The sequence below is a fragment of the Eubalaena glacialis genome, chromosome 3 (assembly GCF_028564815.1).
Source record: "Eubalaena glacialis isolate mEubGla1 chromosome 3, mEubGla1.1.hap2.+ XY, whole genome shotgun sequence".
In the NCBI taxonomy this organism is placed as follows: domain Eukaryota; kingdom Metazoa; phylum Chordata; class Mammalia; order Artiodactyla; family Balaenidae; genus Eubalaena; species Eubalaena glacialis.
The window spans coordinates 78,459,828-78,531,627 of NC_083718.1; the positions used below are offsets into that span (position 1 = coordinate 78,459,828).

The 71,800-nt window shown below is 37.3% G+C and overlaps 2 protein-coding genes and 3 pseudogenes across 2 annotated transcripts; 4 read left to right on the forward strand and 1 right to left on the reverse strand.

Moving 5' to 3' along the window:
* Positions 1 to 9,757: 9,757 nt before the first annotated feature.
* LOC133088078 (olfactory receptor 6N2-like) lies at positions 9,758 to 10,697 on the forward strand (annotated as a pseudogene).
* Positions 10,698 to 24,287: 13,590 nt separating this feature from the next.
* On the forward strand, positions 24,288 to 25,240 carry LOC133088079 (olfactory receptor 6N2-like; annotated as a pseudogene).
* A 12,024-nt stretch (positions 25,241 to 37,264) lies between these two features.
* LOC133088080 (olfactory receptor 6N1) lies at positions 37,265 to 38,192 on the forward strand. Its single transcript, XM_061185862.1, is given in 3 exon segments — positions 37,265 to 37,601; positions 37,604 to 38,122; positions 38,125 to 38,192. Coding segments are annotated over 3 exon segments (924 nt in total).
* A 5,851-nt stretch (positions 38,193 to 44,043) lies between these two features.
* LOC133087039 (olfactory receptor 6K6) lies at positions 44,044 to 45,021 on the reverse strand. The gene is given in 3 exon segments (XM_061183807.1): positions 44,044 to 44,552; positions 44,555 to 44,846; positions 44,848 to 45,021. Coding segments are annotated over 3 exon segments (972 nt in total). The 5' UTR covers positions 45,019 to 45,021.
* A 10,976-nt stretch (positions 45,022 to 55,997) lies between these two features.
* On the forward strand, positions 55,998 to 56,945 carry LOC133087040 (olfactory receptor 6K3-like; annotated as a pseudogene).
* The last annotated feature ends 14,855 nt before the right edge of the window (positions 56,946 to 71,800 follow it).

Genomic DNA, 71,800 nt, shown 5'->3' on the forward strand with positions numbered 1-71,800 from the left:
TTTAATCCTTACAGAGATAGATGGCAAGTGCCAATGGCAAGTGCCAATTTGTAGTTGACAATTCCAACATAAATTATCTTAATTCTCCAACAACCTAAAAGATAGGTGTTATTAACAATTTCAGTTTTGCAAATGAGGCAAAAAGGGCTTATCTAAACTGCACTACATTTTACAACCGCTGATTTGTGATTGTGATTTTACAACTGCTGATTCAAACCCAGGGATTTCTTACTGCATGTTCTTTATATTATTACCAACACTGAAAATTGCACTTGTGGTTCTGATTTTTTGGTACTGTCTGAGAGTCATAGTGCCATATATGTGTCTATAGGTATGTAGACAAGCAGAGAAGTGCAGACAGGAAGATGGTTAGAACTGCTTTATTTTTTTCTAAAAGAAAATGATAGGATTTTCTTTTTTTTCCCAAAAAGGAAATGAGAGTTTAAAAAATGTTCTGAAAGTGCAAGGAAGTGTGGTAACACCTTCCTTCGTTTGAACCTAGACGGTATACACCCCTCTTTTGTTGGGGTGGGGTGTCTCTTGGGGCATATATTTATCTTACTCTCATATTCCTTACTTCTCCCTTTACCTCCTTTACACTCAATAAACGTTTTTTTTTTTTTTTTAGCAGAAGTGAGGCTACTACACTCTTGTTTCTTTTTTTTTTTAAACTTTTGGGTTTATTTATTTATTTATTTATGGCTGTGTTGGGTCTTCGTTTCTGTGCGAGGGCTTTCTCTAGTTGCAGCAAGCGGGGGCCACTCTTCATTGCGGTGCACGGGCCTCTCACTATCGTGGCTTCTCTTGTTGCAGAGCACAGGCTCCAGACGTGCAGGCTCAGTAGTTGTGGCTCACGGGCCTAGTTGCTCCGTGGCATGTGGGATCTTCCCAGACCAGGGCTCGAACCCGTGTCCCCTGCATTGGCAGGCAGATTCTCAACCACTGCGTCACCAGGGAAGCCCTACACTCTTGTTTCTTAATGCTGTTACCGGGGATCTCAGAACGAAACCCACATCACAGCTCAAAGAAACCATGTAATTCATGAAGTCCCATCTCCATATTTTCTACATTAAAAGTAGTACAGGTCCAAAAAAAAAAGTATATAGGTCAGGGAAGGTGTGTGACCCACTTTGAGTCAGAAGTAGTTTGTGGCAGAGCCTTGGTTAAAACTCAGGCCTCCTGACTTCCACTCTACCTCCACAGTGCCTCCTATGAATGTAGGGAACAGATGCCCTTATGCATGGTTCAGGCAAAGCTGGGAGGCTGGTGTCTCCCACAGGCCTGGAGAAAGGGCTCCTAGGAGGACCATATCTTAGACCTGCTTTTTTTGACATCCTGCTCTGCATTCTCACGTTCCCAATTAGTAGTCATTGAGGGAGGCAAGAGGAGACAACTGAGGCCTCCCCAAAGCTCCCTGCTCCTCAACTCAGGCAGGGAGAGGCCTCTGCAGAGAAACTGCTGATTATCACTAAAGTTGAGGCTCTGCTTCATTAAGCAGGTGCATCCCCTCCTGGGAATAGTTCCCTGGCCTCACCCTCTGGCTTTCCCAGCTCCACTAAACAGCTTGTTTGCCTTCTCATTAGCAAACTTGTTAGCACGTGCTCTGTTCCCGAGTTGCTCAGAAGAAAAGTTTTGTGGGAAGATTTCCTTAGCTGGATAGCCTGCCTCTCATGTTTCCCTATGGGATACCTCCGTAACCAGGTCCTTCAAACAAGCTGTGTGTGGCAGTGATAATTCAGCGGTGGCCCCAAGGCTCCTCTGCTTGACCAAAGGGAAGTAGAAGGAAAAGCCTAGGCTGGCTAAGGGTATGGAAGTTCACTACAACCGACTGAGATCTAACTGAGAAGGAAGGGAATAGCTGACTTGTATTGGACACACTGCTCAAAGATTTCCAGGCTCATCTTGTGCTGTTGGTCCTCTGAGCAGAGGTGCCCGTGATGTCTGGACGCCTCCCCACATACAGAATTCCTACAGACCCCACACATTCGTACAGCTCTTTCATATTCACCAAGCACTCTCACACTGCAGCAGCGCCTCCCCACTGAGGCAAGGAAGGACAGGATAAATGTTATTATTCTCTGTTTTTTAAATAGGGGCCTGAGACCTACCTTGTACAGAGACTGACTTCACTGTTTTGGTGGATTTCTAGCCCTTATTAGTTAAGATCAGGTGAAATGACATTCAAAATTGCTTAACATTTCAGCCCATTTAGACCAACCATCAGTAATTTAATTTGATACCTATATATTTACCACGAACAAATTAGTAGTAATAGCAGTAATACTATCTATTGAGTGTCCACAATAATAGCTATATAAACTTATACTACATGAGGAAACTGAGGCTCAGAAAGGCTATGTGACTAGTTTAGGATCATAGCAAAAATGATGCATCTAGTGATAATGCCTAGGTGAGGGGAGGGGGAGGAGAAAATTTTATATAAACACTAATATAGGACAGGTAGGGAGATGGGTTCAATAATTAGTAACAGATGGAAAGGAAGGCATACAAGGGGAATAAATTGGAGGTGCAATTAGAGATAGTAGATTCAGAAAATGTTACAGATCACCATTACCCTGATTTTACCTTCCCTGACCTGTGGCATCTGGATCTACCAAAAAACTTGTCCTTAGTCTCTTAAAGTACACTACCCAGTTTCTGTCTGCAACAGCAGAAAGAGAAGATTCATTAGTATGTCAGGGATCTCAGATCCTCTTCCAATTTCCCCATTTGCTCTGCCCCTCACCATTGGTAGGAGTTTTTAGTTAAGTTATGCCATCATCCAGCCCTGGGTTCCTGGACCTTAATCTGTATGCTGAGGCGCTAGTCTTGTTGACTCTTTTGTTGAGTGCACAGATTTATACTACCTGTTCAGAATGTACCCTTGTCTATGTCTGCCACAGGTAGGCAGGTGTCCTGGAATGAGGAATACTCTTTCCTTCTTTACGTTAGTTCAGCAATTGCTGTGTAACCCTAGCACGAAGCAGATGCAGCATTCTTGAAATATCAAAGAAGACACCAGGAAATCATCTGATCTCACATTTTCAAACAAACATACAGCCTTAGAACCATAATACATAAAATAGATGAGTACAAAGAAGAAAACAGACTGAAATAGAAAGAAGAAATGGGGACCACTGGCCCTGGCCACTCCCTGTGCCCTCTTTTCTACCCTGGCTCCTCAACCAGTTCCTCTGCTGAGATGATTCAGTTTCGCCTTCTCACTTTTTCAGATGAGAGAACTGAGGGCCAAGGAGGTGACATGAACTACCAAAGATGCACAGCTTATTAGGGACTAAGACAAGACCAGAGTTTGGCAGAGACAGGTCACTGTATGGGTCATGAATATTCTTTATGAAAATGTTTTTAATTGTTCTTATGCAAAAATGAAATTAGAAATGCTCCTGGACATGGATTCAACCCCAGATCCACTCCAGTGGGCTGGGTGACCTTGGCAAGGCTTCCTCAGCCTCATTCTCTCTCTTTGCCAAATGAGAGTAAGAAGTGGGTGACTGAGCACATTCCTTTCTGCTTAGGGAGTTTTAATTCCACAATTGCAACACTTGTAAAGAAAGCAAGATCCAAACTCCACCTGGAGGAGTAAGATATGAATAAACAGAATATAGAGGAAATAGTGTTGGTCCAAATCCCAGTTTCGTTGCTGTTTGGCTATATGATTCCAAATAAAAAAAACTTAACCTCTGTCTGAGCAACCTCATATTTAAAAGTTTCCTCATATTTAAAAGAAAACTATTTATAATGATCTCTACCACACAGTCCTATAAAGATTAAAGGAAACAAAACATGTAAAGTGATCAGAACTTAAATGTTCCTGAAGCTTGAGGTACTCCATAAATAATAAAATCTTTATTATTCTAGAGGCAGGGCTGTGTGTTGGTCAGAGAAGGGATTTTGAAGACTGGTACCTAGATTCAATCAACATCTCTACCACTTTCTTTCTGCACAACCTTGAACAATTCACTTAATCTTCCTGTTTTCCATCTGTAAGATGTTCCTTCATCTGTAAAATGGGGACAACAGTAGAACCTCATTCAAAGAATTCTTTTGAGGATTAAATTATTTTATACACAGAAAACATATAGAATAATTAACACTACATATGAGATAGTCATTATTACTTCAAATTTGTCACATAAATTTTTTCAAGGAGAATTTCTTCCCTTAGGCATGCCTGATTTTACACATATCTCACACTTTTGTCACATCTGTGGGTCAGTAGAATTGATACTACTCCAAACTGAACATCTTCCTTGGGCCTAGGTGTCCAAAATCACCCTAGACATCCTGTGTGTTTCTCCTTGCCCTTGTGAAATTTATATTATCCCTTAATGCATGGCTTTGGGGCCCTTATTCTCTTCTTACTCTTTCTGTTCTCCTACACTGTGGTTATCTCAACTTGTCTTTATTGGGGTGGTCATGGGGGTAGCAAAATACTATTCAGTCAGCACATTCCCAGGTGGCAGTCCAAAAGAATCACTGACAATTTCTTGGGTCACATTAATCAATACTGCGTAGTGAGCTTGAGGACTTACAATCCTATTGTGGATTCATCTTACAACTCAAGGTAGCATATATTTCACCGGTGATTTCTGGTATGGAGCCTGGTGTAGTCTTTCATTTATGAATAAGTGAACAAAATAATGAATGAAAGAATGGACTTCTAAGGATCAAATGAGATGACAGAGATTGTGTCCTTTCTATAACCCCACCAGGAGTCATTACTCTTTTTTAGATCAACTCAGTGCTTCAAACTCATCTTACTCTTTACTTCACAATCTTTTATTCTCTAAACCTTCTGAGGTCCTTCCCTTCAGACCTTCCTTAGAGCAGAGCTTCCCAACAAACACAGGTATTAGGTGAGCTGAGTTGCCCATCTCCCTCTACCTTACCCTTTGAGTCATAAGATAGAGCCTGAGGAAATTACAGCCTCTGGACAGTTTGCACTTAAGCAGACTTTATTAACACTTTTTAAAATTTGCTAAGATGTGAAAAGAAGTGGGAAGCAATGTATGAATGTGACACGTTGGGGTGGATCCCTCAGGATCACCTCTTCCTTTTTCCATGTTGACAGCAGTTTATCACTCTAGAAGAAGTAATATATATAATATCAACTCTGATGGAAAATTCTGCCATAGTATCAAAGTTAACATTCTACCACATAGGATGTATATTCAGTTTATCATCGAAGTAAAGCCCAAATGTTTTTAAGAATAAAACAGGGCACTATTAATAATTATCCTGGGACAACAGACATTAACCAGAACTCACTTGAGCAAACCAGGACGTATGATTGCACTATGCCACTGTATTGACATATATTTTAAGAATAAACACATTGGTTTCAATAGATAATATACCTACATTATTAAAAAATCAAAATAATTCATAAAAAGGTATATGTAAAAGACTATTTCTCCAATCCAGGTCCACTGGTCCCGTGCCAGCCCTACTCCCCACAATAGGAAACAACTTTCATCAGTGTTTCCTGCAACAGTGCGGTGTTTCTTTATGTAAAAACAAGTAAATATGAGTATTCTGATAAGCCCCATGGAGACCATTTCCTATCACTGTAGAAAGTGCTTTCTCATTTTGATAAACAGTTCCATGGTGTTCCATTGTGTGTTTAATTTAACCAGTCCCCTACTGAAAGGCTCATGGGTTGTTCCAGTCTCACTATTACAAACAGAACTATAATGAATAACCCTGTGTATACATCATTTCATATACATATCTTCAAGATGAATTCCTAGAAGTAGGATTGCTGGGCACAAGTGAATGTGTAGTTTGCATAAAGATTGCTCAACTTTCCTCCAAATTTATTTTGCTATTTTGTACTCCTATGAGCAATGTATGAAAATGTCTGTTTCCCTGCAGTTTTCCCAATAAAGCGTGTTTTTAAACTTCTGGATCTCTGTAAGTCTGAAGGCAATAAAAGTATTTCAATGCAGTTTAAAGTTGCATGTATCATTATTAGTTAAGATGAATATCTTTTCATGTATTTAAGTGGCCTTATTGTTTTATAAATGCCTATTTGGGGATTGATCACCCACACTCCAAATTAAGTATCTTGAGGAAAGGGATTATGTTTTATGCATCTTATACTTTGCTCAGTAAGAGGTGTGTGAAATAGGAAACATTTAATAAATATGTTTCATGAATGAGTAACAGAATCACTGGTTTCCCCTCTCCACACACTATTAAAGCTGCCTTTGGTAACACCTTTTCTAACCTTTGGATCATCACATTTTTTCTCTTGGAAAACAATATTCCATATAAATATATGCATAATATAGAATATATAGATAAATAAAAATTCTAAATCACTTATAAAATTATTTTAAAACAATTATTCATCTATTCCTTTCTAATAATTTCCTGTAATATAGGCTTTTTTTCAAATGTTAATAATCATTGTACAATGTTGACACTTGAGACAATGTTTTCTTCTCTTAACACTCTAATAGGCATTCTTTGTTGCCTCTTTTGCTAAATCATGAATTTCTTAATGGAAGCATCAGACCTTGTTCTTTTCTTTTGCTCCATTTCTAATACAGAATAAGTGTTAATTGAACATGTTTTACTGGTGGGGGATGACATGAGAGGAAAATAAACAATTTGCTTAGCTAAGCAAGACCTAAACTTGAAATGCTTCAACTTTTATTTTCCCTCTTCATGCTACTTTTAGGTCAAACACCTCATTCCTTATTCATTTACAATGCTAAATATTTTGAATATATATTTTGCACTGATTTTGGTTTGTGTTTGAGCTTCTTATAAACACATATTTGTATTACACTGATTGCTTTCTGAAGGCAAATGCACAGCCATTATATACTCTTTTGGTGCAAGCCAGGATTATATACAATTGAACACTGCAAAGCATGGGTGAAGTCTGTCCCAGAATCTGCCTTATAGATCCATAAACAAGGTTACAAATTGGGGTGTTTTGGTATTCGGGAATGTGAGGGATGCAGCAATTTCATCAAATGGTAGTTGCAACTATTTATCCTGGAGAACTGTCAGGTATTTCACTTGAAGTGGAATCTATGTGCTTTCAAAGGCTAGAAAAGACTGAACAAGAACCTCTAAATGCCCAAGCATCTGAAAAAAATTTTACTCAAGGACAGATTCTTCCAATCTTGAGGTTACATTATTTTCTAAAGCAAAACTCTCAAAAACAAATATCACACTTTTCTGTTGTTAAAACAACTCCAGCTCTCACAGGAAGATTTTCCTGGCTGATTTGAGGAGATTTAATGGTTTCTCTTAGGTTTATGTGCTCTATCTGCAAATATTCCATGATTAATGTTCTGATAGCCAATTTAATTTTGTTATTATCTTGTCCTCTGCCTCTGATTCCTAAATGTGAAACCACATTTGCATTGGCCAATGGTGCAAATCTACTATTCTCCAGTGGATTAACTCTTTCAATCTGTTACTTATATGACCATTATATCCATGCAGTCCATGCTTATGTATAATGCCCAGTCAAGGTCAGAATTTGTATGCTGACTGCAAGACTTTTATCAAAATGATGCTGATGGTAATAAAAATGACAACGATGATGGAAAACTGAATAAGCATTATGTAGACGTTCCATATAATTATAATGGCGGTGGTGGTATAAATGATGATAGCGACTAGCAATACTGGTGGTTGTGTTGGTTTAGAATAGTATTTGGCACACGGTAAATATTCAATAATGATTGAATCAATGAATAAATGATAGTGGACATGGAGAGGGTAGTGGTGGTGATGATTGTCACGGGGATGAAGAGAGTCAAAGCAGAAGTGATGGTCCGCTGATCTTGTTTATACTGTAGTAGGTTAGTAGTGGACAAATTGATGATTTACTCTTCCTAGGTCACCTAGCTCTTATTATTGGAGTTGAGTGGAAATGAAACTGAGAAGTCTCCACGCAACACAACTTTCAAGAAGATGAAACTCACTTCTGGGGCATTCAATGTGTTATTCTATTTGTGTACATAAGATTATGCAAGATGGGTTGTCTCTTTCCATAGAAAGCTATATGGAATTTTCACAAAGTTCTAGTGGCCTAGAAAGACAATGTCCCTGAGACTTGATCCCAGAGCTCAACAATCAGGGTTGCAGGGTTGAGAAAAGTCATTTAAGAAATAGAGCTACTCTGCTTCACTTTCCTGTGCCCAATATCCTGCCCCAGAGGAACCCCTACTGAGAGCTAGTTACACGCAGCAATACATTGAATGCATGGCAAGCATCCCCTGGGAGGCCAGCACCTCCAGGAACATGAGATATAAGTAGAGAAGTGTTTTGGGGTGAAAGGATGCTGAGGAAGATACAACAAGTACTAATTTCATCCAAACAGGTAATGGTTTTGGATGGTGCATCAGAGATAAGAGATGCTGAAGAAGAGGAGTAGGGGAGCACTTTGACATTTCCTAGGTGAGGTCTGTTAGGCTATGAGAGGAAAATGCTAGGAACCATGGTGTTAATGTCCCCCACAGCCCAGAAACCTTTTCAGTGATTTTAGGGAACTATAAATTATCTGTGTTGTAAGAGTTTTAGAAAACATCTATTCAAACATTTTCGTGTTAGAGAAAAAGAAGTTGAGGTTATGCAAGAAGTTGCTTAGCTGACAGTGCACTGCCAGTTAGTGACAGAGCAAGTTCTCAAAGCCAAATCCCTGACTTAAAGGAAGACTTTTTCTTTTTTAAATACTATAGAACTTCTTGCTTGGGTGTTCTGACTTCATGGTTTTCCTCCTTGAGAATTACCAGTTCATTTCTCCTTTGGAGATCATCTTTCAAAGGAATGAAACTCTTAAGTGAGTTATCATCAGGCACCATGGACGTGAGACTTCAGGGACTGTTCTCAGAAATTCTGTGTTTCTTTTATTTCCCTTCTATTTTTTTTTTTTTCCTACTCCTTAGAAAACTAGTCTATAAACTCTAGAGGGGATTCCTGAAAGAGGCCTCAGCAGTCAGTTTTAGGGGATAATTTTTCTCTCTTCTCCAAAGCCCTATATTGCTGTTTTTTAATCATTAAAAACTATAAAGATAGAGGTAAGGATTTTCTTATCTCTTCAGTTTCCTTTATATATATGTACACAAAAAATTGAAGTATAGTTGATTTATGATATTGTGTTAGTTTCAGCACACAAAGTGTGCACTGTACATCAAAGTGATTCAGTTATAGATACATATATATATTCAGTTTTAGATTTAAATATACCTTACATAAAGGTATATTTCTTAAAGTTTGTAATCTTAAGGTACTAAGAGAATTGACCCTCAGCTTTATGCATGCTTCTCTATACCTTCCTGTCTGCAGAGCTTAATAAATGACAGTTTTGCTTTAAGTTTGGAAACTGTTGTCTATTTCCTCTACTCTCTCCACCATCCCTTGTTATAGCTATTTTCAACCAGTAGTTAGGTCTCTCTTGTTTCCTGATGGTGGAGTAGGGAAGAAAGTCAGTTTCTGGAGTCACTAGAGCACAATATTATAGCATAGAAAAGGACTGAACTGGCCTCAGGAGCCTTGGTTTCTAGTTCCAACACTGTCAACAACCGTTCCAACCATGTGTACCTTCAGGACTGCAATTCCTCTATTGCAAAGTGAGGAGCATTGCTTAAATAATATTAAGTTCCTTTCAGGTGCTCACATTCGGTGTTCTTGACCCTAGGAAATTTTTCTGTATAGAGGAAAAATCCTGATGTTGTTAATCTTCTGTCTTTACCCCTTGCTCCTAGGAATCATGGATCATGTCAATCACACATGGACCCAGAATTTTCTCCTTGTTGCTTTCACTACCACTGGAACCCTGTGACCTCTTGCTTTCTTGGGGACACTGTGCATCTATCTCCTCACCCTGGCAGAGAATTTGTTCATCATTGTCCTGATTCAGACAGATTCTGGATTGTCCACATGTCCCACGTAGTTCTTCATCAGTGTCCGCTTCTTCTTGGAACTCTGGTATGTCAGCACCACAGTTCCCATGCTGCTGCATACCTTGCTCCATGGGCATTCACCCATCTCATCAACTGTGTGCTTTGTCCAGCTATAGGTCTTCCATTCCTTGGGCATGACTGAGTGCTAACTGTTGGGTGTCATGGCGCTGGACCGCTACCTTGCCATCTGTGGCCCACTCCACTAACATGCACTCATGAGCAGACAGGTACAGTTATGGCTAGCAGGGCCCACTTGGGTGGCTGGCTTCTCAGCTGCACTTGTGCCAGCCAGCCTCACAGCCACTCTGTCCTTCTGTTTAAAAGAGTTGGCTCATAACTTTTGTGACTTGGCACCACTAATGAAGTTGGCATGTGTGGACACAAGCTGGCATGTTAAAGTCCACATTGCAGTGATTGGCATTATCAATGCATGCAATCTTGTGCTCATTTTAGGACTGTATCCTTAGAGCTGTGCTGAAGCTGCCTTCAGCTGCCAGCCATGCCAAGGCCTTTTCCACCTGTTCCTCCCGTATAACTGTAGTAGCGCTATTCTTTGGCTCTGCCTTCATTGTCTATGTAGGGCCACCTGAGAGTCACCCTGAAGGCACTGACAAGCTTATTGCCTTGGTGTACACTTTTCTTACTCCTTTTCTCAACCTCATTATTTATACTCTCAGCAACAAGGAAGTGAGGGAGGCTGTCAGGAGTGTCACCCAAAGGATTAGGGCTATGTTGAAGAGACTCTGAGGATCAATCCATAGGCCATTCATTTGGTAAGGGTAGGCTTTAGTTGCTTAGTCAATCAACTAATCAAATAATTTGTTAAATATAGTGCATATACCAATTTAAATGGATTGAGGTCTTAGATAGGGACAAATTGGGAAATTTGTAGAGGGTGGAGAAATATGGCCTCTGAACCCATACTTGTCTAATATGGGTGAAAGATCACATAGCTTAAAACATAATCAAATAATAATGATGCAAGTGCAAATACCAAGGTAGACTTAGAACTTAGAGAGAGACACAACTGTGTTTAAAAGAATTTGGAAAAAACTGACTGTGAGACTTTGCTTGAGATAGAATTCCTGGAGAAGCATTGAGAAAGTAGTAAAGGAGCTAAGTAGAAGGAAAAGTAAAAGAACTTCTTGGGTAAATGTTTAGATGTTGATTGGTGAGCCATGGGAAGAGGGTTCATAAGAGCGTGGAGTTCAGTGTTTCTGGATGAAGCCACCATAAAAGAATGTTTAAAGCTGGATCTCAAAATTAACTTTCTAACTGTGAAGATCAGGGGGTTAGAAATGAGGGTCCTGGGTGTGCTGATGGTTAAATGTGAGTTATAGAAATATATTCTGCTCTTTGAATTTGAAATCATCAGTTAGTCAACAAGGCAACATTATTGATAGGGTTCCTTGAGTGCAAAACTAGGTCTGGGAACCAAGAAGAGATATAAAAAGCAGGCACAATTTGTTTTCAAAGAGCTTATAGTTTTGTTGTGAAGAGTCAATTGCCTTCTCTCTCTCTCAAACACAACACACACACACACACACACACACACACACACACACACATTCTCTATACCCCAGCAGCAACATATTGATAAATATCAAGAGATAGATTTTTGTATTTTAATTTCTGTATACCTGTGATGGTAGAGGTCATGGAAAGTGGAGGGAAGGAGTGCACGGATTGGCAGAAAGGGAATGAGGAAAACAAAAGTTTCATAGAAGTTTATTCTGACATTTTCCTCAAGTCTCAGATTTTGGGATCCTAAAACCCTAGGAACTCGGTTGGTACTTTTCTGAAAGTTCTCTTCAAATAAGACATGAAACTGTAGTATCCCCCTTGGAGATTCTTTGTATCAGGATAACATCGTCACAAGTATACTGAAAATACAAAAGGAAAACTCATTTTAAAAATAAGTCTCCTGGGCAGCATTTTTTGAAATGATTGAGTAAATGAGTTTAGGATTTCCTGAACTAATGATGTTGAAATACTTTATTTCTATTGCAAGGATAACTTGGTGTTTATTTTAATTTATATTACTGGGAGAAAATGTGTGTGGAGTGACATACAAACTATTCTTCCCATAGAATAACTCTCCTTCTTCTAGAGAACATGACTACCATGAGATTTAACTAGGATTTCTCTGGTGAGCCTTTCTGCTCTAGGCTTCTTGCCATCTCTCCTTTCCAAAAGGAGGAGTGGGTTCTCTGCTTTCCAGAACCATGCTTTTACCATGCTCTTACCATTTATACTTGAATATTTTGTGTCCATTTTCTCATTAGATCTCCAATAGCAGGTAAATGGATGAATGTCTTTCCAAATTCAGTTAGTAGGTAAAGAGTCTGAACTCAATTCAAAAAGTTTAACTTTACTGAGCAAGAAGAAAGAACAGCATTTTAAAAAACAGAGGGTCTGATTCTGCTGGCTGAGTCTTCACCCTCCCTACCATTCCTGTCAACTATGGATTTTTCAGTCTGTATGAACCCAGGAATCAGGTCACAGATGACTTTTTTACTGAAATGTAGGTTAGCTAGAGAAAATCCTTTCAAATATGATTTATACGAGCCTGCATAGTCAGTATTAGAAAGGTATTTTTCCCTACAGTCATAGAGTTCTAAAAATAAGAAATTATAGGTAATTTCTTTAGTTCTTTGACTCAGTGAACAAATCATTAAACCTTTTTGAGCTTTCCCCAAACACAAGGTGATTTGAAGTAAGTTCAAGTCTGAGAGCCATTGATCTAATCCGGTGAAATTGGAAGAGGAACTGGGCAGGTGTAGTCCAGCCCTTTTCTCTGTTCCTATTCTTGGGAACCAGCCTGCCTAGTTTGTGTGTTATGCTCTCTGCCATGGAGTGGAAGGAACTTGTCCCCATGGAGGAGCGCTGTGGCTTTCAGTGCTTCTTGGTAATCAGGTGCGGGAACCATAAGGAAAGTTAACACACCCACTATCATAGTAAGATGTTTGAAAATCCTCTCCTGAGTAAATATATACTAGGCAGATATATATTCCATTGAAGGAACATAGAATACAGATTGACTTTAAGCTCATGTCGAATTAAACAAATGTTAAACTATAATATAAGGCTCACTGAAAATTTGTACCCTGGTGACCCTAGTTAATGATACTGTATTGTGTGCTTGAAATTTGCTAAGAGGGCAGGGTAGATCTTAAGAATTCTTATAACAAAAAGAGAAAGAAAGGAAGGAAGGGAGGGAGGAAAGAAAAAAAGAAAGAAAGGGAGAAAAATCATACTGTGGGTGGTAATCGATATTTTAATTAGCTTGATTGTGATCATTTCACAACGTATACCTATACTGAAACATCAAGTTGTATGCCTTAAAAATATACAATTTCTATTTGTCCATTATATGTCAATAAAACTAAAAAATAAATTAAAAGTCTCAACACAGTTAAGAGAATTAATACTATGTAGACTAGTTTCTAAACTGTAGACTAGTTTCATGATATAATTAAATTAGTAAATATTCTTATGTTTGACATTAAAAAAACACTTCTAAACAACTTATGAATCTAAGAAGAAATTATAAGGGAAAGTAGAAAACATTTAGCCCTGAACAATAATAAAAATTATAATTTCAAAACTGATGGGATAAAGCTAAACTGTTTCTTAGAGAGAAATTCATAGCCTTAAATGTTTACATTATAAAAGAAAAAATGCGCAAAATTGATTAGTCAAGCAAGCATCCAAATTAGGCACTTAGAAAAATAATATTAGGGAGAAAAAACAAAGAAAGTAGAAAAAATATAAATATGGGAGCAGAAATTAATATAATAAAAATAAATATATAACAAAGAGGATATATAAATCAAAAAGTTGGTTCTAGAAAAAAAAAATTAAACCCCTGACAAGACTAACAAAGAATAAAAGGGAGGAGTAAAAATAGGAAATAATAAGAATAAAAAATTGATATAACTACAGGTTTAAACTACAAAGTTTAAAGTGATAAGATGATAGTATTAACAATATATGTTAAGTAATTAAAAATTTAATTAGCTAGATTCATTTTCAGAAAATTGAAAATTACCAATATCAACTTCAGAAGCAGTAGAAAATCTCAGTAATATTGAATTAGAAGTTAAAAATATTACTAGAAAAAAATCATTGGGCCCAGATGGCTTAACAAGAGAGTTCTACCAAATATTGAAGGAAAAGGTAATTCCTATTTTTATAGAACTCATTAAGAGAACAAATATACTGGAAGTACAATTCAGCAAAGCATTTTATGAAGCTTGCTGGTTGCTGGTTCCAAAATAAATAAAACCAGTGTATGAAGAAAAGAATCACAGGCCGGTCTTGCTCATTAACATCAATGCAAAATTCTCCCTCCAAATAATCCTAAACCAAATTCAATGATCTATATTAAGTGATGATAACTGAATTTGGTTTATCTCAGAAATGCAAGATTTACTTAACATTTGAAAAGTGAATAATATGATTTATAATATTAACAGATTAAAAAAGAAAAACCATGATGAATATCTCTTGATTCAAGAATAAAAAAACATTCAATAATAATTCATAATTAAAAAGTAAGAAACAATAATAAAATTACAAATGAAAAAAGACTTCCTTATCCTGATAAAGGGCACTTTCTAAAATCATACAGCGTAACTAATAGTGATGTGTGAAAAGCATTTCTTTTAAGATCAAGAACAAAATGAGATTAATGGATAATACAACTTCTAGTCAACATTTTATAGGATGTCCTGGCTATTGAAGCAAATAAGCAAAAAGAGTAAAGAAATTAAAAGTATAAATACTGGATAAAACTTTAATTATTTTTAGATGGTATTTATATTGAAGCATAGATAACCATGGATAAATTATTAGCATCAATATGGTTGACCAGCTTGCTAGATACTACTCAATGAAAAAAAAACAAAAACAGCTGTATTATTGTATAACAGCAACAATCATAAAATACAATGAAAGAGACAATTTATAATATATATATAGTACTTAAAAGATATTCAAACTCAGCCATAAAAAGGAAAGAAATTTGGTCATTTGTAGAGACTTGGACGGATCTAGAGACTGTCATACAGAGTGAAGTGAGTCAGAAAGAGAAAAATAAATATCTTATATTAACGCATATATGTGGAACCTAGAAAAATGGTATAGATGAACCGGTTTGCAGGGCAGTAATTGAGACACAGATGTAGAGAACAAACGTATGGACACCAAGGGGGGAAAGCTGCGGAGGGTGGGGGTGGTGGTGTGATGAATTGGGAGATTGGGATTGACATGTATACACTGATGTGTATAAAATTGATGACTAATAAGATCTTGCTGTATACAAACAAAAAAAGATATTGAAAACTTTTTTGAAAACTCATAAATTTGTATTTAAAGTCATTATATAGCTCTTTTATATGTGATGATACAGAACACATTCATGGATGGGACATCAATATTAGAAAAATATTTCTTCTCCCTAAATTGGCCTATTAATAAAACAAAATCTCATATGAAATTCCAAAAGTGGTGTGCATGGAATTTGACAATTTTTCCCAAGGTCAAGAATAGTCATGACATTCAAGAAGAAGAAAGAGAATAGAAAAGGTGGCACATTAGCGTGATGGGGGTTTCCACCAGGCATCAAGTGAGTCAGATTTACAAGATAATTTAGTTATACTCAGTGGCCTATGAAGGTGACAGTATTAGAAGAAATTATAATTTAAGCTTTGATTTATATGGTAAAGAATTCTTTTGAATGTGATGCTTTTCTCTAATGTTTCTTTTAGAAACAGAACTAAAATGGGCCATGTCAGAATGTATATTCCATATGAGAGCTGAAAAATATTCAGAGATTGGAATCCTGAACAGTAGGTTATAGGGTGCCTGTCACAAGTTTATAGAAAGTTCCACATAATGCTCAGTTTAAAACTTGCCAAAAGAATTAAATTTTTTAGATTCCTACAAACTCAAACAGAAGGGTGGAAGTTAATGTGATTATTGCTTTAGAAATTAAAAGCTGTTCTGAATATTTATAATCTTTCTTCTTGAAAAAACAAAGGTTAAACTCTTTTTGTGTGGGGGGAAATCAGATACATCTGAAAGGACTAACTACAAAAATGAGTTATGACCATTCTTAATCTTTCATATTGGACATGCTTTATGACATCCTAAGATCTACCAAATAATATTTTATAACTCATGAAAAAAATGAAAGCTTAAGTTTTATGTGCATAATAAAAATTAATAGCAATACAGTCCTGTTTCTTTCCCTGAATTTGTAAAAGCAAAACAGATGTGGTCTGTGCTTATGGTAGACTTCTAAGCAGAGTCAACATTAATCTTATTGAAGAACTTTTTCAATTTGATTAGTATGCACAATTGTCTAGTTTTGGGGGGCTTATATAACTGTATTCTTATGCTTCTCCTATTAACAATAATCAAGAGATTTAGAAAAGTGTTTCTAAACAAACTTTGAGGTCCAAGTAATGGCTTTAGAGTTTCCTTTCAATTATAGTTTATTTCCTTCTTATAGTTTATTTCTTTCCTTTCCTCCTTATAGTTTATTTCCTTCTGACTCACTTGATGCCTGGTGGAAACCCTCATCATCTTAATATGCCAGTTTTTCCTTCCTCTAAAGGGGGCTTAGATGACATTTCACTGTGATCACTGCTCCTACCAGGGTTTGCTGGTATTATCTCTGCCATCTATAAGTTATTTAAAGGGCACTGCCTTCCAGTTCTGAGAGACAGGGCGTGGCTCTCTAAAATTCTACATTTGTTAGTTGCATAGAAGCCTAAATAAGAAAAACTCGTAGAAGAATATCTGTTTGCTCTACATTCACTTAAGACATTTTTGCAGAATGATTACTTTCTGAGTAGGGAAAGATATCTTTTCAGGGATCATGACAAATGGAAGCAGTCTGAAAACACTAGAGTCAGAGAAAAGTCATTCAACATAGTGTGTATGTTTGTGTGTGTGTGTGTGCACACGCACACATATAAAAGGTTCCCAAGCTACAGCCCTGGATCCAACTATGGCCCATGGACCAAATCAGGTACATAGCCTGTTTTTGGAAACAGACTTTGCTGGAACACAGCCACATACATTTATATTCATATTGTCTATGGCTACTTTTGTGCTGCAGCCACAGAATTGAGTAGTTATGACAGAGACATAGGGCCTGAAAAGTGTAAAATATTTTCTATCTGGCTCTAATAAAGTTTGCCCACCACTTCCCTACAGTATTTACATGTTATCCTATAATGTATAGACTGGTAAGCATTAAGTTGATTAAATTATAATCTTAGGACAAATTATATTCTCAAGACAAACTAATAAGTGGTCACTTACCATTTTCATGTTGGTTTTTAATTAGGCATCTCCCCACTGATGATTCTGATTCTGAGACAGTGTCCTTTGATGTTTTACACAATGCTTTTCTTAGCTCTACTCAATTATTACCAGGGCTTCTTACCTTCTATTTCCTTTTGCCTACAGGATCCCAATCCTATGAACATGCCCTGGATATACCTGGGGAGAAAAGGAAAATTGTGGGTTGGATGAGAGTATTGTTAGGACAGCTTATAGGTAGAAAAATAACTTTTGGGCTCCCCTGGTGGCGCAGTGGTTGAGAATCTGCCTGCCAATGCAGGGGACACGGGTTCGAGCCCTGGTCTGGGAGGATCCCACATGCCGTGGAGCGGCTGGGCCCGTGAGCCACAATTGCTGAGCCTGCGCGTCTGGAGCCTGTGCTCCGCAACGGGAGAGGCTGCGGTGGTGGGAGGCCCGCGCACCGCGATGAAGAGTGGCCTCCGCTTGCCGCAGCTAGAGAGGGCCCTCGTGCAGAAACAAAGACCCAGCACAGCCATGAATGAATGAATGAATGAATGAATGAATGAATGAATGAATGAATGAATGAATGAATGAATGAATGAATGAATAAATAAATAAATAAATAAATAAATCTTTTCCTAAAGAATGTTTATTTCAAAATGACTTTCAAAAAAAGGATCTAGGGGTCTGTCACAGTGGTCTCTACTCAATCAGCAGTGAAACTAATAACCTGGAGGAGAACCTAAATAGTATACCTGTGAAATCTGTGGATAAAGTTGGGAGGAATACACAAAAGGGCAGAGGGCAGAATCAGAATCTAAAAACATCAGAAAAAATAGATTGAATCTCACAAGATGCACTCTAATGGAGGTAAGAAAAAGTCTTGTGCTTGGGTTTCAAAACAAAAAAAGCAAGTTCAATAACCATAATAAAACCCTCCAGACAAGCATAGGCAGGAAAAAAAAAATATTTATATCCATTTGAAAACCTGTACTGAATGTCTTCTCTACTATAGGCATTGTATCAGGCAATAAAAGTATAGCGTGAACAGGAGTTCCCTGGTGACCTAGTGGTTAGGATTCCGGGCTTTCACTACCCTGGCTTGTGTTCAATCCCTGGTCAGGAAGCTGAGATCCCACAAGCTGTGTGGTGTGGCCAATAAATAAATAAATAAATAGCGTTGAATGGACACACATGGAACAAACACAATCTCTGCCTTCATGAAGCTTACGTTCAGTTTGTAAATAGAGGATAAGTTATTAGAAATGGGAGGAATTCAGAAATACGCAGTTCTCTGGAATCATGTAATAGGAGAATCTGGTCTATCCTGGTTGTAAATGTTGTGTATATTTATATGTGTGTGTGTGTGTGTGTGTGTGTGGTTATCAGAAAAGCCTTTTCTTAATTAATTCTTTCAACAAATAATTCTTGAATATCTACTTTGTGCAAGGAAAAATACCAGGCACTGAATGATGGTATTAAACACACTTGGTCTCTGTCTTCACTGACTTTATCATATATTGATGAAAAGAGAGAAATAAACATATGAATAAGTAATTAAAATTTGTGCTGTGAAAGGAATGGCCAGGATGCAATAAACAGAAAAAATACTGGAAGACAGGGTATTTATATAGTGTGGTCAGGTCAGACCTCTTTGAATAAGAGATGTTAAAGTGGAGACCATAAGAATGAGGAGGCATTACCTTGGTGAAAGGGGTCCAAGGTAGAGGGATACAGTAACAGGATTTTTTTTTCTGGGACTGTCTCAAGCAGAGGGAAGTGTGATTTAAAAACGTAATAGATTTAACTGATTTCTATTTTTGTATGAAATCTTCGTAGCCTTGTTGCTCTTTTCAGGGAGCGAGACCATGACAAACCAAAGCCAATCTAAGAAGGAGTGACCAGTATGTTGAGGAACTTTAACATACATGTAGATCAGCTGAAGTCTCTTCAGCTGCAAGAAAAGATAATCAAGGCAGGACATAAAAGCTGTGTTCTAGTATTTGTGGAACTTAGTGATATGTTGGATCCAGAAGATCGCCTCAGGACCAACGCATGGAAGTGACAAGGAGATGGATTTCCATTCATGAAAACCAAATTTTAAACAATCCAGAGTTGTACTTATTTTGGTTATTTTGTAATATAGTGAACTCCTTAATAGGGAAATTAAAAATTAATGTTGGAAACACTAAAAGGGAAATGATGTAATGGTTGGGAGGGAAAGAAAAATGTTATGGGTTGTCTAGTCTGTACTAGACTTTGTAGTTTGCCCTTTATGTATTTTATCTGAGAAAGAGAAAGACAGTCAAATCTAGCCCATGGTGTTCTCACAGAAAACCAACATCAGACAAGGTCACTGTCTGACCATGATGAAGAGGTGGGGAAAAAAGAAGACAGCTTGATAATCATGTATAAGCACATACAAAAACAAGATCACCATACAAATCAGGAAAAAAAAATTCCCTTTCTTAGCTAATATGAGTGACTGCTGCTTCTTTATCAATTGCAAGTTTAGTCTACCTTCTGAATAAAATTCATTAAGACACCCAATCATAGAATTATCTCTAGTAACTGACAGGATCCAATCCAGACCAATTCCTGCTTCCTTGGACCTTCCCCTAAATCACCTAACACGAGCCCACATCCTATAATAATTCTTTTCTAATGACCCCTTACTGAAATGCTCCATGGTCCACATGATGTGTGATCTCCCTCACTGCAATAAACCCAATTTTGTTAAACTCTAGGTGTGTTCCTGTTCTTCGCCTGGAGGCATTGTCATGTCTCTGATTCTCAAAGCAACCCAAATATGCCATCTTTAAGGGTGAAGAAAATAAGGCTGTGAGATATTACGTAACAAATGTCTGCCCAGAGTTACCTGGAGGAATTTAATGAACAAACATCTACTCTACACCTACTAAGTGAAACAGGAATGTGTGTAGACACATTTTAGAACTAATACAGTTATTTTTTGTATTTATTTTCACATAACCCCCACAACACACATTTATACATAAGACTATATAGATTCAAAGAGATAAATGACTGCCTAAGGGCACATAGGTAATGAGCGGTGGTCAGGGGTACAGGTCTTGAGATGGGCACCATTTGTGGCTATGTGCCCTTGGTTATGTTCTTTCAACCGCTGTCAACAATTCTGAAGGCAGCGGAGCTTAGAAGTGATGAGCACAGGTTCTGGGGTCAGAGTTCATAATCCTGACAAGGGTACTTACTAGCTGTGTGACCCTGGACATATTTTTAAACTCTCTGTGCCTCAGTCTCCTCAAACGTAAAATGGGAATAAGAATTGTACCAACCTCATAGAGTAATTATGAGGATCATATCAGTTAATACATGCAGTGTGCTTAGAACGATATGTTACCTAGCAAAGGATCAGTAAATGGTTATTTTATGAGTGCCGGATTGAAATTAAGGTTTCTGAGGCTCTAAAACCCTTTTTTCTTTTTTTTTTTTCAGAACAAACAGCTCCTATCAGAGGGGCTTCTCAAAGGAAGAACAATTTGGGCTGGATCAGGGACATGATCAGGAAAAGTCATTGTTTGAAAAGATGAGGGAATATACAAAGTCTCTTTGGACTTGTGAGGTGAGACAGGGAACTGTGAGTGAATGTGTTTATGGAAAGAGTTGTAGGAGGGTTGGGGGTCATTTCTGCAGAGCCCAAGAGTCTGTGTTGAGAAGTCACTGGACATGGGGAGAGGGGGAGTATTGAAAAAGGGGAGATAAGATAGCAAGCATTTGAGGAAAGGCTTCTCTGAGCCCACCTGGTGGAAAACAGACATGGCCTCTCTCCACGTGCCCTCCCAGGAGCCTCGCCTGAGCCTGATTCTCATCTACCTCTGGGGCTGGAGGTCTCTCCCTTGCCTGTGCCCCTCGTGGCCTGAGACAGTCAGGGTTAGCTCTGGGTACTCTGCCCCATGGGCATAGAACTTGCTGAAGAAGAGGAAAGGTTCCTGGATATAGTCTCCATCTCCCACATGTATCTGAGCAAAGCAAGACAAAGGCAGATACTGAATGAAGTTCAGTGGCTGGTAGGTGATCTGGGGATCTGAAAGGTGGGACCTATAATAAAGTATTTGAAAACATAATATTTTGAAGTTAGAGAGTTGGGTTAGTGGAATGATGACTTAAATAACTGGGACTTGGCATGTCCAATTCTGAGAATCAGAGAGTATCAGATTTAGAAGAAATTTTAAAGGTTATCTTGTCTACTGTCCTCCTGTTTGATACTTAATTTACACTGTACAACCAAGAGATTGGCTAATGGCTACTTTGAGAGACAGGAAGTTTCCCTATGTACTGCCAAGGACTGGTTATATCCGGCATGGATTGCAGAGAGTAGAGGTTTCTTAGAGTATCATTCATGATATAGGAACTGTACTAAGAAGGTCTAATGAGATATTATATCATCTCAGGAGTAGCTGTATTTGAAAAGGTTTCACCTAGAGAGGGCTGTACACAGGCTCTCTAACTGTGGGGTGGAGGAGGGGGTTAAGGACACTTGGTGATTTAACAGTGTAAGATCTAGAGGTCTTCAAAATGCTCCTGAAATTATTCCATGTTTGTAAGAATTTACTCAACCTACACATACAGTTAGCTTCAAAAAAGCTAATTTGTAGAAAGATAAAACATCATTAATAAACTTACTATACCCAAAAGATGATCAAAATATTTCTTGGATTTAATTTTTCTGGGTAGGTGAGAGTAATGATGACTTTTTCAACAGGATTAGGGGAAGGGAGGCAAGACAAAATTTGAGATGCTAAGTTTAGATGTATTAAGCCTGAGATGCCTAGAGGACAAGAAGGATGTGTTCAGATGTAATTGAAAAACATAAATTTAGTCTACAAAAATTTAAGTATATTCAAGAAACATTGAGTTCACAATTCTATGCTCATTTTTCTAGGCATTGGTGGGGGATATACAAGAATTAATAATGTACTACATGTACTCTCAAAGATCTTACCAATTTATGGGGAATACAGACTCATTATAGAGGTAATATTGTTACAATATGTTAAGTGGACACTGTAAACAATATGAGGACATAGAAGAAGGAATAAGTAACATTTTCTGGGGGATTCAGGAGAGGCTTCACTAAAGAGCTAACATTTGACCTCATTTTGAAGGATGAGAAGCAGTTACCAGATGGAGAAAAGAGGATGAGAGGTAAACTAGAAGCAAATGGTTAGGAGGAGCAAAGGTGCCAGATTGTGATCAAGCAAAGATTTCTGTTTTGGCGTATTTGTCCCCTGTAATTAGAGAGGTAAATATACAGTTCCTTTAGCATAGAAGAGATTCAAGTAGAATGCCTTAAACACTAATTGCTTTGAATTAGTTTAGCATTTAAAAATATCAAGTCCAGAAGTTAATTTCCACTGCAGGACACTTGGGTTTGAGAGCAATGTTTTGATTTAGGTACCTGGTATGAGTTGAAGGGAAAGTATTGGGGGGTGTCTACTAACTTTTAAACAATTGTTAAATTAATTAGTTTGATTAAACAATTAGTTTGCATTGAATACCTTTAATGTGTTAAGACAAATGTTAGGATTACCAAAAGAAGCAAGAGACTGCAGTTTGTCAGTTTGGTGGCTAGAATTTAGACAGCCCTCACCAAATGCAGTGTGATCTACGCAGGATATGGTGTGACTGACATTGGTTACCATTTTTATGCATTTAAAATCACATTGTTTGTGTTCTTTTAGTTGTGATGGTTTCTTTTCCTTTTTCTTTCTTTTCTTTTTGCACCTGCTTCACTCTGTGCTTGAGAACAGTTAGAATGTCTAATACTTTTTCCTATGAAATATCACCAAGCCAGCTATGTATTTCTCACCTATAGTTGTTTTTCTGAAAATGCAGGATTTATGCTAATTGCCACTTTATTGTGTTCATTTTTCAGTCTGCATTCTCTCACCCGATGTGTTAACACCCTACTCATCTTTCCATCAGCAATAACCACAAGGCAAATTCACACCTTCATCTCTGAGCTTGAGGTTAGAATAGTTAAATATCAGTGAAGCTTTAAAAATCTACATATGATTACATCATTCACCTACCTAACGTTCTTTAGTGGCTCCCCCCACCTTTTGGGGTAAGGTCCCAAATCATTGGGTGAGCTTTCCCAGTTGCCTTACCATAAGGGGAGCATACATTTCCTTAACTAAGGCTGCTTCCCGCTCAGTGCCTGCACATGTGCTTTTTGTCTAAAATGGTTCTTTTCCCCTTTCATGTAACTCTTACTCTTACTGAAAATTCTGCTCAAAACCTTCCTCCTCTGAGGAGCCTTTCTCAGTCATCCTCGTCTGAGAAATGGGCCCCTCCATTAGCACTCTGTAGTGCTCTGTACTTCACAGGCTATATCAAGATGACTGCTTTGTCGGCTTCCCCAGGGGGGTGCAAGTGTCTGGTCGCAGAGATTATACCTTGTTTAATTCTGTACTCCTTATGCCTGAGACATGTGTATCCAATAAGGTTTAGAGAGGTGAACTGAACAATTAGAAAAGCCTTGCCACTGCATTAATCTCATGGACAAAATTCATCCTTTGAGACCTGACTGAAGGAAAAACTATGACCTGGGGAGGGGGAATAGAATGCTAGGGGAAGGTCACATAGTATAGAGGTAAATACCATGGAGTTAGCGTGCATAAAGTCAACTTCTGTTTCTGTGACCTGGTATCAATATGAAACCTCACTATTCTCTCTATTCCTAAATTTTATCATCTGCAAAATAAGTATAACAATGGTACTTATCTCATTGGATGTGTGAAAATTAAGTAAATATTGAATGCAAAACACTTGTAAAATGCTCGATGCACAGTGAGTGCTAATAAGAGTTAGCGATTACTATTTTTAGGGTAGTATAAATAGTAGTAGCTGTGGTAGTAGTAATTAAATTTCTCCTTTAAATAAAAAAAGCAAAACAGTAAAGAGAAAGTTCTGAGTTGGATTTTGCAGTCACCTCAGTCTAGCTTTTTCTCCTTTCCTTCCCCACCTCAGCCTCCCATGGAGCCACACAACCATTCAAGCCTGGCTGAACTTGTGCTCCTTGGTTTCCCCAAAGTGACACATGTCAGGGGCTGGCTTTTTGTCCTGCTGCTTTGGCATACCTGTTCACTATCAGTGGCAACATGGCCATCTTTTTAGTCATACGATTGGATGCAGGCCTACACACACACCTATGTACCAATTTGTCAGTGTTCTCTCCTTCTTGGAGCTATGGTATACAGCCACCACCATCCCCAAGATGCTAGCTAATCTTCTCAGTGATAAGAAGACCATTTCTTTTTCAGGATACCTCCTTCAGACTTACTTCTTCCACTCCCTAGGGGCCTCTGAATGCTACCTTCTTACAGCAGTGGCCTATGACTGATCCCTGGCCATCTGCCGGCCCCTCCACTATCCTGCAATTATGACCCCCACGCTCTGTGCCAAGATGTCTGCTGGTTGCTGGATTTGTGGCTTTCTGTGTCCCAATTCTGAAGTCATCCTGGTCTCCCAGTTCCATTTCTGTGGCTACAGTGAAGTCCAACACTTCTTCTGTGACTTTCCACCTCTTCTGAGCCTGGCCTGTGAGGACACATCCAATAATGTCCTGGTGGATTTGCCATCAATGCCTTCATCATCCTCATCACTTTCCTCTTTATTATGGTGTCTTATGGAAGAATCATTGGGGTTATATTGAAGATAAAAACAACAGCAGGAAGAAAGAAGTCTTTTTCTACATGTGCCTCACATCTTATTGTGGTCCTCATATTCTTTGGGATCATCATCTTCATGTATATGCGACTAAAGAAGAGCTAGTCACTGACCCTTGATTGGACACTTGCTGTAGTCTACTCTGTACTAACATCACTGGTCAACCCAATTATCTACAGTCTTCGTAACAAGGGACTCATTAAGGCCATTAGAGAACCATCTTCTGGAAGGGAGAGATAGCTAGTCCCACCCACCATTGACTTTCGACCAAGGTCCTTCCTCCATTTCACTGTTGATATCATAAAAGTTCTATGTACCTTTGTCCTGACCTTGAATAATCTTCTCATCATCACACATGCAATGAATCCCATCTCCTCTTACCTTCTCAAAGGCTTTATTTCTTTATGTTTTCTTCTATTTCCTACATCTTTATGCATTTATTTTTTTACTTGAACAGTGCATTCTGAATTTAAGAATACTTTAGTATCTCCATTCTTAAAATTAAGCATACACATTTCCTTGGTCACACATTTCCAGCTAGCTAGCAGTCTATTTCTCTGTTCTCTTTTCCAGTCAAACTTCAACATGATTAATGGCACAGTCTATCTCTTGTTCTTCACTTCCTATTCAGTTTTCAACCCATTTCAATCTGGCTTTGGCTTCGACCTTTCAACCAATATTTTACCAAGGTCATTAATGACCTCCACACTGCCAAATACATTAGACCCTTCTTGTCTTTCCTCTTTCTTGAACTCTTGATACACTTAACCAATTCCTCTTAAAAAAAAGTTTGTCTCTTAGATTCTATGTTATCAGTGTCTCTTAATTTTCTCCTTTTCTCTCTAATTGGTCTTTATCAGTCTTCTTTGTCTTGTAGCACTGTCTTCCTAGATGCTCAGAGTTATTCCTATGGATTTAAATTTCATCCCTACCTATGCCAACAATTCTTGAATTTATATCTCCAAATCAGAACTCTCTTCTGAGCTTTAGACTTATACATCCAAGTGCCTCTTAACAACTCTAGCTGGATGTATTTCAAGAATTTAAAAATTAACTGGTCAAAAATGAAGATTTCTTTTCTTCCTAGGCTCTTCAAGGGTTCTTATAAGATTACAATTTTTCATTCTTTGAATGTTTGATGAAACTCACAGGTAAATTTTCAATTTTCCAGTCCTGAAAGCTTGATGCTTTTGTTTCTCTGTGCTTGGGTCAGAAAATTTCAAATAATTTATTTCAATTCTTCTTCTTCTACCCCTTCATTATTAACACATGCCAATCCTTCTTCAAAATATATCCTCAAATATGTTTTTTTTCCTCTTTCTCTTTAGTGTTAATATCCTGGTGTAAATCTCCAGTATCTCTTGACTGGATTAATACAATAATATTCTACACACTCTCCTTGCTCCTACTCTTGTTCCATTCTAATATATTTTCCATATAAAACTAAAGTGACATATTTTAAAACTGAATTGGATATGCCATTCTCTAAATCCGTGAAAGATTACCAATTGCACTTTGGATAATATCCAAAGCCTCATCAAACTTTATAAGATTCAACAAAATTCTCCCATTCCTTCTTCTCCAACATTGACTCCCACTTCTTCTCCATCAGTTCGCTCTTACCCAGCCACATTGTCACTCTGAGTTCTTCAAATAAATTAAGATCTGTATGGCTTCAGAAACTTGACACTGCCCCCACCCCCAACCCCAGCAACACTTCAATTGGCTCACTCCTCTTTGCATGAGTTTCTGTTCAAATGTCACTTTTAAATGACATTATCTTTTCAAGGAATTCTGCACACTCATCTTAATTTATGCTACTTATTTTTCTTTTGAAGAATTTTTTTTCCTTCAAAATATGTATCAAAATTTAAATGTGTATGCACATTTGTGTATATGTAGATATAGTTAGATATAGATATAATTTTTCAGTTTTTCCTACAAGTCTATAAAATATATTTAGTCTAAAATCATGTCAGTTTGATACAGAGTGAAGTAAGTCAGAAAGAGAAAAACAAATACCATATGCTAACACATATATATGGAATCTTAAAAAAAGAAAAAAAGGTTCTGAAGAACCTAGGGGCAGGACAGAAATAAAGACACAGATGTAGAGAATGGACTTGAGGACATGGGGAGGGCGAAGGGTAAGCTAGGATGAAGTGAGAGAGTGATATGGACTTAAATATACACTACCATATGTAAAATAGATAGCTAGTGGGAAGCAGCCACATAGCACAGGGAGATCAGCTTGGTGCTTTGTGACCACCTAGAGGGGTGGGATAAGGAGGGTGGGAAGGAGAAGCAAGAGGGAGGAGATATGGGGATATATGTATAGGTATAGCTGATTCACTTTGTTATACAGCAGAAACTAACCCACCATTGTAAAGCAATTATACTCCAATAAAGATGTTAAAAAAAACCAAAAAAAAACACAAAAAAATCCCCTGATGTTGATATCCTCTTCAAAAAAACAAAAACAAAAACAAACAAACAAACAAAAACTTCCTATGAAGTAGGTATCCTTCATATTGCAGATGAAGAAACCAAAAGTTAAAATAATCACTCAAGGATTCACAGCTAATAAAAGATTGAACAGAAAAAAAATGAAAAAATAAAATCATGTGAGTTTGGTATCTTGATCTATATCTATATATATATATACACATATATATATATATATATACACACACATATATATATATTATATATATATGTATATATATATGTATATATCCAGAATCTAGCAAGTATCTAAACATGGTGAGCATTCAATAAAAATGTAATAAATGGAAAATGTAATGAATCTTACCCACTCTTGTCACTGACTTATTTTGATCTTTAGTGATTCTGTCCTGATTCCAGTCACTACTGGAGCCCACTCCCTTCCTTTCCCATGGGAAACAGAAAGCAAAAGGAATCAGAAATTATAGAAGGAAAGACTCAACATTCTTTGGGCCTGATTCCTAGTTTGTTTTACTCCCTCTATTTGATGTGGTAAGAATTTGACTACGCCGAGTAAATGATGTTCTCTATGCCAACTCCTTTTCTTGGCCCCACAACCCTTTTATTATGCAAAACTTAAAACTAGGCAGAGGGATGCAAAATGTACAAGCTAGATGGTAGACTACCAATTAAAAACATTACTGAAGTAGGACAAACATGCAGAGAACTGTACAAAACATAAATGTGCAACACAATGAGTGTTCACACACTGAACTCTTTTATGTAATGAGCATTCTGAACAGAACACTGGAAATATCTCCAACACTTTCGCCATGCTCCTTTACATTAAACACACTCCTTCTTTCCCTCCCATGAGTATAACCAATAACCTGACATCCAACACTGTAGACTGATTTTGCCTGTTTTGGTATTTTACATAAGTTGATTCTTACAGTACACATTCTTTTGTACCTGATTTCTTTCACTCAGCATTATGTTTATGAGATTCACCTCTACTGTCTTATTTAGTTGTAGTTTTTTCATTCCTGAGAGGTGATTGTTAAATTGTCAGGGATTTTGTGAGCAGGTGGCTTGAAATCAGGCATGGTGGGAATATTTACACTATGCAAATCAACAAATACTACAAATGAGGGCCGTTTTTCAAGGTGAGGGGTGTCAAAGATAAACAAAGCTGGACACTAGTTATAGTAGTAAGGACAGATTTTAATCAGTAATATACTATTGCAAAAGGGTAGAAGGTCCAGTGTGAACTGAATTCAACTTCAATTTGTACAGAGGTGACAGGGGTTTTAAAGAAGAATGAGGGAGTGGAGAGGGGATTGAGAATGCACTCAATAGAGTCAGCGAAGTAAAAAATTTAAAAGGGTTGGTCTGTGTAAATGCAATTAGACCAGCTGTGTCTGCTATCTGGCAATGATCTAATTTAGGATTCTACTCTCCTACAGAGACCGGGTGACAGAGGCCTTATCTTTCCCGATGATTATACTTTAAAGGAATGGCTTTCAGGTCCTTTGAGAAAGACACTCCTGAGTTAGATCCATATACATCTCAAAGGGATAAGGGAAGGAGTCACAGTTGTAAACCCTTTTTAGTAAAAGCTCTAAGAAAGGGTCATCAACAGCCTATTGGTGTCAGCTAGAATAAATAGTAAATTCTTCTGGCAGCTTTGAACTTTCTCAGGCAGCAACTTTATTAAGGTGGTGGCTAGGATCATCCTTGGGATGCAGGACTGAGCTGTTAGAAACTATGTAAGTGTTTGTTCAAGTTTTTTAATGTGTATGCGTTTGGGGGTGGGGGTGCCAAACCTTTTGTACTGAAGGTCTATAGTTCTTATAGGGCAAGTTTGAGGCTTAGTTAAGGACAAGGTTCAGAGGAACTGGGTTAGAGTTTGGTCAAGGAGAGAATCTTTGTCAGGGAAAAGCCAGGTGTTAATTTACCCACACACCAGCAAAGATAGGATATCAGTTGGAGGGGAGGTAGCAGAATTAGTGGAGATCTTTCAAGGATAACTCATATTCTAGTTCACAAAAAGAAGTGAATGAAAATGAAATAGAGAAGGGTGGAAATTTTAATTAAAAAGATAGTGGTTATTTATCCATAATTGGCATATGGAGATTTAGAAACCTGAATAAATCAATAGTCATTAATTAAATAAAATTATTAGTTAAAAATCTATTCATAACAATCAAGTAATAAAATAACACTTTGGCTCAAAATTTAAATTATTAGTTAAAGCACATGCACAAAAAAACAAACCAAAAAAATAACCCTCACAACTCAGTTTGAAAAAAGTAAAATCTTCAAGGCATATATTAGGAGGTAGGAAAGGAAAAATTTGTATGAACAACATTGAAGGTATGAATGGGACTGGGAAAGTGAAAAATTTATTTAAAACCTTTCACAGAATATATTATAATTTATAAATACATTTTTACATTCATTAACACATTTGATCATTATTACTTTCATGTGAGGAAAGTAGTATCTTACTCATATGAAATACGTGGTATCAAACACTTGGTTACATGGCCAATGTCACATAAATGGCTGGAAGAACAACTGGGGTTGAAATCTAAGATCCTGAGGCAGGGCTCTTTTCAGAGCAAGATAACAGCAAAGAGGAAGCTGCTGTGTGTAAGAGAAATAAAACTGCTATAGATACAAGCAACAGGCAGGATTAGGTGTCTGCCTTGACCGTGTTTATGTCCTCAGTCTGTCTCCATCCTTATTCTCTCAGGGTCCAAAAAAGCCAGTCACATTTTAGAAAGATCCTGTCATAATTGGAAGGTATATGCTTTCTTTCAGTTCTCACAACACAGGAACCCATTTGAACATAGAGCTCCCACATGTATTATTGTTTTTACTGAAGAAAATCATTGCCCTGAGAGATATTCTATCTCAACTTGGAATGGTGGTTATTATTATTGTAGTGAACTACTGGGTTATGAGGTACCACTGGCTAATGAACTTCTTGTATGACAGTTTCCCTTCCTGAGAGAGCACTTTAGCAACCTGAGGAGGTTTGCGCAGAGATCCAGGGGTTTCTGCCTCTATAAGGACCCTATTGAGAATATAGGTCATGGGAGAGGAACCTTTCATGGTTTGACTTACTCCCATAGGTTCCATCGAAGCATTAAACTCCAACTCTTCCAGGCCCCAAGAGTATGTGACTGTAACACTGTAAATAAGAGATTGGAAGTGAGCAGAGAGTTTTTTTCCCCAATTCCAGACTCTGAGCGGTGGCTGGGCTGCCAAAGTCAAGAGCCCTCCCACTGTCAAGCTCTGGGTAAGAATTTTGTCAGTCAGGCGTTTCTGTCATCATGTTATTATCCAGTCCGAGCACTGGGAAGAAACTTAGAGCATTCAGAAATAGGGAGAGGAGGAGAATAATTAGGGATCACAGGACATATCATTCAGAACACAAAAACTATTAACACACACACACACACACACACACACACACACACACACACACACAGATATTCTGCTTTCCAAATGTTTGAGAGTCTGGGCTCAGAAATAGCAAATTGTCTATGTTTTAATTAGTGTGACCTTGAGAAAGTCGTCGCTCCTTTCTGTGTTCCAGTTTCCTCTTTTGCAAAATGCAGACGTAGAACAAGATGATCTCTGAAATGCAACCCCCTTCTAACTCCCAGCTCTTTGTTCCTATGTTTCAATAATATGGGGCTATGTATAATGCAACTGTAGGGACTAGAAAATAGAATGCAAGGACTTTGTTCAAAAAGCTTTTTTGGAGTAAGGGGAATAAAATACGATTGCAAAGGACTGAAGTAAGATAAATGTTAATTTATACATGTGGTAGGTTTTATAAGAGCCCTGACTCCAATATCAGGAGACCAATGGGAGGGGATGAGTAACTGGTGAGTTAAGGAGCTCTGCAAGTCATCTTAATTATCATAATTTTTTCATTAGCCACAATGGTTGCAATGTATCAAGTATTGTGCTAAGCATCTGGAAGATGGGGCATAATATGAGATTTCTTTAATTTCAGAAATCTCACAGAGAGTTGCTTTGGGACAATAAGATATATGCATGAAAAATAATTGTAGTACATGACAGGATATAATTGGAGGAAAAGTGAGGAAGTGTTACTGGGAATTTAGAGGCAGGACAGGTCAGTGTTCACCTTGGATGGTCAAGGGAAAATGTGAGGGAACTTGAGCCAGAAAACGGTTTACGTGTCTACGGACTGACTTTGGATCAAGTGTATTCTAGTGAGGATACACTGTAAACAAAAGAGGCAATACTAAATATAGGGACCCATTTGGCAAACAATGAAATCCCTATGATGCTGAAAACAATGTTTAAAATTATGAATCTGTACTAGAACAATGGGTTTTTTCCACAGAGAAAAACTAAGAATGGTGGGTGAAACTCAGATTTCAGGTCAATAGAAGGAAGTCGTTTATCAAACTGAAGCATTTCAACAATGGGAAAGAACTGTTTAATGGGGCAAGGACCTTCTGGCCCTGTCAGTCCCAGCAAAGCTTTGATGCCCATTTGTGGATTTGATGCCCATAGCATGGATTCCTTCATGGGTAAGAAGATCTGAGTTTTCACTGCTTTGAATAAAAATGAAAAACATAAGGGCATTATAAAGTTTGGTGCAGACTGTTTCTTTTTATTCTGTTATTTCAGCTTTTCTTCTTTTTTTTTGGTGATATTAAAAGATCTTTTATTTTTATAAATTGTTGGAATCTCTTATACATTTAAAATATTCTTAGTGCTCCAAGGAAATCCAAAATTATGGAGGTTACTAGAGTGAGTGATAGTTCCTAATGTTCTTCCAACACTGACTCGAAGTCTCTTGGTGCTGGAAACTGAATTACAGTAGTATTTAAAAATTATAAAAGAAAATGAAATAAAACAACAATGCAAGGGGAAAAGCATGAGTATTTTTTGCCATATTGAGTGGGGTGTGAGGGGATTAGTCAAAATCTCTGAGAGTTGTGAACTGGGGAGTTGAAAGAGTACAGAGGTTCCCGTTTTCAGTGGGAAATAATGCTTGACCTGGTCATAGTGACTTTGATTTCCCAGGCAGAGTATTCAGGGAGTGAATGACAGCAGGTCATCAGTGAGCAATGAAGCAATGTATAGCTTGAGAATAAGTCTTTGGAGTCAAGTGGAAACTTTACCTCTTGAGAAAGGAAAGAACAAGATATTGGCTTCCAAAATTCAACCTTGAAGCCAACCCCCATGTATATCTGAAAGTTGAGTTGAAGTCTCTAAATAACTCATCTACGAGTGGGGTTGGGGAGACCAGATATGGAGGACAGCTCCAGGAATGGTGCTTTATATTTAAATTTAGAGGGAAGGAATGTAAAACATCTAGGAAAAAAAGAATCTGAGTTGGATAAAAATTGGAGGACTTTATTTTATTTTTAAACTTTTAACAATTTTATTTTCAAGTAAATATTACAAGGATGAGCTTCAGGCATTGTTAGGGTGATATAGTTAAAACAGATGAACCCAAATGTATATAGCATTCAATAGCTTGGTGTTAAATAGGACAGACAAGGAAGTACATCACTGATCCAGCATTCCCACTCCTGGGCATATATCCAAAGAAAAATATGGTTTGAAAAGATACATGCACCTCAATGCTCATTGCAGCACTGTTTACAATAGCCAAGACATGGAAGCAACCTAAATGTCCATTGACAGATGAATGGATAAAGAAGATGTGGAAAATATATACAATAGAATATTACCCAGCCTTTAAAAAGAATGAAATAATCCCATTTGCAGCAACATGGATCCACCTGGAGATTATCACACTAAGTGAAGTAAGTCAGACAGAGAAAGACAAATATCACATGATATCGCTTATATGCAGAATCTAAAAAAAAATGATACAAATGAACTTATTTACAAAACAGAAACAGACTCACAGACTTAGAGAATGAACTTATGGTTACCAGAGGGGAAGGGTGAGGGGGAAGGATAGATTGGGAGTTTGGGATTGACATGTGCACATTGCTATATTTAAAACAGAAGACCAACAAGGACTTACTGTAAAAAAAAAAAAAAATCTGCCACAGAAGAGGCATATTCCATCTCCATTTCACATTTTATTGGCCAGATGAATCCATGAATCTATGCCAAGCTTAACCAGTCAGTGAAATGTAATCCTAACATGTACCTGAAAGTATAGAAATACTTAGTAAGCTGCACTAATAACTTCTACACTACCTATGCCTGTTCTTCCTACTGATGAACTTCCTCCTTCATTACAAGTATATTTAATTTATATCTTTTTTTGGTATCTGTGTGATTAAAAAGGAGCTCATGGTTCTCTCTCTAAAAGAAGAATTTCGGAATTTGATAGATAGCTAAATAAACAACTTGGCCTTGGCTATGACTTAAAAGCAGTAAGACTGACCTACGGCATATGATGGCTGGACAGCAGAAAAAGAATCCAGTACAAACAGAGGGAACATAATACAAGGAACAAAAACTAGAGGAGGATACAGTCAGTGTAACAGTTGGGATAATATTTTAGAGGAGGCATACCTGCATCCAAGATTTGAAGGAGGTAAAAGGCAGAATTGGGCAGTAGACAGACATGAGTTCAAAGTGAGGAAAACTAAAGCAAAAGGGGAATCTCTGACCTTAAAATGGTTCTGCTGAAGCAAGATCACCCATAGAAGAGTTCTGTCCAGAAGCAGTCCTCTGACATCTTAGTAGAGAAACATCATATGTTAATATTGGAATGAGAAAGGTTTTGGTATAAGAGGTAGTCATGTTGCCTGGGTTTAGAAGAAAGTGTAGCCAGAAAAAAGCAAAGTAAATAATATTAGTTTGGCTGGGATTAGAGGGGCCTGGAGAGGGAAGAAGTGGTAAGAATTTTGGAGGGCAGAAAGAGGAGACTGGATGCCTTTTATAACACTTTGCCTGTACACAAGTATTCCTTTGTGCCTAGAATACTTTTTAAAAAAAATTTCCATCTGGGAACTTCTGACACTTTTTTTTCATTTCAAATGAAAATTATGTCTTCTGTGAGGTCTCTATGATCTCCACTTCCCCCCCAGGGCTCACTTACTGCTCTTCCAACTCCTACCATATATGCAAATTAACATTTATCTTAAAGAATTTGCTTATTCATTTAACAAGTATTTATTGAATTGTCATCATGTTCCAGACACAACTCTAGGCACTTGAAGTACATCAGTGGACCAAACAAACAAAAAATTCCCTGCTCTCAAAGAGCTTACATTCTTATGGAGGAGAGAAACAAAAAATAATTGGGATAATAAAAAAAATACTTTTTATATTATGTTAAAAGGTAATAAGTACCACGGAAAAAATTAGAAGTAGAGTAGGGGAAGGTGATGTCAGTACAGGACATGGATGTAGAAAAGGAGGTAGACTGCAGTTTTATTTAGGGTGGTCCAGGTAGGGTTGGTTGAGAGAGCGAGATTTGACCAAAGGCTTGGAATAAATGAAAAAGATATCCAAGTAGATATTCAGTGGAAAAAAATTTTAGGAAGAGGTAACAGCTACAACAAAGACTGTAAAATGTCAAGTCACTGAGGAGATTTGAGCAGTGAAAAAGAAAGGACCTGATTTAATAATTTAAAAGGATAATTCTGGTTGCTGCATCAAGATTAAGCTATTGATGGGCAAATGCAGGTAAGAAGATCCATTAGGAGTCAATTACAGTAACAGAGGTTCACGATGACAGTGGCTTGATCCAAGTGAAATATAGATCCTGGATGTACGAGAGAAAGATAGAAACAAGGATGACTGCAAGAATTTTGGCCCATTAGCCAAAAGATGGTAATTACCATCATTTGAGATGGGGAAGACTATGAATAGTGCCCACAGGAGTTCAGTTTGAGATGGCTACTAGTTGCCCAATAGGAGATGCATGTAGACAGAAGAATATACGAGTCTAGAGTAAGGGAGAGAAGTGTTGGCTGGGGAATTCATTTAGAAGTCAATGCATATATGGTGTTCTAAGCCACGACATTGGATGACATTAACAAAGAAGTGAGTTTACAAAGAAAGAAGAAAAGAAGAATTAATGCTGACCTCTGCGAACTGTGATATTAAAAAGGTAGGGCAAAGAGAAGAAAAATATCACTAAGGTAGAAAGAAACCTAAAGTATAGCATCCCGAGGACCGAGTAATGAAAGTGTGTCAAGAGGCAGGATAGATCAGCTCTGTCAAGAACGGCTGAGAGTCCAAGTAAGCAAAGGAATAAGAGATGCCAAGTGCATTTAGCAAATCTTAGATAATTGGTAGCTCTGAGGAGGGAAGTTTTGATGGAGAGGATGTGGTGAAGTTCTAATTAGGAAACAGGAAGAGAGGAATTAGAGGCAATGAGTATAGGCAACTCCCGGAAGGAGTTTTTTTTTCTTTTTTTTTTGTGATGTTTATTTACTTTTTTTTCTTAACATCTTTATTGGAGTATCATTGTTTTACAATGGTGTGTTAGTTTCTGCTTTATAACAAAGTGAATCCACTATACATATACATATATCCCCTTATCTCCTCCCTCTTGCGTCTCCCGCCCACCCTCCCTATCCCACCCCTCTAGGTGGTCACAAAGCACCAAGCTTATCTCCCTGTGCTATGTGGCTGCTTCCACTAGCTATCTATTTTACATTTGGTAGTATATATAAGTCCATGCCACTCTCTCACTTCATCTCAGCTTACCCTTCCCCCTCTGGGGGAAGTTTTATTGCAGGGACAGAGAAGGAAATGGAGCAGTGGCTGTGGGACAAGTGAATCAAGAGAAAGAATTTGGGGGCCTGTTTTGTGTTCCAAAATTTGTGAGAATAGTAGCATATTTCTATGGTGATGGAATTATCCAATAAAGAGTTGTAAAGAAATCAGTTGCTTCTCTGTTTTCTGTATTAGAATATTAGTTTCTCACATTCAGGTGCCATATTTTATTTATCGGTTAAGCCCCTGTTCTAGGTATAATGCTTACAACACAGAAAATGTTCAGTTAACTTTTGCTATATTGACCTCAACACAGTGGAATATAAATATTTACCATTTGTGAAGCAATAAATCAGAAAAGTGGATTTGAGGTTGGTGGAGGGGGAAAGTGGTAGGTAGGAAGGATTGATAAAGTGGCCACAGTTTGGAGTAGAAATGGAGAGAGATGGATTTGCCTCCTGGTTTTCTGTGGCTCTTTTATTTACTTAAACCCCCTTATCCTTGACTGGGTTTCTCACCAGCATCCAAAAGAAGTGAAACTCTGATCTACATGACCATGAAAGATGCTCTCAGATCTGTGTATCCATAAGGAAATGGGAGGGAGCTGGGGGTGAAAGGGTTGATTCTTTGGTATCCAGAAAATTGAAGAAGAAAATAAATTAAAATTAGAAATAAAAATATATAGTTAAAATGATGGAATCTTGGTCCAGTACACTATCAATATTTTATCAGTATAAATGATAATGTATACCTTAGACTAGAACTATGTATAAATGATAATATAAACCTTGGATGAGGAATATTTAAATTTCTAAAACCTATATAGATTCCATTTAGCAAGATAAATTGGTTATAGAATGGATTACAGGGGTCCAAAATGGGCTGTATAATCAGAGAAGATGTTTTAAGTCTGATTATAAGATTGGATACTCTGAAGGAGGCTATTGACAGTGGTTGGGGGGAGGGATAGAAACTCTGGCCTCTTAGAGCAGGTACTGAATGTGCTTTACTCTGGAGGTGCAGAGGGAGAAGAAAAGTACTTTGAGCCTTCTTCTTGGGACTTCTTTGGCTCAACACTCTTTCTCATCCTTCCATAGTTTACATTCCAGAGATATGAATGGTGAGCAATGAAGCCCAGGAATTGGAGCCAGGTAACAGAGTTCATCATCTTGGGCTTTCCCCATCTTCAGGGTGTTCAGGCTTATCTCTTTCTTTTGTTACTCCTAATCTACCTCACTACTATACTGGGCAACCTGGTGATATTCCTAGTGGTCTGCCTGGACTCCCGGCTCCACACACCCATGTACCACTTTGTCAGCATTCTCTCCTTACTGGAGCTTGGCTACACAGTTGCCACCAACCCCAAGATGCTGTTGAACTTGCTCAGTGAGAAGACCATTTCTTTCTCTGGGTGCCTTCTGCAAATCTATTTCTTCCACTCTCTTGGGGCTACTGAGTGCTATCTCCTATGGCTTATGACAGGTACTTAGCCATCTGTCAGCCTCTCCACTACCCTACCAGCATGACCCCAGCACTCTGTGTCAAGATGGCTGTTGGTTGTTGGTTAGGAGGCTTGGCTGGGCCACTGGCTGAAATTTCCTTGGTCTCCTGCCTCCCTTTTTGTGCCCCCAATCACATTCAGCACATCTTTTGTGATTTCCCTCCTGTGCTGAGCTTGGCTTGTATGGAAACATCGATCAATGTCCTAGTGTACTTTGTTATCAACTCCTGCAAGATCCTGGCCACCCTTCTGTTGATCCTCAGCTCCTATGTGCCGATCATCTGCACAGTGCTCAGAATTCCTCCAGCTGCAGGTAAGAGGAAGGCCTTATTCACATGTGCCTCCCACCTCACTGTGGTCCTCATCGTCTATGGAAGAATCCTCTTCATGTATGTGTGACTGAAGAAGAGCTACTCGCTGGACTATGAGCAGGCCCTGTCGGTGTTCCACTCGGTGCCCACACCCTTCCTCAACCCCTTTATCTACAGCTTCACAACAAGGAGATCAAGGAGGCTGTGAGGAGGCAGTTAAAGTGGACAGGGATGCTGGAGTGAAGGTGGAGGAGGCAGGCCAAGTGTGTGGGGCTGAGGATATGGTGACGTTGGGTATCCTCAGTAGCCATAGATGAAATATCAAGTGCTCAGGGATTTTCTACATGAGATACTGAACTGCTGCCTAGTTTTCAGTGTTAATGCAACCATTATGCTATTTGCTGCAGCCACATGTGTCTTGAGACCAGAGATTGGAAATTCTCTCTAGTAATATGATGCACTGCAGTGTTTTTCAAATCCCAGACATTTGTATACCATACTTAGGATTTTGGTCAAATCGGTGTCTCACCAACAATATGTAAGTTTTTCAAATTTACTTGATTTAATGTAAATACATTTAGTCATGTGATAAATGACAATATTTGCTAAATAAATTTTAGAACAAAAAATGGTTTTTCATGTACTATTTATAATCATTCCATGTATATCAATCATTTATGTATTAAAATGGAAAACACTGGTATAGTAGAGAAAAGCATGTTTTAGAGATCACATATATCTCGGTTTAAATCCTAGTTCATTTAGTCACTTATTAATTACATGATCTCTGTAAAGTAACTCAAACTTTCTTAATTGAAGAGTCAATTTCATCATTTATTAAAAATATGCTCTTGAGGGTTGTTTTGAGAATTAGTGATAAGGTCTGTAAACCACAGTACAAAATGTCCAGCATATAACTGATAGTAAAAAAAAAAAAATTACATTTATTTTTATTTCCTTTACTCTACCCAGAACTCTCATCATTACTCTGAGTGTTAGAACAATATCAAGGAAAATATAATTAAGCAAAAATACTTCCCAGATACTTTTCTTAAAAGGAAAAAAGAAGTAAATTAGCCAGAAGGAGAATTTGTGAGATGTGTTGGTCTCAGTGGTCTTAATATCTATTCCCAGTATAAAGTATGAAAGTGAAGGTGTAGAGTCCATGGCAGGAAATAGGATTACTTTTTATGTTGGACTACTTCTTTTTTTCATTTTAAGATAATTATTTCCTTTAATGTATGAAAAATAGTCCTATAGCTTAGCATATGAGAAATACGAGGATTTAATTATTAGTTGGTATTAGGGATTATTTATGCATTGAATATCTACTGTTAGTAGACAATCAAATGTTGACTATACGAAAATCTTTAATTCTATGTAGAATTACATAGATCTACATAATAAAGATCCCAAAGTATTTGTATTTCTACCATCTTAAAGATATCCATCCATCCATTCAGTCAATTCAGCACATATTTATTTAGTTCTTACTGTATATCAGATGATGTGCTAAGCTTTACATAAAATGATGAACAAAACAGATGCTACCCTGTTTGTTTTTTTTTTAAGTTCCTGTGCTTAGGGTTTTAAAAGAGTTGAAGATTCTAGACATTAAGATGGCAATTAATTTATAATTAATTGCAATTAATTAATTTAAATTGTGGTAATTAGTAATAAAATACACATGCACTCTCTCCTTGAGAAAGTTACATTTAAACTGAAAAGTAAAGGATAAATCATAATTAACCATATTTATGAAAGCAATAATTATTTCTATTTTACAGAATTGGAAATTTAGACTTAGATAAGACACTTGCCAAAACTTTAGAGCAAATCAGAATCAGGGACTCTGCATATGAAAACAAGTTCTTGTAAATAAATTCTATTTCAAAATATAGATATTTTACTGACTAATTTCTCTGAACATAGTGATTTTAAATGGACAAAGGGGATGGGTTGGGAAGAGATTATTGAAAGGAGAGATATGTATCAAAAATAAATGTTATCTCCTTGATTTTGGTACTTTACCCTGCATGGGAGTTGATAAATCCAAAGATATAAGATATACAAAAGTTGATCTAGCATAGCAAAATAAACAATAAAACATTTATTTTTTAAAGGAAAAGTAAGTATTTAATTTAGGGATATCACTGGCTAAATGACCCAAACCAGGGTTTTGCATAGCCAGCATATATACTTTATGCAGACCTGGTGCTTTGTTCCCTGGGGTTTCAATCCCTGCCAGAGGGAAATGAAATTTAAATGGAGAGAACGCGGATCTCCAATCCCAGTGTTAGAGAAGCAGTGTTTAATCCTATGCTCTGAGAGTACTGCCTCTTTTGCTAAAGGGTTTATTTATAACTTACGTTTTTTTTAGTTTTAAAACATAAAGAACTGTGTCTTCTGAAAGACAGTAAATTTCCAACATGGGGAGACATTTTTGCATCTTAACCAAGACTCTGTTACTTATGTGTGCAAGGGTAAGGTGTTCTTTTGTTTGAGCCAAAAGTTCATACCACAATTTCAGTTCTTGGCCCTGTGTAATTTATATTGTGAAATCTGGGTAACCTAGCATTTGCTACTGGGATTCCAGAAAGCAAAAACTAAAGATTGAATGGCATCCCCTGGAGTTGTACAAGATTAGGGGTCTGGAAGTGATTTTCAGCTCAGAACAATAATAAAAGTAATAGAAACATTGATTAATAATAACTGATATTTGATAAGCATTATAGAAATACTGTGTTCAGCATTTTATACACATTATAGCATTTAATCTTCAAAATCCTTGAAGATCCCATATTACAGACAGGGATACAGAGGCTCAGGACAGCTGTGCTAGTTCCCCATGGTTGCACAGCTGGAAAGTGGAAAAGCCAAGGTTCATGTTCAAACAGTATGATCTCAAATCCTTAGTCTTAGTGACCACCTAAGTTTACTCTAATAAGGAGAAGCTATCTGAAAATTAGAACTACCTAACCTTGTAGGAGACTACCTTGGTTAAGTGTTCAAGCAGAAGCTAGATTACCTTTGTTCAGATATGCTAAAGAGTGATTCCTCACAGGTGTAGAGACTACTTTATGTCTCCAAAGGTAACTTAAAGTTCAGAACAAATGGGGAAAATAGCTACTCTCTCATGCTGATGACCTTAAGCAGAAAGCAAAGGCACTATTATACATAGGAGATACTCCTGTACTGAAATAGGGCTGGGCCTAGGAAGAGGTCAAGGGAGTGAAGCAATGAAGAATATGGATGGAATTATCATCTTAGTCTCGTTCCTCTGAATTCTGCCTCCACCTTTATGACAGATCCTCCTTCCTTCCTCCTTTGTTCCTTCTCCTTTTGCTATTGTAAGCTGATATGGGCTTGTCATTGTTGTTGTCACCAATAATTTCTTTTTTATTATTAATTTTTATGGAGTATAGCTGCTTTACAATATTGTGCTGTGTCGTGTGTGCAATGTTTCTGCTGTATAGCAAAGTGAATCAGTTAAATGTATACATATATCCTCTTTTTTTAAGATTTCCTTCCCATTTAGGTGACCACAGAGCACTGAGTAGAGTTCCCTGTGCTATACAGTAGGTTCTCATTAGTTATCTATTTTATACATGGTAGTGTATATATGTCAATCCTAATCTCCCAGTTCACCCCACCCCAGCTCTTCCCCCCTTGGCATCCATAAATTTATTCTCTACATCTGTGTCTCTATTTCTGCTTTGCAAATAAGATCATCTGTACCATTTTTCTAGATTCCACATATAAGCGATAACACGTTACTTGTTTTTCTCTTTCTGACTTACTTCACTCTGTATGAAAGTCTCTAGGTCTACCTACATCTCTGCAAATGGCACTGTTTTGTTCCTTTTTATGGCTGAGTAATATTCCATTGTATATATGTACCACATCTTCTTTATCCATTCCTCTGTTGATGGACATTTAGGCTGCTTGCATGTCTTGGCTATTGTAAATAGTGCTGCAATGAACATTGGGGTGCATGTATCTTTTTGAATTATGGTTTTCTCCAGTTATATGCCCAAGAGTGCTATTGCTTGGTCATATGGTAGTTCTATTTTTAGTTTTCTGAGGAACCTCCATACTGTTCTCCATAGTGGCTATACCAATTTACGTTCCCACCAACAGTGTAGGAGAGCTTCCATTCCAAAGGTTAAGGTTATCCTTGTGAAAAGAATCAATGTGCAGGATTGAGAGAGAGGGAAGGACAGAAAATGGTACATGTTCAAAGCAACTTGAAGCACAAATACTAAACTTTGGAAGGTTTAGAGGAAATAAAATAGCCTAATGGCTGGGAACAATGAGTCTATAAGAACCATTATATTTCATGCCAAGAAAAATGGTGAATTCAATGAATAATGACACTTATTAACAGCAGTGATAATGACTCATTAGACTCCAAGGCCTCCAAAGGCCACTAAGTGAATCTTCTGTACTTAACGGAGCATCTAACATAGAATTGCTATTCAAACTTTTTTTAAATAAATAAATCTTGAAATCTGGAGGAGTAAACCCTTTTACCACTTTCTGTATAATTAATCGTCACATTTACTCACTGAATACCATATTTCCTTTGGAACTCTTCTTAGATTTAGTACGTGGTCTAGGATCAAAGCTATGTAAAGTGGGCATAAGATCATGGCATATAAAGACCTGTCTCTGGGATCAGATAGAACTGAGTATCTGCCTTGGATTCCTAACAATTCATTCTGTGTACTTGGACTAGTTATTGAAACTCTGTGTTTCATGTTTGTCATTTGGAAATAAAAAGAAGGTTTAATATTTATTTCGCAGGATTGTTGTGAGGATAAATAGGTCTATACACGTAAGGCCCTTACCATAAACTCAGACAGTTTTTAAAAAATCTTATCTCTTATGCATATCAAAGAGCCCTAGAGCTAGGAATGATCTTAGTAATTATCTAATCCAGCCATTCCCACATCTGACTCATCATCAGAATATTCTTGGGAACTTTTTTCTCAATCATAGGTTCTGATGATCAGTTTGGGAATCATCAGTTTGGGAAACCACTGACCTAATCCAAACATGTAATTTTACAGACAAGGAAAAGGCACAACTTAGTGGCAGAAAAAGGTATAAAATCTTGTCCTTGAACCCCATAGTCCAATAGTCTTTCCATGATGCCACAATCACCTGAGGACTGAGAAATTCACAGAGGAAAGAACACACGACTCCTAGTACTCATCGAAGACTGGTAAGATTTCATGTAACTTTGGGGGAAAAACTTGTATAATTTCTTTTCTTGAACACTGAATAGATTAAATGAAAGTATGTATTTACTGGGGACAGAGAATGAAGTAGAGTTCTGAGGTTAAGTCTCAGCTCTGTCACCAATGACCTATATGACTTTAGGCAAGTCATTAAACTTCTTTGAGCTTTTGTTCCAACACTTAAATAATGGTGCTATCTGACCTAATTACTTTAGTTCTTTTTAAAACATGAAGAGGATTCATATATGTAAAAATATTTTAAATGGTAAATTACTAGAGAAATATAGTAGACTATTACTGTTACTAATTTCAATGTCACTCCAGTGGCCTAAAATTCTACGACACATGGTGTACATGATCAGAACATGGCTGTTAATTAACTTTGTGGATTAAATAAGCTAAAAGTGTAGAAGCCTTCTCTCTAGTGTCAGGAAATTGTTTATTGATGTGGACTGCTGAACAACATGGGTTCATTACTAGAAAGAGGATTGGGGGAAAGTTAACAGCAACATCAAGAACCATGGTGTCTTTCATGTCTCTTCTGTCCTGCTCTCTGGCCTCACCAGCACGTGGGACCACAGAAAAGAAGGTCAGGAGTCTAGCTGATAGAGTGTAAGGAAGAACTTAGCCTGCACTATAAAGCGGGAAAACCCACGTGTACTGTTTTCAGCTACCACAACCACGTTAAAGGCATCGATGTAAACATGCTATACGATTGCTACCAATGACTTGGACACAGCAGTTTTTCATTCTTGCTTATAATAATAGAACAAGTAGCTGTGACAATAGAAAGAGAAGCATAATTATGAACAAGACAAGGAACAGCGCAATGCTGAACTTCCCAGGAGTTTTTACAGACTCTCTAGGATCTCAATATAGCTCCCAACCCCACCAGCCCTCTTCTGGCAGAAGATAAGCCTCCCAATTGCATCTTTCATATCTTTATTTCTCAGGCTATAGAAAATGGGGTTGAGGAAGGGAGCAAGGATAACAAAAGGGACTGCAATTGTTGTGTCCCATAACACTGAGTAGGTGGCTGAGAATCACAAGTACATGACAGCCACACTGCCAAAAAACAACAAGAATACAGCAAGGTGGGCAGCACAGGTAGAAAAGGCTTTGTGACGGCCTTCAGCCGAGGGCATCCCCAGAATCACCACCACAATGATCCGGTTGTAGGATAGGGCAATGACCAGGAAGGAGGTCAGGATCTCCACTGCACGGATGGCATCCACAATGACCACCAGGGATGTATCTGTGCAGGCCAAGCTCAGCACAGGTGTGGATTCACAGAAGATCTGCTGGGTCTGATTGGAGTCACAGAAAGACAGGGTGGCAATCCATGAAATCTCAGGAAGCACAGGAGGAAGCCACAGAGACAGGATCCAGCTGTCAGATGGATACAAAGTTTGGGAGTCATGATGGTTGGGTAATGGAGAGGATTGCAGATAGCTATGTACCTGTCAATGGCCATTGCTGTCAGGACACAGTCTTCTGTGAGACCAAGTGAGTAGAAGAAGTACATCTGCATGAGGCAACCAGCAAGATAGGTGGTCTTCTGCTCACTGACTAAGCAGGAGAGCATCTTGGGGATGGTGGTCATGGTATACCAGATCTCCAGGAAAGAGAGGACACTGATGAAGAAATACATGGGAGGTGTTCAAGATCATGTCCAGCTGGATGACAATGAATGTCATTAGGTTTCCTGTTATGATCAATCCATAGATGAGAAGCAAGGGAATAAAGAGTAAGAGGGCACCTTCATGCAGGTGTGGGAACACAGAGAAGAGGAACTCAGTCACTCTTTTCTGATTCCCACTGGTCATCACCTGTGTCATCTGGGAAAGTAAGAAAGGAGACAAAGAAATTCCTGGAATTGGGATGGAGATTACCCATTGAAAATTGCTTCACTCTTTTCTGTAATCAGTTACTTAAGCTGACACTGGGGCCCTACACAGGCCAGTTAGAAATATCTCTCAGCTGCACCTCTATGCCAGAAACATCTGAAATATTTGCTTTTGGACCCCTAAATGAATCTTTTTGTAAATATCTTCAAATGATACAAAGAAAACACAAAGCAGCACACAAATTTAATTTTCTAGAAATATTTTCTGGAGGTTCAGTCACTTTAATTTCTGAGTTATTCTCCCCACCCTCTGCCCTTCTGTGTTTAGTTTTAAAACACATGCTTTTCTTTCTAACTATTCTCAACTCTTGTTCTTTAGAAAAACAATTAAAAAATAGAAAATACTATCAGCAACCCTTCTGTCAATAAGTCTTCATGTTGTTCTCCCATCTTTTCTAGCTCTGATATCTAATCTTAGTCTGGCTAAAGTATTCAGCTTAATCTCTCTGCCTCTTTTCTGTTGGTTTCATAGTAACAAGTCTATTTTCCATCTAGATAGTAAGTACCCAGATATCAGGACTATCCCTCCTCTCCTCTGCTTTCTCTGTAAGTCCCTTCCCTTCTCCTCTCTCAGTTGTTGATATTGATAATTGCTCAGGCCAAGAGTCTCTCCAGAACCACCTTGTACCTGAGTAGTGGCCATTGAATTTTGAGCAAACATGTAACTTCACCCCTACACATCCCATCCCTCCTAGAAAGGCCACATATAAGAGCCAAAGGGAGGAAATCATCCTGAATTTAAACAAGAAAACCTTCTCTAATAACTACACAATCTTGGGAAGAAAGTGTCACAAAAATCAGCTGCAAAAGAAATCAGGCCAGCATCTAGTTGTTGGGGAGAAAGGACAACTAAATTTTTTGCAAGGCTAATTAAAATCAGTGATAGCAGTATGCTTATCTCTTACCTTGACTACTTCAACATCTTTTTCACTGGTCTTCTTACCTCCATCAAGTCATTCTACAGATGAACATTTCTAAGCATGGCTTTTACTGTCCCTTGTCTTTCCAAACACATTCAAGGATAAAACCCAAAGATCTTAGCTTGATATTTATTGCCTTTTCTCATCAGGTTCCTGTCATTTTTTTTTTTCCTTTTACCTTTTATAGATTTCAATTTATTTTTTTTTAATTTTTTTTTTTTAATTTTTATTTATTTATTTATTTATCCATTTATTCATGGCTGTGTTGGGTCTTCGTTTCTGTGCGAGGGCTTTCTCTAGTTGTGGCAAGTGGAGGCCACTCTTCATCGCGGTGCGCGGGCCTCTCATTATCGTGGCCTCTCTTGTTGCGGAGCACAGGCTCCAGACGCGCAGGCTCAGTAATTGTGGCTCACGGGCGTAGTTGCTCCGCGACATGTGGGATCTTCCCAGACCAGGACTCGAACCCGTGTCCCCTGCATTGGCAGGCGGATTCTCAACCACTGCGCCACCAGGGAAGCCCTTTTTTTTTAATTTTTAAAAATTCTTTCTTGGAGTGTACTTGATTTACAATGTTGTATTAGTTTCAGATATACAGCAAAGTGAATCAGTTATGTATATATATATATATATATCCACTCTTTTTTTACACTCTTTTCCCATATAGGCCATTACAGAGTATGAATAGAGTTCCCTGTGCTATACAGTAAGTCCTTATTAGTTATCTATTTTATGTATAGTAGTGTGTACATGCCAATTCCAATCTCCCAGTTTATCCCTCCCCCCCTTGGTAACCAAAAATTTGTTTTCCACATCTGTGACTCTATTTCTGTTTTGTAAATAAGTTCATTTGTACCATTTTTTTAGATTCCACATATAAGAAATATCATATGATATTTGTCTTTCTCTATTTGCCAGTCAAATTGTTAAGCCAAATATTTTTCTACATACCCATCAGCTCTGCCATGTAAGACAAATTTCCTGCATTTTTATTTTTATGTCATTTCTCCTTTCTATTTTCTTGATCTCTTCCTGTTAGAATCCAAGTTGCCAATGTCCGGTAAATGTTCCCATTATCATAGAAGAGTTATTGATCCTCACTGCCAGAAGTAAACCCTCTCATAGAATTACCATATGGCCCAGCAATATACTGGGCATATACCCAGAGAAAACCATAATTCAAAAAGACACATGCACCCCAATGTTCATTACAGCACTATTTACAATAGCCAGGTCATGGAAGCAACCTAAATGTCCATTGACAGATGAATGGATAAAGAAGATGTTGTACATATATACAGTGGAATATTACTCAGCCATAAAGAGGAATGAAACTGGGTCATTTGTAGAGATGTGGATGGACCTAGAGACTGTCATACAGAGTGAGGTAAGTCAGAAAGAGAAAAACAAATATCGTATAGTAACGCATATATGTGGAATCTAGAAAAATGGTATAGATGAACTGGTTTGCAAGGCAGAAATAGAGACACAGATGTAGAGAACAAACCTATAGACACCAAGGGAAGGAAAGGTGGGATGTATTGGGAGATTGGGATTGACATATATACACTACTATGTATAAAATGGATAACTAATGAGAACCTGCTGTATAGCACAGGGAACTCCACTTCTCTGTACAGTAGAAACTAACACAACATTGTAAAACAACTATACCCCAATAAAAAAAAAAAAAAAAAACTAATAGAAAGGCTGGGACCAAACTTATGTATTTATGGAGTTGGTAAATTCATCTAGGCATTTTCAGTGCCTTGCTTTAGATTTTAAGCTACGTTAACAAGCTGTTTTTACACAGTGAAGTAACATGTATATAGTTGTTTTATGTGGTTTATGTTAGATTTAGTGTTAAAATTTTGATAAAAAATGCTTGATAGATCTAGGGAGATGTCTATCTATATAAATGGTAAATATCTAAGTAGTTTATTGGTACGATTAGGGTTTATTCTCTAGGTCTATCTAATTTTGAGCATTAAGTTGTTCATGTTTATTGGGTAGATAGCTAAATTCTATGTATTTGTATGTTTTGCCTTGTTTGGGGGGTTTGGTAGGGCCTTACAGGCATGTAGAGCATGGGGTTTATTGGGGGTAACAGGGGTTTGTTAAACAGGTCATTTACTTGTTCAATGCATATGCATATATGCCTACTTATATTAGTATGTATACGTGTATGTGTACACACATGCATATGCATGTACGTGTACGTATGTGCATGTGTGTCTGCAGTTCCCTTATGTCCTGTAACCATTGACTGAACAGCAACTTATGGTTGATGATATTGGTAAATAATATTCAATTAAAGTCCAGCTACAATTTATTTGGCTGTGTTAAGGCCTCAGATGGCCATAGCTGAGTTACAGCATCCCTTTAAAAATTAAAAAACACCAAATGCATGAAACCACAGTTATGTGTGAGCATGGGCTGAGTAGCCACTAGTCCATCAGGATGTCTTATTTAAAGGGAAAGAGTGGGCGATTTTAGGTGAGGTGGTCCTGAAGTAAGAACCAGATGTCTGATAAAGCTCATTAATAGAAACCCCCAAAAGTTATGGTACCGGAGCGAGAAGAGGGACACATGCCAAGCAGGTTGATGGTTTCATGCGGCTTGCTGATTAAGCTCATGATCTATTGGATATGATACGCATGTTGACTAGAATTCATTTGACTTAATGTGCTATATATGACTAATAATAATATGAACTATGTAATATCAAATATATGACTTGCAAGGGTTTTTTTCAAAAATAAAAGAGTATATTTTCCTCTTTCATCATGTCTAACAGTATTTTTGCATTTTAAATATCTGAATATCAGCATTATCTCCCTCAAGTAGACAAAAAGCTCCTCAGAGGGAATCATAAAGGATAAACAAAATAGTGTTACTGAAGAGTTCCCATGTGGTGGTCACGATATTAGGCACCTTACATATTTTATCTCATTTATTTCTACTTATGGTAGAGAGATGATTATTATTGTTGTACAGGTAGAGAAATTGAGAACCAGAGGGGAAAAATAACTTGCCCAAATTCACATAGCTAGGACCCAAAGCAATAACTGGAAGCCTGGTTTGTAGGTCTTAGAAGCCACTACTATTATTCATACCACAGTGGGAAATTTAGATCAGGATTCATCAGTCATTCTGTTTCTTACTCTGAGTACCACTATATATTTAAGACTGTACTGGGTGTGAGATGAGAGAGCTAATGTGTTTTTTTATTTTCAGGTCATACACAGATTAAAATAAATGCATTGAAGGCTAGGAAAATTAACTTATAGAGGATGCCTCTTGCCTTATGCCTCAAGCCTTGGGAAAGAAAGGTAGGAGAGACAGACTTTAGAAGGGAACAGGCACCAGTGAAGCAGAAGGGCAGAAGGCCTGCATGGGGAAATATGTGAGAGTTCTGAGTGTTCTCTGATGGAAGTAGCCACTTCTCTGTCTTTTTTGTGTTATCATTTCTCAGCCTAAAGTACCAGAGAATGGCCAGGCTGAGTAGTCATTATGGAGAGCACAGATGGATAAAGCAAGAAGAGACTATGGGGCTATGAAAAAGTAAGTTCAGAGTTAAGTGGCTCATAAAAGGCAAATAGAGTGACTACTTTGTTGCTTTGAGTGAGGCTTTTCTCAGTAGTAAGTTTGCATTGTTATTAATCATCTATACATTTATTCAATTAACATAATTATTTATTGATCCTCTGCTATGTGTCAGTCACTGCCATAGGTTCAGGGGCTATATAAAGTTGAACAAAACATTATTTTTGCTCCTGAGACACATAAAGTACATTTTAAAAAATCCTGGAATGACAGATAATCATCAGTGCCCAAGGCGCTCAGCCTACAAATATTCCTTGTAGAGTAAAAAGAAACTTGCATTAGATTTTAATCCCGGAAAAAAGCAGTAAATTTCTCTGAAAGTCCCCAGGGATCCAGAATTCTTTGAACTTCAACATTTTAGTGTTGGAAACACCTTAGATATTATCAGTATCTTTAGCTGTTAGCTGAAATATATTCTTCCTAATATCGCTTCTAGATTTCCTATCTCATTATTCGAATTTCTTTACTTACGTGATAAAGTTCTAAAAATATGAAGTTTTACTCCATATATTGAAAAAAATTTTACCCTGAAAGGCCAGGACAATTTGGGTACAGAAGATCTAAGGGTATAGGGAAATTATTGGGCAGGCACAATAACAGTAAAAGGCAGGTTAGCTGTCTTAACTGGATAATGTCCTTTTAATAGTCTTTAGCACGTACCTTGCCTGAGACCACAAGAATGCTCCTCAGAATCTCTGCAACAACCTGCCCCCTCTGCTAGTTTGTCAATAAGGATATAGATGTTTCTGAATGCTCTTTAGGGAATATCTAGAATGCAAAGATTGTCTTTCCTGGGAGTTTCTCTTTAAATAACACAGGATCTAAAAAATGTGGTGCATCTCATTCTCCCCTCTAAGGGACATATTAGGGGAAAAGTGTCACATAGGAATTAGGCATTCCTCAGGGTCAGGACTCAAAATCTTTCCTGTGGCTAAATAACCTTATCTCTCATAATGGAGTATAGATCTGGGCTCTGGGGCCCAGAATAGCTATGGGAGTCAAAATAGACTTCACTCAGGATCATGCTTCTCTGGAATAGACCATCAGTAAACACTATTCTCTTCTCAGCTTTTCACTCATTTTTCACTATGTTTTTCATTTCCTCTGCTGAGATGATAATAATATTTTTGAAGTTTTAAATACACATCTCAGTTAATTCTTTAAAAATATCTATCTGTATGCTTAAAAATGTTTACTATGGTAAATTTTATGTTACATGTTTTTTACCACAATTAAAAATAAACAGTTATTTGTATGAGGAAGCCAAGACAAGAGTTATTCCCATTTTGCAGATGGAACAATTCATAGCAGCTAAAGGCTTCCTCCAGTTCACATAGACAATACAAGGTGGGGAAGAAATTGAACCTTGAGCCTCTGAGCTCAAATCTAGCTAAACATTAACTTTTCCCTTCAATTACAACTCTACTAATTATTCCCAAATATATATTCCCTATCATGATTTTTCACTTAACTTGCAGTATCATTTAATAGGACTTGGTTTATCTAAGAAGAAGGAAGACAGGGAAAATAAAGGACATTCCTGAGCTTTTGCTCACACATCTCTATAGCCCCATTTCCCACTCTATTCCCTGCCTTACACTGTAAGTCCCAGCAACCAAACTGTTTGTAGCTATACTCTCACAATGCTGTGTTGATCCATTGTGCTTTGGTTTTTTTCCTGTTCTTCCCTCTTCCTGAAATTTCAACCCTGCCTTTCTTCTCCCTACCCAAAACATGTGCACACACTTCACCTCTGTAATTCTTACCAACTTTTCAAGATTCAGCACATTATCCCCTCCTCCAGGAAGTCTTTCTTTATTCCCAGGCTGGTTTGGGGGTCTTCTTTTGTGTTACTAAAGCATCTAATGCATACATATGTTGTTGAAATTATCTAGCTATGTGTCTAAATTTGATGATAATCTATAATTATTTATTCATATTTGAACTTCTAGTGTACAGCCCAGGGACTTACATGGGACTCAATTAACATATGCTTAATGAAGAGGATTAGTTAAGGTCTAGAAGTGAAAACACAAGAACTATGTTTGTAGGATATTAAATATATTTGATTTGAAATAGAGGGCTTGTAGAGTGAATTAGTGGAGAAATAGCATTGGAGTGTCAGGTTAGGTGGATTTTGGAGGTCTTTGAATGCCTAGATTTGGGATTTTTAAAATATATTTTACAAGAAATATGAAGTCATTAGGTAATTTTTGAGTGAACATTAATGAACAAAATTGCACTTTGATAATGTGTAGAATGCAGAGAAATTATGGAAGTAGGAAATATCATTAATTCATGTAACTAACATTTATTCATCACCATTCAGGCATCAGACTCTTTTCTGCAATAGTCTGGGGTAATGGGCTAAATAAGACAGTAATAATGAAGATAAAAAGATAAGAGTATATATGAATAATCAATAGGATTTGACAACTGAAAGATGACCATTAAGGAGACAGATTTTAAGTTTGAGTTAGTTTTCAGGCACCATTACTGACAGATCAAGCAACAGCTAAAGCAAAAGCTAGTAAGGGAGTGGGGTGATTATAAGATGAGTTATAGATATGTTATTTTGAGATGTGAAAGAACTTCTAAGTAGAAATTTCTGATTGCCATTAAGGATGAAGAACTGAACTTCAGAAGAGATGACAAGCCTATGGACACAGATATAAGTGTTATTTAAGTAGAGCTTATAAATGAACTATGAGGATGCACCAGATACTAGAAAAAAAATGTAGGGAATGACAGGAGAGACAAAGAATATAATTGGTGGGTGGAGGAAAATGGGTTTAATAATAATTAATAATAATATGTAGTATTTACTAAGTATGTGCCAAAAATATGTTAAGGCATTTATGTATTTCATCTCATTTCATCTTTTCAGTATTCTTGTAAATTAGGCATTATTCTCAACCACTTTAAAGGTGAGGAAACTAAAGTTGAAATGAGTTATGTATCATCCCTCATTGCCATGTAGCTAAGTAGATGACACAGTCAGGATTTGAACCTAAGTCTATTTTACGATCTTCTTCCAAAGTGTTCAGGGAACTAACAGAGAACAAGGACATGACTGTATCATGAAAATCAAGAAAGAGAATTACAAGAACAAATAAATGATCAATGGGTGAAATTTGGAAATGATCTAGCTTTATTATTATCATTATTCCTTGTTTTTAATGTCTTGAAACCGCTTTAGATATATTTGCTGAGTGAATATCGTCAGAGAAAATGAAAACTGAAAAAATGGCAATAAAATTTTGTGGTTAGAGGATCATTGGCAAATGTGGAATTAATGCAATTTTAGCCATATGGCTTCTGCATAGTCTGTGGAGGATGAATAAATAAATTGATACAAAATGAACTAGTCAATGTGGATGACGTTTGAGAAGTTTGCTAAGGAAAAGATGAAAGAACTGGAGTTGGCAATGTAATCAAGGTTAACTTTCTCTGAGGTATAGTAGATATACTGTGTCTTAGATACTATGATACAGTAATAAAATGTGCATGTTTGAAAGAGAGGGGAAGGAGTCAGTAGTAAAAGAGAAACTAAAGATATCAAAGATAAAAGAGATAATAAATAGAGCCAGTGGTAGGAAACTAGGCCAAAATAGTTTAAATGTAAGTTTTATCAGTCAAGGAGTGTTAAATCCTCACTCCAGCTCCTTGGGGCTCTCTGCCTCTGGGTTCACTAGACCCGTGAAATCTCATGCATATGAGCCCCTCCTTCCTGCCACGACTGCTAATGGTCCTTTGATACCCTGGATCCTTCTGAAGAAGTTCTGCCGAGCTGTGCTCTGCAGTTGCTGACAGAATCTTCTATAATATACTTCAGAGATGTGCTGTGCTATCTCTGAACTGCTCTGAATCTCCTTCAGTGAAGAATGGAGAAAATCCTTCTGCCTTTGGACTACATTTTGTTAGCTTGACTCCTCTTGTTCCTTATCCTTCCTCTGTCTGAACAGACACTTTTTATATAAACAATTCTTTCACCCCTTAGAAAAGAAACTAAGTATCACTTTCCTTCTGATTTCTAGCCTGACTCAAAGACCTAGCTTCCCATAGGTATTGCAACCTCCTGAATGGGAGCATGGCAGCAAGTGTTCCTCTAATTAACCACATGGGACATGGAGTTGCTTTCCTCTAGGCATAGGGGAAGAACCCTTCAGAAGAAAGCCTTTCTCCCACTGGGCTATTCTCTGAGAAGCTAGATTTGTGGTTGTGGTTATAACCTGATTTGCTGGACTGCAAAACAATGAAGATGAAGACATTTGGGAAACAGGAGGCAGCCCTCAGTTTCTGAAAGAGGTGGGTACAGGATGATTGGTGGGCTCTGTACTTTGTCATATGGGTGAATGGTAGAGTACAGGGAACCAGATTTTTTTTCCATTGGTTTTAAATGAAGAAAGATTGTGGAAACTTTGCTGACATTTTGTAGGCATGTGAGGTAGGGGGAAAGACAGTAAGTAGTTCAGGGATGAGGGATTTTGGAGAATTTGTGTTGTAGCACTAGAGGTGGTCATAAGATAACCTATTAAATTTTGTCTGGGACATTAGCCCTGGAGAAATCATCTATTAAATTTTGTCTGGGCCACTAGAACTATGACTCTTCACCTCTGCTGATTAATCTGTTTGTTTATTTATATAAATTTTAAAAATTGAGATATAATTGACATATAACATTGTGTAAGTTTAAGGTGTACCTGTTCTTTTGATGCATTTATACGTTACAGTCTGATTACCATCATAGTGCTCCTTAATACCTCTATCATGTCACGAAATTATAGCATTTCCATCTCCAATAGCTAAACTATCAGGTAGCTTAATGCAATGAAGGCAGGTCTCAGAATCCTGCCATGCGCACAAACATTTATTAGCTAGGAGGCACAAAAACCACTATCAAACTTGTTTTTGGAAGCCCATGGAAGTCCCAACTCTATTCCTTAGGCTCTCTGATTAGAAGAATGAATGAAAGATTCTATCAAAGACAAAATGTAACAAAATTCTCACTGGTAGAAAAGCTAGCCTGGTGAGATCAGGTGATGGATCCTATGTTAAGGGAGGAGCACAGAAATGAATGAATCATGGACCTATTCACCCCTCCACTCTGTATAAGCTGCTTGACAAGCTCACATTCTAATATCACTTCAAGAAATAGTTTAGGTTTATTTCTAGCCAGTCCACATATTCAGTCACTTGGCTTCTAACCAGAAAAAGAAATCTAAAGTTCTGTATGCCACTGGTTTTCAACTGGGACAATTTTACTCCCACCCATCCCCTGCAAAAATATTTGGCAATTTCTAGAGACCTTTTGTTTATCATGGCTGAAGAAAGGGCCGGTGCTATTGATATCTAACATGTAGAGGCCAGGGTCGCTGCCAAACATCCTACAATACATAGGAAACCCCTCACTTCCCAACCCCTAGCAAAAAATTATCTGGTGCATAATGTTAATAGTGCTGAACTTGAGGAGACCTGCTCTATGCTAATTAATGAGCCCTATGATGAAGATGCAGTTCTGGATACTTGAAGCTACCTGCCTCTGGCTGTAGACCACTAACTAAAGTTTTTGAAATGTTACCAAACCACTCTTAGAGTGTGATTTCTAGATTAGGGTATTTCAACTATTAACTAACCCTCTTTACTGTTGACTATTAACTAACCCAGGTTAAGATTAACTTGCATGCACAGATATATCACACGGGTCTAAGGTGTTGTGCTTTAAAGTAAATTGAATTCAGTATGATATTTAGCTCTTCCATTTACTCTATTTTGTTAATTATGAGGCCAGCAAGGGAAGACAGTACTGCACTTGGTTTGTAAGATACCTACTTAAAAATGGTCTTATTCATATCGACAGAGGGGATCACTTTGTCACAACTAATTTTGTGTCTCCAATATTTTGTGTCAAAAAAAAAACTATCTACCTATCTATCTAGAGAGATAGATAAAAATATCTATAAATATTCCAGTGAATATCTTTGTACATATTTTAATATTTAAAATATTTTCCTTAGGCTATATGGTGAAAGGTAGGCTTTAAACAGTCTCAAGACTCTCAATAAAAATTGCCAAATTGACATTCAGGAGAGTTTGTACCCATTTATACGTCCAAATAGCAAAATTGTTTGCTTAGCCAACAGAAGAGTTGATAATACAAAGTATTATCATTACTAAAAAAGTACTTGCAAGTTAGACACGATCACTTTATAATTTGCAAAGTAGCTCACATAGTACATTTTATTTAATTTAATCAACTTCATTTCAAGGCTGTTGAGCTGTTTGAAAAGAAAGTTTCTATTGTTATTTGAGTGTAGGTAGAGTTCTAACTCTTTATATTTGATTCCATCAGCCAACAAGTGAAACACCTGAAAATATGGATCAGGAGAATCAGACAATGGTGACTGAGTTTTATTTCTCTGATTTCCCTCATTTGAGAAAGGTAGTCTCTTATTCTTCATTCCTTTGCTCTTTATTTATGTGTTCATTATTGTTGGAAATTTCATGATCTTCTTTGCTGTCCAGCTGGATACACATTTTCACAATCCCATGTATAATTTCCTCAGTGTCTTCTCCTTCCTGGAGATTTGGTATACCACAGTGACCGTCCCAAAGATGCTCTCCAACCTTGTCAGTAAAGAGAAGACTATTTCTTTCATTAGCTGCCTCCTGCAGATGTAGTTTTTCCACTCACTTGGGGTCACAGAAGACCTGTTCCTCGCAATGATGGTCATTGACGGGTATGTTGCCATCTGCCAGCCTCTCCACTATGCAACCGTTATGACCCCTCAACTATGCATCCAGCTCTCCACCGGCTCTGGCATCTTTGGCTTTCTTGTGCTACTGCCAGAGATTGTGTGGATTTCTACCCTTCCCTTCTGTGGTCTCAACCAAATCCATCAACTCTTCTGTGACTTTGAACCTGTGTTACGCTTGGCCTGTGCAGACACATCCATGATGTGTTGAAGATGTGATTCATGCTATTTCCATCCTGACTTCTGTCTGTATCATCACCCTTTCCTATTTAAGAATTATCACCGTGATCCTGAGGATTCCCTCAGGTAAGAGCCGTCAGAAGGCATTCTCCACTTGTGCGGCCCACATTACTATTTTCTTCCTGTTTTTTGGCAGCGTGACACTCATGTACCTGCGTTTCTCTGTCACTTTCCCACCACTACTGGACAAGGACATTGCACTGATATTTGCTATCCTTGCCCCACTTTTCAACCCAATAATCTACAGTCTGAGGAACAAAGACATGAAAGATGTCATCAAGAAAATCCTCTGTTCTCAAAAAATGTTCAATGTCTCTGGAAGCCAATGAGAGTTCACACATATCTGTTCAAAGAACTATATCCATAAGTTTAAAATGCTAACAAAGCAGTTTTTAAAACTACTGTGCATGCTTTATTTTTATGTAGCAGTTTGGGTATGATTTCCAATTTTCTAACATAAGAACTATTGTTTATTCTGACAGAGGAAGTCTTCTGTGATTTACCTATCTTTATAGCATTTACAGATTATAATGGAATATTTTTTACACTTTGTAACTCCAAATCAATGAGGATACTGGGCTAAACAATAATCATATTTATTTCTTCAATATCTAAAAAGTTTCCTTACCAACTCTTTCATTTTATATTCACAGTACTCATATCAGTTATTATTATTATTATTTAATTTTAAAAAAGATTAACAGGATGTGTAACAGTGAGGTGGTTTAAGGCTGAACAAGAAGCCTGGCTTCCTAACATTCATCTAAGAGACCTTTACCCCTCCATAGGTTGTCTTATGATAGATAACAATGATTGTGCAGCCCATATCGCCACTGACCTTGTGAAGTTTGTGTCATGCTGTTTTTATTAACTCTTTCATGACTTATGTTTCACATAGTTTTGAAAATTCCAGACCAAGCACTCTTGAAAGCTTGAAAATTAAATAGGCAAGATATATAGGCTTGCCTATATAAAAACCCCATAAATTATGTAAATATTATGTAAATATTATGTAAACCCCATAATTATGTAAATATATATAGTTATACCTTGCTATTATATACCTTGATGCTAATTTAAAAAATCAATATCACAATATAATGTTCTATGTTTTGTTATACTAAAATGCTGTGCCAGTCTCATGCCTCAGTGTCTTTGTTCTTATCACTTTTCTGCTCTGGAATGTTCCTCCCTTTCTTCTTCTCTGCCCTGGAATTTATACTCACCATTTAAAAACTCACACACATTTTATCCTCTGGGATAAAGGTCCATGCCTTCCTCCTACAAAACTGCACTAGTGGTTTTAGGGGTTGAGTAAATTGTCTCTAGAAAAAGAAGTTCTTTCCCAGCGCTGTGGGAAGCAAACCAGTTGTCCGTGGTATCACAGAAAGCAGGAAGCCAACCAGAAGGTGAGGGAGGAAAAGAGGTGTCAAAAACTGGAAATATCAGTAGTATAGAACACAAGAAAAAAGTTTCAATCAGCTTCAGTCAAGGAGCTAGATAAATCCTTAAACCCAGTTGGGAGTGTTAAGGTGGAAAAAAGTGCTAACTCTCAACTTTGGATCAGCTCCAGACCCATTTCCGCTCATGCCTCATGGAACCATCACTATCCTTTATCCCCTCTCACTCCAGTAAATGCAAATCCTCTCTTATATTAATGTGAGCTTTTTGAAACCCATGAGAATTTTTGGGGGGGTGAAGAAAAGTATATAGACTTTTTTTCAGTTATAAAATTAAAGTGAAATTTATTTGAGGTTAATGTTTAGAAACCTAGTTCTTGGATCTTTGAATTCCTGCTTTAAAATCTTAGTATTCCGTTTATAAATCTAACAGATTTTATTATTCACTATTAAAGGTGTTTGACAAATATTTGGTCTGATTTATAAACTTGGCAATTAAATCATTTTAAATTACATTTAAATATGATATACACTATTTTGTTTTTAAGTACCTCAGTTTTCTGACTCAATAAACAAAGCCTCCACAGGCTTTAAAAATAACATTTATAATCTTAAAAAATCCCTCCAAAACAAAAAACAAAATTATAAATATGGCTAATCCTAAATCCTTTTAAACATTTTAATACTGTGACAAATGTAGTAAGATTTCAATTTTAAATAAAAAGGCCTAATACCTTGACTTAATGTGTGCATTTTATAGACTATAAATTTTACCTCAGTAAGATTGATTAAAAAAATTATAAATTAATTGCTCAATTACAAATCTAAAATTAGAATTGCAAGGTAGATTTGGTATTCTAATAGGTCAAATTATCTTAAACAATGCAAATACATAAAATACTAAATACAAATTCCTTAGTGCAAAATATAAATAATAGGTTTTGAGTCTATTAAAAATTTCTATAGTTAGCTCTAAAATCTTGCTGAGTTTAAAAGATGCTAACCCACTAAGGAAATAATTATGTGACCCATTTCTTTATTCATGCAGCAAATGTTTACTAAGGCCACTATGCCAGGCACTGTTTTAGGTGCTTGTGATAAGACCGAAAAAAATTCCCTGCCCTTATGTAGCTTACACAGTGATAGGGGAGATATTAAAATGTATATATATTTAAAATAAGAAAAAAAATTGCAAAATAAAAGGAAATCATGTAGTCTGTATGAAATAGAAAAAAAAAAAAACTATTGCAGGAGAAAAGGTTCTGGTGTGGGTAGGGAGATCATAATTTTAAATAAAGTGATCATAATTGGACCTCATTAGAAGGTTACATTTGAACAAAGATTTGAAGAAAATTGAGTTATTCACATGGATATATGGAGGGAGAATAATGAATAATCCAGGCAGCAGTAAAAGCTAGTGAAAATGTGATTCAGAGGCATGATCAATAAGATAGAGCAAAGATCTGAACTTCAAGTGAACAAAATACATCAAGGAGAAAAAAGTGATTGGCTTTGTCAAATCCTGCAAATAATCAAGTAAGATAAGGACTGGAAGTTGACTTTGAACTTAGACACTTGGAGGTCATTGTTAAACTTAATGAAAGAAGTGTACATGAAATAGTGGAAGTAAAAGCCTGAATTGATCAGTTGAATAGAAAAGAATTAAAGAAAAATTGGAAATTTCAAGTACAGACCACCCTTTCATGGAGTTTTACTACCACTGAAAGCAGAGAAATGAGGTAAGAAGCAGCAAGTGGGATCACTAAAATACCGTGTTAAGTGATTCACAGTATATTTTAAACCATAATATAGGACACACATATATGCATGTATTTACATATTCATATCCATATTTATAACTAAAACTATATTTTTACAAAAGACTATGCTTAGTCCATACAGTACTTCTTATCTTTTCTCTTCTTTTTTCCCCCCTATTCTATTTCATTAAAACCATTTTTGGAACTGATTTCACCACTTACTAATGGGTTGTGAGCCTAAGCTTGAAAGAAAACTGAATTTTGGTCTTTTAACTTTGATTATCTTTGGATATGTATTTAATAAGCTGTTTCTTTCTCTCTCTATTTTTTTTTTACAAGGAATAACTATGTTGTGCAAGATTGTACAGGTGAGGAATGTATTCTATAATTTTACTTTTTATCTATTTATTTAGTCAGACCTTTTTAAAAATTTAGATATAATTGATATATAACATTATATTAGTTTCAGATGTACAGCATAATGATTCAATATTTGTATATATTGTGAAATGATCACCACAATAAGTCTAGTTAGCATCGTTACCATACATAGTTAGAAAATTTTTTTCTTGTGATGAAAACTTTCAAATATACAATACAGTATTATTAACTATAGTCCCAATCTCCATGTTGTACATTACATCCTTACGACTTATTTATCTTATAGCTGGGATTTGTGCCATTTAACCCCCTTTACCCATTTTATCCCCACCTCTGCCAACCATCAGTCTGTCTGTGTATCTATGAGCTTGATGTTTTGTTTATTTGTTTTGTTTTGCTTCTTAGAGTCCACATATAAGTGAGATCATACAGTATTTGTCTTTCTCTGTCTGACTTATTTCACTTAGCATAATGCCCTCAGGTCTATCCATGTTGTCACGAATGGCAAGATTCACTTTTTTTTATGGTTAAATAATATTCCACTGTATATACATACCACATTTTCTTTATCCATTACCCATCGATGGACACTAAGGTTGTTTCCATATCTTGGCTATTGTAAATAATGCTGCAGTGAACAAGGGGGTGCATTTATCTTTTTGAGATAGTGGTTTTGTTTTCTTCAGATAAATATCCAGAAGTAGAATTGCTGGATCATACAGTAGTTCTATTTTTAATTTTTTGAGGAACCACTGTATTGTTTTCCATAGTGGCTGTATCACTTTACATTCTCAGCAACAGTGCACAAGGGTTCCCTTTGCTCCACATCCTCAGCATTTGTTGTTTCTTATCTCTTTGATAATAACCATTCTAACAGGTGTGAGATGATATCTCATGCACCCCAATGTTCATTGCAGCACTATTTACAATAGCCAGGACATGCAAGCAACCTAAATGTCCATCAACAGAGGAATGGATAAAGAAGATGTGGTGCATAGATACAATGGAATATTACTCAGTTATAAAAAGGAACAAAATTGGGTCATTTGTAGAGATGTGGATGGACCTAGAGACTGTCATAGAGAGTTAATAAGCTGTTTCTATTTTTAACTTTGTATTTATCTATAGTTTTCTAATTTATTTATAATTAAGTATTGCATTTTATTAAAAAACAAGTTGTACTTTTAAAAATGGTGACAACTTAAATGTGATGAAGAAAATAAATATGCACTCTCTGACAGTACTGACAGGATATCAAAATAGTATAATCCTTTCTAGAGCAATTTAGCAATATGCATCAAAAGAATTAATAAGCCTGGATGTCTATTTAGAAGTAGAGGTAGAGAACGCTTTTTTGATGAAGCAGCATTTAAGCTGACACTTGAAGACTGAGAAGGAGTCAACCAGGAAAATATATGATAAAACAATTGTGCACACATCCTGAGATTAGAAATAGCTGGGTTTCTAGGAAAACCATTGTAGGAACAAAATGCACATGTGCAAATGAAACACAGTAAGAGTCACGAGATGAAGATTAGAAGCAAAACATGCAAACTTGTGGGCCATGTTATGAGATACTGGAATTTACTCCAGTTGCCAAGTGAAGACACTGAAGAGACTGAAGTAAGATACTAGATTCTTAGAACAGCATCCCTGTTGTATGAATACAAATTAGAGTGGAGCAAATGTGGAGGTGGATAAGATGATTTAAGGGAACATAGTAATGCTTTTCTGCTACAAAACAGACTGCCCCCAGAATTAGAGCTTAAAACAGAAACTATCTCTTTATCTCATAATTTATGTGTTAATTTTGGCTGGAATCAAATACATTGTTCTTTTAGTCCTGGTTCTCTCATGCATCGAGGGTCAGCAACTGTTTGCCTAGAGCTGGCTGAACTAAGACAATGTTAGCTAAGATGGTTGCACTCTTTCCCAAGTCTTTCCTCCTGCAGCAGGTTAGTCCCTATTGTTCACATAAAGGCTGGTTGGAGTGTTAATACAGAGCCTGAATGCACGGGCTTCTTGAGACTCGGCTCAGAAATGAACACACGATGTTTTCTGTTGCATTCTATAACCAAATTAATTCAGAAGGGGGACTCAGAGGAGGGAAAGAGATTTCACTTCTTGGTAGGAAGAGCTGCTAAATCACCTTACGAAGGGCATGGATACAGGGAAGAGTTAAGATTGTGCCATTTTCTTTGCCATATGGAGATGATTAGTATCCCCACATTATGCTAAAATCTTTATTGGAACCACTAGAACTAATCCTGTATGTGTGGGCTCATATTGAGGGGTAGTGGTCTATAGTTAGAGCTTGTGGTAAAGGAGTATCTTCAGCAAAGTAGACAAATTCATCATGGCATAGTGTGTTACAGTCAACAGTGTTATTGCAATGGATATTTTATCTTCCTCAGGGAAATTCAACAGGCCTTGAAAAATGCCACTATCCTTTCAGAGGGTAAGGAAGTTAAAAAAAAAAACAAAACACCCTAATCCTGTTGAAAGAAATTCTTCATAATAATATGTATTCATGTGTATTGATTCTGAGCAAATCTATCAAAAGAGACCATACATAAGGAAGACTTGGAGTTCTTAACACAAAGGAGAACTAATGAGAGAAGATCAGAGGAGAAGGTTTCTACTAATTATCCTATGGGGAAATAGAATTGCTGTTTTTCTCCAGTCATCAGGGGAAATCTTCCAGTAGAGAAATCTCCCCAAGAAGGTTTCAGAAACAAGTATAACAGTCTTTCCTGATGTACTTAAGGGACTTGAACTGCTTAAACACAGAAAAGGGAGCAGACCTCATTGTCTCTGTCAGAGGTAAGAGGAGAATGCACGTGGGTCCAAGATGCAGGTTTGTCCGGTGTTAATGAGAAAGTAAATTACCTACTGGGTAGAAAGGAAGGACACTTATCTAGTGCTCCTTCTGTTGACGTAAATACCAAATATTTGGGGACATATTTGAGATTGCAAGAATGGCTGAATGGAATTAGGTTCAGAGGGGAGGAGATATACTTAAGGTTAAAAATCAGTGAAAATGTTATGTTTTATCTGGGGCATGATGGGCTGAATAATTAAGACTTTTTCCCTAATAAGGATATAGTTCCTCTGCTTTACACCTTCAGATTTTCTCTAAATTAACTCTGATCCAGGGGATACCATTTTACACACTGGCTTCTGTTCCCAGTGAAGTGAATATAAACCAAATGAGAACATGAAATAAAGAGAGGTTAAGTATATCAGTAGCCTATTTCTGAAAATCATATCCCAGAATATTGACTCAAACTAAACAGTCTGTAACTCCAGATCAATTTTTTTATGCACATCTTCCTTTCTCCAGTGGGATTGGGTCAGCTCATTTCTCTTCTCCCAGTCTCCAACAGATAAATTTCATATTAAGTTCTGTAGAGCACAATATTGATTTTGCTAAAATATAAGCACCTAGGTTCTATTAAAAGGATTAATACCAGTCACTCAGGGGAAATAGAGATGCAAGAAACACAAGAAGACAACAGCTGTGACTGCTTTAGAGGTCTAAAACCTCTCCATTTTAAGGAATTAATAGTAGTTATCTCTTCACTGATTTGTAATTGGAGATAATATAAATCTTCTTTGCCCTTTCCCTTAATCTCTTTATGGGTATGTGTCAGGGCTCAGCTGAGCTAAGAGAGAGTTGAACTGCCAGGTGTCAGAGTAGTGGATTAAAGCAACAACTGAAACAAGTGAAAGTAACAGTGAACCTTTGAATCATTTACTGTGATAGTGTGATGAGAGAAAGTGCCAATTCCCACCTCCCCACCTCCGTTTCATAGCTCCCATGAAACTAAGCACCAATATAGAAATATTTTAAACCAGGCTTCCAGATAATATTTGGACACCTTTTTCAATCCTAACATATTTGGCCATTATCTAGTATAATAGTCTTTTATCATTTGTCTGGGAGTCTCATCCCAATATAGCTCTGTTCTTACTAATCCCGACTAATATCATTCCTTCCTATTCTTTCCTGTGACTCCCCAACAGCATTTTTTCCCTTGGCAAATAACCTTCTCTGTGTCTATAATGTCTATTTACCTCCTCACTTAACTGAAATCAACCTCTTTTCTAAAAACAATACCTTTTTCAGATGAAAGCTGCCTGTTCTACCACTTCCCATGTGCCTCTAGGCTGAGGAAAATTCTAGGGAAAATGTCTTATTGGTATTCTGTACCTCCTTATATTGCTGCTACCTAAAGATTGTTTCTTTGGCATATAGTTTGATACCTTCAGTCCTAGTTGGGTCATCCGAAGACATTAAAGTCCACAAGAATGACTCATCTAACAACTTTTCTCAGAAAATTTTACTAAATGCCCTTGAATTTATAGCATCGATTTTCTCCCATGTCTAGGACTTTAGACATATAGTAAGTATTCCGTCTTAAATATTTTAAACTTTAATATATTTGTCTTTAAGAATATGGTCTTTTCCTTTTAGCTCATTAATTAGATTATTTCTGTTACAATTCCTCTTGAGTCTCATTGAAATATCAGTCTCTAGACCTCTATCTATTTTTGCAGTTATCAATGCCTTATTGTCTTCACATTCTTTTCCATCCATCTTAAACCCCCAAATCCACAAAGCTAAAGAACTCATGCCATTATCTTTGGGTTTTTTCTCTCTTGGACAAAAGTCTACCTTATTCTATCAAGTGCCTTGTGTCAATGCCACCATGTAATGTTTTAGATACTACAACTACATTCCTGAATGCTGCTGAAGGGGAAAAAAAAGTGTGATCTCCAACCTCAGGTAGGCCATGAATATATCACAGAAAACACTGAATGTATTAGTTAGCTCATTTTTTTTCCTTGAGGCATTTCAGCCATTTTCTCCAAATCTCCTATCCTTAAAATTCTAATTCTCAGAAAATTACCTCGTCTGTAATTCAATTGAGGAACTTGAATAGGAAGACTTATGTATTCATTAAGAATCTCTGATTCTTTTCAATATCTCTAATGGATTGACTCTTTAGGAGCCTGACTGAAAAGATTTCAAGAAGAGATTCCAAAGAGAGAGCTCATAGGTCACCTATTGGGCCTTCTTCCTACTTACAAAATCTTCTACTGCTCGATTTTTTAAAAAAATTTATTTATTTTTCTTTCTTTATTTTTGTCTGCATTGGGTCTTCATTGCTGTCCACAGGCTTTCTCTTTGTTTGCTTATTTTGAAGGCACATATGTCCCCATCCCATCCCCCAGCACTGTGTATATGTCTCTGTGTATGTTTTGTGTGCGCCATTTAGGGATGTGTGTGTGTGTGTGTGTGTGTGTGTGTGTATATGTGTGTACATGTGTGTGTATGAGCACTCTACATTGGAATCTGCATTTTCAGGTATGGTACAACAGTTGGACAGAGGTTAAGGTATGTTAAAAATGTGCATATTCTGTTAAAAATAGCAAATATTTAACCATAAGTTGCCCTAAGAAAGAATTACAAAAATAATTTTAAATATTCTAAATTTAAATCTATAAAGAAATTGTAGAGGTCTTTTAATGTATGAAATGTATTATTTTGTTATGGTAATGTTAGTGACAAATAAAAATCATTAAAAAATATAAAAATTCATGGAAGAAGTAAAGAAAATATTGACCACTAGAAAACTAATCTAGAGTTTTGACTTGAGAAAATATCATAAAATTCAAAGAAAATATAATGTCATGCAAGATAGATTATGTGAAAACTAAATCCTAGAAATGCAATATTAATGAATTGAAATTCTGGAAATAGAGAGACTATAACATGAGGAAATTTTAAAATTTCTACAACAGTTATAATAAATGAAATTATCTTGAAACAAAGCCATACAAAAATCAATCTGTTTCTAACTAAAATGGAACACACTGTATTGTCTGTATTTCAGAAAACATAGGCTTAAGATTTATGACAAAAATTGATAGAATCCAAATAAGCAATGGAGAAATTCACAATCAAACTGAAGGTTAAAAAATAGGTTAACAGAGGACCTTCAAGATGGTGGAGGAGTAAGACGTGGAGATCACCTCCTCCCTACAAATACATCAAAAATACATCTACATGTGGAACAACTCCTACAGAACACCAACTGAATACTGGCAGAAGACCTCAGACTTCCCAAAAGGCAAGGAAATCCCCACGTACCTGGGTAGGGCAAAAGAAAAAAGAAAAAACAGAGACAAAAGAATAGGGACGGGACCCACACCTCTGGGAAGGAGCTGTGAAGGAGGAAAAGTTTCCACACACTAGGAAGACCCTTCACTGGCGGAGATGGGGGTGGGCAGGGGAAATCTTTGGAGCCATGGAGGAGAGCACAGCAACAGAGGTGCAGAGGGCAAAGCGGAAAGATTCCCTGACAGAGGATCGGTGCCAACCAGCACTCACCAGCATGAGAGGTTTGTCTGCTCACCTGCCAGAGCAGGTGTGGGCTAGGAGCTGAGGCTCGGGCTTTGGTGTTCAGACCCCAAGGAGAGGACTGAGGTTGGCTGTGTGAGCACAACCTGAAGGGGGCTAGCGCACCACAGCTAGCCAGGAGAGAGTCCGGGAAAATGTCTGGACCTGCCAGAGAGTCAAGAGACCTTTGTTTTGAGGTGCATGAGGAGAGGGTATTCCTTCCCAGTGTGCTCACAGAAGGCAGAGCACTGCCTAAGTGAGCTCCAGAGACAGGTGTGAGCTGTGGCTATCAGCTCAGACCCTAGAGACGGGCATGAACCACTAACGCTGCAGCCACTGCCACCAAGAATCCTGTGTGCAAGTTCAGGTCCCAACCACATCCCCCCAGGAGCCTGTGCAGCACACCACTGCCAGGATCCCATGATCCAGGGACAACTTTCCCAGGAGAACACGCAGCCTGCCTCAGGCTGTTGCAACCTCTGCTGCCTCAGGCTTGCCCCGCATTCCAATTATGACTAAGGTACCTCTCCCTCACCCCCAACCCTGCCCCCGGCCTGAGTGAGGAAGAGAGCTCTAATCAACCACTGCTTTACCTCCCTCCTGTCTGGGTGGGTAACAGACTCCTGAGGGCAGCCTACAAGCAGAGGTAGGGCCAAAACCAAAGCTGAAACCCAGGAGCTGTTCGAACAAAGAAGATAAAAGGAAATTTCTCTGTGCACCCTCAGGAGAAGCAGATTAAATCCCCACAATCAATTTGATAAACCCTGCATCTGAAGAATACCTGAATAGACAACGAATGTTCCCAAAATTGAGGCAGTGGACTTGGGGAGCAACTGTAGACTTGCATTCTGCATCTAATTTGTTTCTGGTTTTATGTTTATCTTAGTTTAGTATTTAGTGTTTATTATCATTGCTGGATTTGTTTATTGGTTTCATTGCTCTCTTCCTTTTTTAAATATATATATATTTTTTCTCCTTTTTCTATTTTGTGAGTGTGTATGTGTATGCTTCTTTGTGTGATTTTGTCTGTATAGGTTTGCTTTTACCATTTCTCCTAAGGTTCTCTCTGTTTGTTTTATTGTTTTTGTTTGTTTTGTTTTTTCGTTCTGCTTTTCTCTGAGCCGTGTGGCTGGCAGGGTCTTGGTGCTCCGGCTGGGTGCTGGACCTGAGCCTCCGAGGTGGAAGGGCTGAGTCCAGGACCTTGGACCACCAGAAAACTCCCTGCCCCACGTAATATCAATTGGTGGGAGCTCTCCCAGAGACTTTCATCTCAACGCTAAGATCCAGCTCGACACAACGGCTGGCAAGCTCCAGTTCTGGATACCCCATGCCAAACAACTAGCAAGACAGGAACACAACCCCACCCATTAGCAGGGAGGCTGCCTAAAGGCATACTAAGTTAACAGACACTCCAAAACAAACTACTGGATGCAGCCCTGCCCACCAGAAGGACAAGATACAGCCCCACTCACTAGAACACAGGCACCAGTCCCCTCCACGAGGAAGCCTACACAAGCCACTGAAACAACCACACCCACTGGGGGCAGACACCAAAAATAGTGGGGACTACAAACCTGCTGCCTTAGAAAATGAGACCCCAAACACAGTAAGTTAAACAAAATGAGAAAAAAGAAAAATATGCAGCAGGTGAAGGAGCAAGGTGAAAACCCACCAGACCAAACAAATGAAGAGGAAATAGGCAGTCTACTGGAAAAAGAATTCAGAGTAATGATAATAAAGATGATCCAAAATCTTCAAAATAGAATGGAGAAAATATAAAAGAACATTTAACAAGGACCTAGAAGAACTAAAGAACAAACAAACATGAACAAAAATAAATGAAATTAAAAATACTCTAGAAGTAATCAATAGCAGAATAAGTGAGGCAGAAGAATGGATAAGTGACCTGGAAGATAAAATAGTGGAAACAACTGCCACAGAGAAGAATAAAGAGAAAAGAATGAAAAGAATTGTAACAGTCTCAGAGACCTCTGGGACAACATTAAATGCACCAACATTCAAATTATAGGTGTCCCAGAAGAAGAGAAAAAAAAGGGTCTGAGAAAATATTTGAAGAGATTATAGTTGAAAACTTCCCTAATATGGGAAAGGAAATAGTCAATCAAATCCAGGAAGTGCAGAGAGTCCCATACAGGATAAAACCAAGGAGAAACATGCCAAGACATATGTTAATCAAACTATCAAAAATTAACTTCAAAGAAAAAATATTAAAAGCAGCAAGGGAAAAGCAAAGAATAGCATACAAGGAAAACCCCATAAGGTTAACAGATGATCTTTCAGCAGAAATTCTGCAAGCCAGAAGGGTGTGGCAGGACATATTTAAAGTGATGAAAGAGAAAAGCATACAACCAAGATTACTCTACCCAGCAAGGATCTCATTCAGATTTGATGGAGAAATTAAAATTTTTACAGACAAGCAAAAGCTAAGAGAATTCAGCACCACAAAACCATCTTTACAATAAATGCTAAAGGAACTTCTCTAGGCAGGAAACACAAGAGAAGGTAAAGACCTACAATAACAAACCCAAAATAATTAAGAAAATGGTAATAAGAACACACATATCGATAATTACCTTAAATGTAAACCGATTAAATGATCCAACCAAAAGACACAGACTGGCTGAATGGATACAAAACCAAGACTCATGTATATGCTGTCTACAAGAGATGCACTTCAGACCTAGGGACACATACAGACTGAAAATGAGGAGATGGAATAAGATATTCCATGCAAATAGAAATCAAAAGAAATCTGGAGTAGCAATTCTCATATCAGACAAAATAGACTTTAAAATAAAGACTATTACAAGAGACAAAGAAGGACACTACATAATGATCAAGGGATCAATCCAAGAAGATGATATAACAATTGTAAGTATTTATGCACTCAACACAGGAACACCTCAATACATAGGCAAATGCCAACAGCCATAAAAGGGGAAATTGATAGTAACACAGTAATAGTAGGGGACTTTAACACCTCACTTTCACCAATGGACCGATCATCCAAAATGAAAATAAATAGGGAAACACAAGCTTTAAAAGACAAATTAGACCAGATAAACTTAATTGATATTTATAGGACATTCCATCCAAAGACAACAGAATACAGTTTCTTCTCAAGTGCTTATGGAACATTCTCCAGGATAGAGTATATCTTGGGTCACAAATCAAGCCTCAGTAAATTTAAGAAAAGTGAAATCTTATCAGTCGTAAAATCTTTCCTGACCACAACATTATGAGACTAAATATCAATTACAGGAAAAAAACTGTAAAAAATACAAACACATGGAGGCTAAACAAAATGCTACTAAATAACCAAGAGATCACTGAAGAAATGAAAGAGGAAATCAAAAAATACCTAGAAACAAATGATAATGAAAGCACAATGACCCAAAACCTATGGGATGCAGCAAAGGCTGTTCTAGAGGGAAGTTTATAGCAATACAATCCTACCTCAAGAAACAGGAAAAATCTCAAATAAACAACCTAACCTTACACTTAAAGCAATTAGAGAGAGAAGAAAAACAACAACAACAAAAAAACTCAAGTTAGCAGAAGGAAAGAAAACATAAAGATCAGATCAGAAATAAATGAAAAAGAAATGAGGGAAACAGTAGCAAAGATCAGTAAAACTAAAAGCTGGTTCTTTCTGAAGATAAACAAAACTGATAGACCATTAGCCAGACTCATCAAGAAAAAAAAAGGGAGAAGACTCAAATCAACAGAATTAGAAATGAAAAGGGAGAAGTGACAACTGACACTGCAGAAATACAAAGGCTCATGAGAGACTACTACAAGCAACAATATGCCAATAAAATGGACAACCTGGAAGAAATGGGCAAATTTTTAGAAAAGCACAACCTTCCAAGGCTGAATGAGGAAAAAATAGAAAATATGAACAGACCAATCACAAGCACTGAAATTGAAAGTGTGATTAAAAATCTTCCAACAAGCAAAAGCCCAGGACCAGATAGCTTCACAGCTGAATTTTATCAAACATTTAGAGAAGAGCTAACACCTATCATTCTCAAACTCTTCCAAAATACTGCAGAGGGAGGAACACTCCAAAACTCATTCTACAAGGCCACCATAACCCTGATACCAAAACCACAAAAAGATGTCACAAAAAAAGAAAACTACAGACCAATATCACTAATGAACATAGCTGCAAAAATCCTCAACAAAATACTAGCAACAGAATCCAAAAACACATTTAAAAGATCATACACCATGATCAGGTGGGGTTTATCCCAGGAATGCAAGGATTCTTCAATATATGCAAATCAATCAATGTGATACACCATATTAACAAACTGAAGGATAAAATCCATATTATAATCTCGACAGATGCAGAAAAAGCTTTCAACAAAATTCAACATCCATTTATGATAAAAACTCTCCAGAAAGTAGGCATAGAGGGAACCTACCTCAACATAATAAAGGCCATATATGACAAACACACAGCCAACATCGTTCTCTATAGTGAAAAACTGGAACCATTTCCTCTAAGATCAAGAACAAGACAAGGTTGCCCACTCTCATTGTTATTATTCATCATAGTTTTGGAAGTGTTAGCCACAGCAATCAGAGAAGAAAAAGAAATAAAAGGAATCCAAATCAGAAAAGAAGTAAAACTGTCACTGTTTGCAGATGACATGATACTATACATAGAGAATCCTAAAGATGTTATCAGAAAACTACTAGAGCTAATCAATGAATTTGTTAAAGTAGCAGGATACAAGATTTATGCACAGAAATCTCTTGCATTCCTATTCACCAACAATGAAAAATCTGAGAGAAATTAAGGAAACAATCCCATTTACCAATGCAACAAAAAGAATAAAATACCTAGGAATAAACCTTCCTAAGGAGACAAAAGACCTGTATGCAGAAAACTATAAGACACTGATGAAAGAAATTAAAGATGATATCAACAGATGGAGAGATATACCATGTTCTTGGATTGGAAGAATCAATATTGTGAAAATGACTATACTACACAAAGCAATCTACAGATTCAGTGCAATCCTTATCAAGCTATCATTGGCACATTTCACAGAAGTAGAACAAAAAATTTTACAATTTGCATGGAAACACAAAAGACCCCGAATAGCCAATGAAATCTTGAGAAAGAAAAATGGAGCTGGAGGAATCAGGCTCCCTGACTGCAGACTATACTGCAAAGCTACAGTAATCAAGACAGTATGGTACTG